The following is a 58,853-nucleotide window of genomic DNA, read 5'->3' on the forward strand; positions in this document are numbered from 1 at the left end:
TAGACACAGGGTGTTAGAACTCAGATGTTTTTGGGGGCACAATTGCCACAGTTGTAGTTTCCATATATCAGGCGAGTAAAGAGGGTTTGTTTAGGACCAGTGTTAAGGCTGGTTCAGACTAGTCTACTGTGAAGACGATGAAGATAGATAGATGAATAAGGGGGGGTCCTGGAATTCCTGCCTGAGCGCAGGGTCTGAAGTGAGTATATGCCAGTGTTTCTTCACTATGTTTTCAATCATGAAGGCTTTGGAGAGGATGGTCTGTCAGTCTGTCTGTCTCTTTGTCTGACTGTGATTTTCTTTGTTCTTCTTTGTTGTCACTCTGTCTGTATTTGCTTCTCCTTGTGCTCCTCAGCATCCCTACTTCCTGCGGCTATGACCCTAAACTAAGCCCCTGCTAATAGGGCTATAGGCTACTCATGGTGATGGCTGATGCACTCTTCATGGCAATAGCCTATCTCAAGATTAGCTACTTCAATTTGTTGAGAAAAACAAATTTCTATTGGTTCTACAGACAGATTCGTTCTTCTCTTTTCAGCAGTAGGTATTTGCTTTCCAAACTGTACGTTTTTCCCTAGATTACATTTTGAGATCTGCAAAATGCAAACTGACAGCTGCAGCCAACCATAGAAATATAATACATAGATGTAAGTTCTCATTCAAGTCAGGACTGGCATATATTGCTAGTGTACCCATTAGTTTAACAGTCAAATTGCCAGGGTAAGAGGTTAAAAACCCTTCTATGGATAATATGTGCAGTACTAGTCAAAAGTTTGGACCCAACTACTCATTCAAGAGTTTTTCTTTATTTTTACAATTTTCTACATAGTCAAATATTAGTGAAGACATCATCAGAACCACGACATAACACATATGGAATCATGTAGTAACCAAAAAAGTGTTAATCAAATCAAGATATATTTTATATTTTATATTCTTCAAAGTAGCCACCCTTTGCCTTGATGACAGCTTTGCACACTCTTGGCATTCTCTCAACCAGCTTCACCTGGAATGCTTATCCAACAGTCTTGAAGGAGTTCCCACATATGCTGAGCACTTGTTGGCTGCATTTCCTTCACTCTGCAGTCCAACTCATCCCAAACCATCTCAATTGGGTTGAGGTTGGGCAATTGTGGAGGCCAGGTCATCTGATGCAGCACTCCATCACTCTCCTTCTTAGTCAAATTACACAGCCTGGAGGTGTGTTGGGTCATTGTCCTGTTTAAAAACAAATGATAGTCCCACTAAGTGCAAACCAGATGGGAAGTGTTTGTGGAAGTGTGAAATTAATGTAGGAAAATATCACATTTTAGATCTGGTAAAAGATAATACAAACAAAAAAACATGCATTTTCAAAACCTTTTTTGTTCCATCATCTTTGAAATGCAAGAGAAAGGCAATAATATAATACTGCAGTTTAGGCGCAATATATATTTTGGCCACTAGATGGTAGCAGTGTGTGTGCAAAGTTTCAGAGTGATCCAGTGGAGCATTGCAGTACTGCACAGTATTTTGTATCAAGTCTGCCCAAATGTGCAGAATTGGTCAATTGATCAATTTTCAAGTACATAACTATAGAGAACATACAAAAATTATATAGTAATACAAAATGTAAGTTTATACACTCTCGGGAATGTCATACATGATGGATCATTAGCTTATACACTAACTTTCACACATCTAGATGGCCGGGCGGGGTGGGTGTGGAGACAGCAGGGGTTCAAACTGTAGAACCTAGTTCCTACATTTGAATATAAAATGGATTTTATCAAATAAAACTGTGCTACATTTAATCTCTGGGGTCCTCAGGATGACAAATCAGAGCAAGATTACTGAATGTAAGTACAATATTTACCTTCAGAGGTGAATGTATCAAACCAGTTGCCGTGATAAAAGTTTTTTGTTGTTGTGCACTCTCCTCAAACAATAGCATGGTATTTTTTCACTGTAATAGCTACTGTAAATTGGACAGTGCAGTTATGTCTATGTCCTGGAAAGTTTGACGTTACTTACAACGTCATGCTAATCACATTAGCGCACGTTAGCTCAACTGTCCCGGTATAGGGACACCGATCCCGTAGAGGTTTTAAAGTAATTCTGGACTGTCGTTTCTCTTTGCTTCTTTGAGCTGTTCTTGCCATAATATTGACTTGGTCTTTTACCAAATAGGGCTGTCATCTGTATACCACTCTTACCTTGTCACAACACAATTGATTGGCTAAAACGCATTAAGAAGGAAATAAATGTATTGAAATGCATTCCAGGTGACTACCTCATGAGACTGATTGAGAGAATGCCAAGTGTGCAAAGCTGTCATCAAGGCAAAGGGTGGCTACTTTGAAGAATATAAAATATATTTTGATTTGTTTAACACTTTTTTGGTTACTACATGATTCCATGGTTACTACATGTTATTTCATAGTTTTGATGTCTTCACTATTATTCTACAATGTAGAAAATAGTCAAACTAAAGAAAAACCCTGGAATGAGTAGGTGTGTCCAAACTTTTGACTGGTACTGCATATGCCCAGAACATAACAACAAGCTGTAGTCTGTACTTAGTGAACATTACCATATGCCGACTGTAGGCATATGGTAATTGCAAAAATAAAGGAAACACTTGAGTTAACAAGGGATACAAAGTATATGTTAAGGTGTGGGGTGCATTTTCCTGGCATGGTTTAGGTCCACTTGTAAAATCTATGCCATGGAGCATTGAAGCTGTTCTGGCAGCTCATGGTGGCCCAACACCCCTTTAAAACACTTTATGTCGGTGTTTCCTTAAGATACCCGCAAATGCTTGTGATAAAACTTAATCCAGTATTTTTTGGGATAAACTATTGATCCTGTTTGTATTTTTAGTTTTCCCCTCACTCAACTTTTTTTTCATTCAACTTTTTCACTCCGGACGCTTATCTGGACATGGTTCGTCAGGACCTCCAACAGCCGGTGCTGGCTAAAGCTAAAACTGGCGAGTGTAGAGAGTATAGAGATATTGTTATCCACGTCGGCACCAACGATGGTCGGATGAAACAGTCAGAGGTCACCAAGCACAACATAGCTTCAGCGTGTAAATCAGCTAGAAAGATGTGTCGGCATTGAGTAATTGTCTCTGGCCCCCTCCCAGTTAGGGGGAGTGATGAGCTCTACAGCAGAGTCTCACAACTCAATCGCTGGTTGAAAACTGTTTTCTGTCCCTCCCAAAATATAGAATTTGTAGATAATTGGCCCTCTTTCTGGGACTCACCCACAAACAGGACCAAGCCCGGCCTGTTGAGGAGTGACGGACTCCATCCTAGCTGGAGGGGTGCTCTCATCTTATCTACCAACATAGACAGGGCTCTAACTTCTCTAGCTCCACAATGAAATAGGGTGCAGGCCAGGCAGCAGGCTGTTAGCCAGCCTGCCAGCTTAGTGGAGTCTGCCACTAGCACAGTCAGTGTAGTCAGCTCAGCTATCCCCATTGAGACCGTGTCTGTGCCTCGACCTAGGTTGGGCAAAACTAAACATGGCGGTGTTTGCCTTAGCAATCTCACTAGGATAAAGACCTCCATTCCTGCATTATTGAAAGAGATCGTGATACCTCACATCTCAAAATAGGGCTACTTAATGTTAGATCCCTTACAATATAGGTCAATTATCTTGTTTAATGTGTATTGGTATTTTCTTGTTTTTCAGTTGAGATGCTGCAGTGTCTTAACTGCATTGATCCAGAGTGTATATACTCATCTTTAGTTACCTGCCTAGCCTCTTCCAATAAAACATGTGTCACTAGTGTGACTACTACCATAACCGTAACAGGTGTGCTTAGAGTTTGTTATCTACTTAAAAATGCTTAAAGCCAACCCATGATGCTGTTAGCTTCCTTATGAAGGATCTTTTGAAACCTGATGTAAGATTACAATGTACAATATTTATGGGTAATTGCCTCTTTGCTCTATACTTCTATTTCATTAGATTCTATTCAAAATTGATATCTTTTTCTCTTGTTTTGTAAAGGGCTTGTTACTGGTGAATGTTCCATCAAGGTAAACAGGGCATGTGACATTAAGAGTCACTGGCCACGTACTGTACACTGAGTGGACAAAACATTAGGAATACCGTCCCAATATTGAGTTTAACCTCCTTTTGCCCTCAGAATAGCCTCAATTCGTTAGGGCATGGACTCTACAAGGTGCTGAAAGTGTTCCACAGGGTTACTGTCCCGTATTCACTCCAATGCTTCTAAGAGTTGTGTCAAGTTGGCTGAATATCTTTTGGGTGGTGGACCATTCTTGATATATACGGGAAACTGGTGCGCCTGACACCTACTACCATACCCCTGTTCAAAGGCACTTCAATCTTTTTATCTTGCCCATTCACCCTCTGAAAACATACACAATCAATGTCTCAATTGTCTCAAGGAATCATTGCTTTTACCTGTCTCCTCCCCTTCATCAAATCCAATTTTATTTGTCACATACACATGGTTAGCAGATGTTAATGCGAGTGTAGCGAAATGCTTGTGCTTCTAGTTTCGACAGTACAGTAATATCCAACAAGTAATCTAACAATTCCCCAACAACAACCTAATACACACAAATCTAAAGGGGTGAATGAGAATAGGTACATAAGTATATGGATGAGTGATGGCTGAGCAGCATAGGCAAGGTGAAATAGATGGTATAAAATACAGTATATACATGTGATATGAGTAATGTAGCATATGTAAACATTATTAAAGTAGAATTATTTAGAGTGGCGTTGTCACGTTCTGACCTTAGTTCCTTTATTATATTTTGTGTTAGTTTGGTCAGGGCATGAGTTGGGGTGGGTAGTCTATGTTCTTTTTTCTATGTAGTATTTATGTGTTTGGCCTGGTATGGTTCTCAATCGGAGGCAGGTGTCGTTCATTGTCTCTGATTGAGAATCATACTTAGGTAGCCTGTTTTCCCCATTTTAGTTGTGGGTGATTGTTTTCTGTGTCCGTGTTTTCACCATACAGAACTGTTTCGTTTTTCGTTTTTGTTGTTTTGTTCAGTGTTCAGTTGTTTTATAAAAAATATGGACACGCCACGCTGCGCATTGGTCCTCCTCTCTTTCTCCAGACGACAACCATTACAGGCGTTGTATAAAGTGACTAGTGATTAATTTATTAAAGTGGCCAGGGATTGGGTCTCATTGTAGGCAGCAGCCTCTCTGAGTTAGTAATGGCTGTTTAGCAGTCTGATGGCCTTGAGATAGAGTCTGTTTTTCAGTCTCTTGGTCCCAACTTTGATGCACCTGTACTGACCTCGCCTTCTGGATGATAGCGGGGTGGTTGTTGTCCTTGATGATCTTTTTGGCCTTCCTGTGACATCGGGTGCTGTAGGTGTCCTGGAGGGCAGGTAGTTTGCCCCCGGTGATGCATTGTGCAGACCGCACCATCCTCTGGAGAGCCTTGCGGTTGAGGGCGGTGCAGTTGCCGTATCAGGCTGTAATACAGCCCGACAGGATTATCTTGATTGTGCGTCTGTAAAAGTTTGTCAGGGTTTTGGGTGACAAGCCAAATGTATTCAGCCTCCTGAGGTTGAAGAGGCGCTGTGTCTGTGATGTGTACGCCAAGGAACTTAAAACTTTCCACCTTCTCCACTGCTGTGCCTTCGATGTGGATAGGGGGGTGCTCCCTCTGCTGTTTCCTGAAGTCCATGATCATCTCCCTTGTTTTGTTGACGTTGAGTGAGAGGTTGTTTTCCTGATACCACACCACACTCCGAGTGCCTTCACCTCCTCCCTGTAGGCCGTCTCGTCGTTGTTGGTAATCAAGCACACTGCTGTTGTGTCATCTGCAAACTTGATGATTGAGTTGGAGGCGTGCATGGCCACATAGTCGTGGGTGAACAGGGAGTACAGGAGGGGGCTGAGCACACACTCTTGTGGGGCCCCAGTGTTGAGGGTCAGCGAAGTGGAGATGTTGTTTCCTACTTTCACCACCTGGGGGCGGCCCGTCAGAAAGTCCAGGACCCAATTGGGTTGAGACCCAGAGCCTTCAGCTTGATGATGAGCTTGGAGGGTACTATGGTGTTGAATGCTGAGTTGTAGTCAATGAACAGCATTATTACATAGGTATTCCTTTTTGTCCAGATGGGATAGGGCAGTGTGCAGTGTGATGGCGATTGCGTCGTCTGTGGACCTGTTGGGGCGGTAAGCAAACTTAAGTGGGTCTAGGGTGGCCGATAAGGTGGAGGTGATATGATCCTTTACTAGTCTCTCAAAGTATTTCATGATAACAGAAGTGAGTGCTATGGGGCAGTAGTCATTTAGCTCAGTTATCTTTGCCTTCTTGGGTACAGGAACAGCGGTAGCCATCTTGAAGAATGTGGGGACAACAGACTGGGATAAGGATTGATTGAATATGTCCGTAAACACACCAGCCAGCCGGTCTGTGCATGCTCTGAGGACGTGGCTTGGGATGCTGTCTGGGCGAACACGTTTAAATGTTTTACTCACGTCAGCCACGGAGAAGGAGAGGGGGCTCAGTCCTTGTTAGCGGGCCGCGATGGTGACACTGTGTTATCCTCAAAGCGGGCAAAGAAGGTGATTTGTTTGTATGGAAGTGTGACCTCGGTGTCTGTGACGTGACTGGTTTTCTTTTTGTAGTCCATGATTTCCTCTCAGATCACACAGAACGTCACCATGCCAGTGATTGAAGTGGATTTACCAAGTGACATCAATAAGGGATCATAGCTTTCACCTGGATTCACATGGTCAGTCTATGTCATGTTTTGTACAATCAGTATATATACAGTAGTTACAAAGGTGACCAAGGAAGTATTCACACAGGTGAGAGACATGCTTAAGCATTTGACAGGGGCAGGGCCAACCTGTATTGGATGAACAAGAAGGGGGACAGACGAAGGGGGACAGACGCTGCGCCATCACTGGCATGGTGACGATCTGTGTGATCTGAGAGGAACACTTCACGGCAGACCACCCCTTCCTCTTCTTCATCAGACAATAAGACTAACTACATCCTTCTCCTCGGCAGGTTTTCCTCTCCTCAGTGGAATAGGGATGGTATTGTAGTAACAACTGAATACGCCAAATGAAAAATGATATTTAGTTTGGACTGTATCATTGTGAATGATAATGGTTCCCCCTTACACTCTGTTAAGATTTGAATTGAATAATGCAATTGACACAACCTTCCTTATCTGTTAAAGGATCCAAACAATGGTCAAAACAACTACAATCCTATTAGAAAATGTTGTGGTGTGATAATTTATTTTACAATATTTCCATGTTGGTAGAAATATATCATAATCATCATAATATAATTTGTTTTAAAGCAAGCACATTTAGAATATAAATCATCATAAATAAGAAATTATTCAATCAAGAAACACTCAAATGTAACGGGCATCAACTGGAAAACAATACAAAAATCATGACTTTAATTGTACGTATTTTGAAATACATACAAATCACTGTACATCTCCTTATGTTGTAATCAATGCGTTATGTTGTCAGAGGCCCAGCAGCAGAGGGACTAGGCTCAGTCTGATGGACCAGGCTGTAGCTGTTACAGGCACATTGGTTAAAGTTACAGAGGTTGTAGTTACAGGGGATGTAGTTGCAGTTACAGATACGGGCCCTGTGGTTACAGATACGGGCCCTGTGGTTACAGATACGGGCCCTGTGGTTACAGATACGGGCCCTGTGGTTACAGATACGGTCCCTGTGGTTACAGATACGGGCCCTGTGGTTACAGATACGGGCCCTGTGGTTACAGATACGGGCCCTGTGGTTACAGATACGGGCCCTGTGGTTACAGATACGGGCCCTGTGGTTACAGATACGGGCCCTGTGGATACAGATACGGGCCCTGTGGTTACAGATACGGGCCCTGTGTTTACAGATACGGGCCCAGTGGTTACAGATACGGGCCCTGTGGTTACAGATACGGGCCCTGTGTTTACAGATACGGGCCCTGTGGTTACAGATACGGGCCCTGTGGTTACAGATACGGGCCCTGTGGTTACAGATACAGGGGCTTTGGTTACAGTTTCAGGGGACGTTGTTACAGGTAAAGGGGCTATAATTACAGTTAAAGGCGCTGTGATTAGTTACAGAGGCTGTAGATAAAGGCACAGAGGCTGTAGATAAAGGCACAGAGGCTGTAGATAAAGGTAAAGAGACTAGATAAAGGCACAGAGGCTGTAGATAATGGTACAGAGGCTGTAGATAATGGTACAGAGGCTGTAGATAAAGGCACAGAGGCTGTAGATAATGGTACAGAGGCTGTAGATAAAGGCACAGAGGCTGTAGATAAAGGTAAAGAGACTAGATAAAGGCACAGAGGCTGTAGATAATGGTACAGAGGCTGTAGATAATGGTACAGAGGCTGTAGATAATGGTACAGAGGCTGTAGATAAAGGTAAAGAGACTAGATAAAGGCACAGAGGCTATAGATAATGGTACAGAGGCTGTAGATAATGGTACAGAGGCTGTAGATAATGGTACAGAGGCTGTAGATAATGGTGCAGAGGCTGTAGATAATGGTGCAGAGGCTGTAGATAAAGGCGCAGAGGCTGTAGATAAAGGCGCAGAGGCTGTAGATAAAGGCGCAGAGGCTGTAGATAAAGGCGCAGAGGCTGTAGATAAAGGCGCAGAGGCTGTAGATAAAGGCGCAGAGGCTGTAGGTGTTGTAGTTACAGGTACAGGGGAGTAGTTACTGGTACAGGGGAGTTAGTTACTGGTACAGGGGATGTAGTTACTGGTACAGGGGATGTAGTTACTGGTACAGGGGATGTAGTTACTGGTACAGGGGATGTAGTTACTGGTAAAGGGGATGTAGTTACAGGTAAAGGGGATGTAGTTACATTATAGTTAATTCGCCAGCGAACTGGGGAGGAGATCTGTAGGAGGAGAACAGATCTACTGTACAGTAGCTATAAATAACTATTGTTCTGATCTTGTTGTTGGTAATGCATTGGAAACACATTCAGGAACCATGTTGTCTGGTTCTCCTTAGTTCTCGTTTGTCCTGGTTCTGATAGTGGAATGGAGGCAATGAGATATTACAGTACAGTAGCTCTGACTTTTCTAATAGCTACTTTATTGAGGAAAAATATACTTACTGTATGAATTATAATCTACATAATAATTACCATATACTGTTGCTGTAGGATGATTGTCCCACTGTAGCAAACTGTCTCAAATTAAGATCCTATAAATGTAAGACACAATCCGATCATATACTGTATTTCTTCAAACAATGACAGACAGCTGAAATGAACACATCAAATACATTGTTGGAAACACAAACATTACTTAGGTAATAGACACAGGTATCTTACCATTCAGAGTTTGATTGTTGCAGCCACTGGTGTTACAGCAGAGCTGGTTAGAGGCAGTGCAAATTAAGCCCTTGTCTTTTGACACTGGCTTCAGTGCGCAGATGAGTTCCGCAGTTGGAGGTAGTGATGGATGCTGCATTGAGAGTACCTGTAGTGGACAAAACAGGTTAAACATTATCAGACGACACATATACAGGCCAGAGAAACCTACATATTCATTTTACTCAAAGCAAGAATGTTGTCAATGACTAATTAACAGGGCAACAATAGTTAAAACATGATAAGCATATGTAATACATATTTATATTAGACAGCATTTGGTCCACTGGACTGAGCAGAAGGGTGTCTGTGTTCTCCTCAATGTCCAGCTCAGTTGAGTAGTTCTTCAGTGGGATGGTGGGGGCGGTGAACATGCCAAGCAGAGAACTAATCTTGGTCATCTACACACACGCGTGCATGCACAAACACACATGTGCACGTGCACACACACACACACACACACACACACACACACACACACACACACACACACACACACACACACACACACACACACACACACACACACACACACACACACACACACACGTTTGTTTTACTATCCTTGTTGGACTGAACAATTTATTCCCATTCAAAATCCTATTTTCCCTAACCCCTAAACCTAAGCATGACCCTAACTCCTAAACCTACCCCTAAACCTACCCCTAAACCTAACCCCTAACCCTAATTGTAACCCTAAACCTAAGCCTAAAATAGCATTTTTCCTTGTGGGGACCCGAGAAATGTCCCCACTTGTCCAACTTTTCCTCGTTTTACTATCCTTGTGATTTCTGGTCACCACAAGGATAGTAAAACCAAAAACACACCTACACAGTTATTAAATCATATACTTGATTTTTGTTTTTGTTTTACCTCCACCAATATTTGAGCTGAAATGAGGTTCCTCTTTTGAACCATATGATGGTGCTGTTGTATTACAAACATTTCTTCCTCTTGTGATAAGAAGTGGGCGAAGGACGCTGCATACCGTGATTCTAAAGTGCTGCTATATTTATGCAGTGTTCAGTGGCCTGCCTAGCACATCTTTTTGAAAAATATACAATTCGTTTTATATCACCATTTAGGACTGATTTTAGAGGTGGTTTTGGACTGTACATGATGGCCAGGTTGATGTCACCAGGTTGTTCCACTGAGCCTTTACAGCAATCAAGGCTGTCTTAGTGTGTCTGTGAAGCTTCATCATGTCTTATGAACATACTCATAAGCATACTGTACAAGGAATACAAAAAGTGCAGTTCACACAAGAAGTACAAGATGACTAAATGTGGCCTGTGTCAGGGCTCTATATATGTAATGCTCCATGGCACAGTCTTGTTCGTCACTTTTGAAAAGTAAACAGTTCTTTGTACATTGCAAACATAGTGACTCAGAGGTCAGTGGACCCTTCCTATGTTCAATCCATTTCTGCCAGTCCCTGAGTCCCTGAGGACCCAAAGGAATCCCCTCTAATGCAGAGCATGCAAACGCATTACTTCCACGGTAAGTTCCCAAATGTACATGATAACTTCATTTTGAGTAGCCTACTGCAAAATGTGTCAGTCACATGTTTTATCTGATCTGTGACATTTCAAAGAACTGTCTGGTGAACAGAATGAATCTGTTGATGTTAATCTGTGAACCTCTCCTATTTGTTTCTGTCTGCAAGATGAAAGACGTAATTATACTCTCCCTGCTGGGGATTCTGGGAATGGGAAGGTGCTCTAAAGATGAATTAGGTTGGTCAACGCTTTTACCTTGTTGGGTTCCATGGGAATCTATTTTCTATGGTTCTATATGTAAAGTTAACGAATGAAAATAGTGTCATTATTTAAAATGTGGATATTTAATTAAATACAGTATTTAAAAACGATTTTATAACATGTATGGAGATTATCAGATGGTAACATGATTTATGGTTCATCTCTGTTCTGAATAGCTATCCTCACTATTCTCCTTCTGGCCCACAGTGAATGTTGCTCTGAGGGGCAAAGCAGCCCAATCATCCACATCCTATGGAGGCACTGCAAAAAGAGCCATTGATGGAATATGGAACCCAACTTACGAATATGACTCCTGCAGCCACACTTCGGGAGAGACCAGCCCCTGGTGGAGGGTGGACCTGCTGGAGACCTACCAAGTCACCTCCGTCACCATCACCAACAGAGATACTTTATCAGAGAGGATCAACGGGGCTGAGATCCGCATTGGAAACTCCCTGGAGAACGACGGCAACAGTAACCCCAGGTGTGACACTGCCCTTCATCCTACATTTGAGCATTAGAGGAAAATAATGTTGTATGCCCAGGCTGATAGCAGACACCTGGGCTATGTCACAATTCTGTTATTCCTCACATCCTATCTCTTCACCTGCTTCTCAATAGTATTGAGGAGAAGGTTCAAGGTGCCTCCACAAGGACTTTTTTATCCAATGGGTTTTGACAGTTGCATAAAGTAGCTTTAGTACAAATGCCTTTGACTCCACTAGATTCCTATTTTATGTTTACTTTTCACTCCCATACATTTTCCCTGGCACCCAAAAGTACTCAGGCAGGACAGCAAAATGGTTCAATTCACACACTTGTAAAGATAATTTTACTGGGTAACTTTCCCTTTGACTTATTTTTTACTGCAGTATATTTACTTTTACTCAAGTATAACTGTTCTGTACTTATTCCACAGCTGGGTTTTAAAAAGGAGGCGAGGATAGAGGATATGAGGAATCCACCTCCTCCTAATACGTCTTACTTTTCCATCCAGGTGTGCGTTGATATCCTCCATCCCCGCAGGGGGCTCCACCACATTTCAATGCCACGGGATGCAGGGGCAATACGTCAATGTGTTCCTCAGAGGATACATGCAATATCTGACCCTGTGTGAGGTGGAGGTGAATGCTCATCCTGCTCCTATTGGTACGCATCCAAACCTGGAAGAAAATAACATAACAGAGTGATCAAACGCATATAGAGATACATATTTTGATGGTGATCCATTTGTGTGGTAGTTTTCCTTTTTTATTAGCTATAAATGGTTGATAAGACCTGTACGTTATAACTCTCATGTATGTTTCATTGTGTCTTATAAGAAGAAATGGGACCAACTCAAGCATCAGAACTCAACTTAATTGTTCCTGTTACAGGTAAACCCAGATCTATACCACATAAGTATGTTATATAAATTAATGGATCTTTGTACTGCATTGGTAAGTGTAAACCTTCTATTTCCCTAAAGACAATGTTGCCTTAAAGAAAACGACTCGCCAATCCTCCCAGTACTCCTACATGGGGGGCTCTAACAATGCCGTGGATGGAAGACGCCTCTCCATGTACAAAGACAAATCCTGCAGCCGCACCAAGTCCCAAGTCAACCCATGGTGGAGGGTGGACTTGCAGCGAGCTTACAACGTCACCTCCATAACAGTCACAAACATTGAAGACGTTGATCCAGAGATGATCGATGGTGCTGAAATCCACATTGGAAACTCGCTGCAGAATAATGGCAACAGCAATCCATTGTGAGGAGCCTCATGAGCAAATATAACACAGAGCGCATTTGGTGTTTAAGATTTGAGATCAAAAGCCTGTTTATACCATGTGTTTTTGTTCGATTTCCTTCTTTAGATGCGCTGTGATCTCCTCATATCCCGCGTGGGAGGTCATGACCTTTCAGTGCAGTGGGATCGAGGGTCGCTATGTGAACGTTTTCTTGCCGGGCTGCAATAAACACCTGTCACTGTGTGAGGTGGAGGTGAATGTGGGCAGCCGTCCTGGTGAGGAGCAGACATTATATGGTATTGTCATCAATTAACGGAAGGGGCAATATGTGATCACTTCATCTAAGTTTATAAGCTTGTTAGGGTGAGAAAAACATGACATTTGGTCAAACTTGACCTATTCCTCTAAATTACAACAAATCTCTTGGTCCTTTTACAGATATGGACAAACATCTTTCCTCTGGTATGTACAGGGTTTTAGTTACTATATCTCTGATGTGTTATTGTTGGACATCAAATCAAAATTTATCGGTCACATACACATGGTTAGCAGATGTTATTGTGAGTGTAGCGAAATGCTTGTGCTTCTAGTTCCGACCATGCAGTAATATCTAACAAGTAATCAAACAATTTCACAACAACTACCTTTTACACTTGCCTACATGGTAGCTATTAGATGACTTGAAGCCATGGCTAACTGTCTATTAACAGGTTCAAAGCCTGTGACTCAAACCTTTATGTACTGTCATGTTTCCTGTAGACAGGAGGGTGCAAGATATGAAGAGAGGGCAAGACATTCTATGCCCAGACCATAAGACTCGATATGGTAACACAATATACATTTTTTAAAAACTTTTGTTGTATTATAGAGAATGAAACATTGTTTGAGAAATGTTTTCATTGAGATCGCTGATTAGTACAGCTATGTACTGCATCTTGAACTGACAATGAACCTTTTGTAAACCCATGATTTTAATCTTGTTTGTTCTGTGAAGAGAATGCAGCCACTGGCGGGATAGCCAGTCAGTCGTCGCAGTGGGACATGTTTGGAGATGCCAACAATGCCATTGACCTGAGCTGGATCAACCGTTATCTGGAGGGGTCCTGCAGCCACACGAAAGCAGAGGTCGACCCCTGGTGGCGGGTGGACCTGAGCAAGACCCACAACGTCACCGACGTCACCATTACCAACAGAGGGGACTGCTGCTCAGACAGGATCAGTGGAGCAGAGATCCACGTTGGGGACTCGCTGTTCAACAACGGCAATAGCAACCCACTGTGAGTTATCTTCGTAACACAACTTCTGTCTGGCTATACAACCCACTATGTGTCTTCCCGGTAACACAACTCTCCCTTAAACAACCCAGCCATCTCCATAACTCATCAACTATGAGGATTTAATCAGACTTAAAGGGGCAGTTTACATACACTTAGGTTGGAGTCATTAAAACTATGGTTTGGGCAAGTCGTTTAGGACATCTACTTTATGAATGACACAAGTAATTTTTCCAACAATTGTTTACAGACAGATTGTTTCACTTATAATTCACTGTATCACAATCCCAGTGGGTCAGAAGTTTACATACATTAAATTGACTGTGCTTTTAAACAGCCTGGAAAATTCCAGAAAATGGTGTCATGGTGTCTGATAGGCTAATTGACATAATTTGAGTCAATTGGAGGTGTACCTGTGGATTTATTTCAAGGCCTATCTTCAAACTCAGTGCCTCTTTGCTTGACACCATGGGAAAATCAAACGAAATGCGAGCAAGGAGGCCTACAAACCTGACTCAGTTACACCAGCTCTGTCAGGAGGAATGGGCCAAAATTCACCCAACTTATTGTGGGAAGCTTGTGGAAGGCTACCTGAAACATTTGACCCAAGTTAAACAATTTAAAGGCAATGCTACCAAATACTAATTGAGTGTATGTAAACTTCTGATCCACTGGGAATGTGATGAAAGAAATAAAAGCTGAAATAAATCATTCTCTCTAGTATTATTTTGACATTTCACATTCTCAAAAAAATTGGTGATCCTAACTGACCTAAGACAGGGAATTTTTACTAGGATTAAATGTCAGGAATGATGAAAAACTGAGTTTAAATGTATTTGACTAAGGTGTATGTAAACTCCTGACTTCAACTGTAGCTATGGATACAATGACTGACCAGCTATGATATCAAAATTATAGTTGGAACCATGTTTTGAGGCTATATAGTTTGTTTAAATGTACTATGTTTAAGAACATTGGATAAAACAAGATTATATTTTTGGTTCTGATGGGCTATGACAGTTGAACTAAGCTCATGAGGCATTTCTAAGATATGTTCTTCAAGAATCATTGGGTACATATCATTAATTTATACATCCCAAAATGGATGTAGCAACTGCAGATTGCCCCTTTAAGCTTTCAGGAAACTCATCCCTGATCCCTTATTTTGAGCAAATACTGTTTATCCTGTAATCATCTTGTAACACATAACAATGCTCAAGATTCCTATGCCTGTAGGTGTGCCAGGATTCCATACATCCCTGCTGGGCAAAGCAGGACATTTCCGTGCGGTGGGATATCGGGGCGCTATGTCAACATTCTCCTCCCAGGAAAAGAGAAGTACTTGACTTTGTGTGAGGTGGAAGTGCAAGCAAGCACCTTTCAGGCAGGTATGGGCTCCATCGTTCAGAATGTACACCTTCTCCAGCAGATGCCTTTTTTATTATCGTTTACCGATGTACATTTTTTTACTCCACTCCCTTTTTCCTCCTTTTTCCAGGCCTGCCTTCAACTGCCCCCGAGACAGCAGTTACAGCTCCAAACCTAAACCTGGCCTGGTTGTGGGATCTTCTGATATCCCTCGGAAGGCCTGCTATTCGGAAAGGTCAGCTACTCCTACATCCAATCATACAGTATCCTCCAGGCTAAAATTAGGACCAGAAATCAAAAATCCTTAACCAGAGGCTTGGATTTGACACAATATTCCATATTCACCATGTCATTTTTCTGAGCATGGGCAGAGCCATTGAGGGCTGTCCCTATTATAAAGTTGTCCATTTCTTCTTCTTCTACTACTTCTATGAGTGTATTGGCAGTACCAAAATAAACTGGAAAGGTGCATACCACTAACTACTTTGCTGGAGTGTGTAACGTTTGAACAGATAGATGTACTGCCACCTGCAGTTATGGAATGTTTGCTCAGGAGTATAATTCATTGGTTGAACCCTCCTACTGAGACCCTTCCTTAACCCATAGCAAGTCCTACCCAGTTGACTACTTCAAAATGGTGAAAGTCCTCAATGGTGCTGCACATGCTAAAACAGGCTTTGGGACAAATGCTCCCTCTAACCAACTCAATGGGGCAATTAAATTTCAACACAGTTGATTCTTGGAGGGCCGAATCCTGACTTCAAATTGATGTATTTACCTCAAGTTTCATGCATTAGGATTAGGCCTGAAATGAGTTGACATGTGTTAGTTTCAACTCTGCTGTTGCATTGAATTCCCTTACTTCTCGTCTTCTATTTCTCCCCTGAAGAAGAGACCTATAATCAAAACAATACAGACGAAGAGACATTTGATCATGAGAAAATATCCTTTGAGACACAAAGTCCCGTTGAGTTACCCACATAGTCTGCAAAATGCAAGCCTTGTTGTGTGTCACGAAGGCTGTGTTTACATAGGCAGCTCAATTCTGATATTTTTTTCACTAATATGTCTTTTGACCAATCAGATTAGCTCTGAAAAAGATCTGATGTGAAAAGATCTGATGTGACTGGGACAAAAATATCAGAATAGGGCTGCCTGTGTAAATGCAGTCTATCACACTTACAGTGCCTTCAGAAAGTGTTCACACCCCTTTGACATTTTTACACATTTTGTTGTGTTATAGACTGAATTTAAGATGGATAAAAACAACAACAAAAAATGTCACGGGCACAATATCCCGTAACGTTTAAAAAACAAACAAATGAGTAACAAACAAAAGCTGAAATGTCTGGAGTCAGTAAGTATTCAACTCCTTTGTTATGGCAAGCCGAAATAAGTTTAGGAGTAAACATTTGCTTAACAAGTTGCCCATTTGAACATGGTGAAGTTATTAATTATACTTTGGATGGTGTATCAATACACCCACTCAATACAAACTCAGCTGTCGGAAAGGAAGGAAGGATTTCTTAAAGAAACCAATGGAGACTTTAAAACAGGTACAGAGTTTAACGGCTGTGAAAGGAGAGAACTGAGGATGGATCAACAACATTCTAGTTAATCCACAATACTAACCTAACTGACAGAGTGAAAAGAAGGAAGCCTGTACAGAATACAAATATAATAGAAAATGCATCGTATTTGCAACAAAAGCACTAAAGTAATACTGCAAACAATATGGCAAAGCAATTCACTTTTTGTTCTGAATAAAAAGTGTTATGTTTGGTGCAAATCCAATACAACACATTACTGAGTACCACTCTCCATATTTTCAAGCATCGTTGTGCCTTCATCATGTTATGGGTATGCTTGTAATGGTTAAGAACTGGGGAGTTTGTCACGACTTCCGCCGAAGTCGGCCCTTCTCCTTGCTCGGGTGGTGTTCGGCAGTCGACGTCACCGGCTTTTTAGTCACCACCGATCCATGTTTCAGTTTCGTTTTGTCTGTATTACACACACCTGGTGTTCCCATATCATGTTCCTTATTTAACCCTCTGGCATACATTTCTGTTCTGTCCGTGATTGTTGGTATCTTTAGTGGTTGTTGTATGTGCTAGTGTGTATGTATGTTCCTATTTGGAATTTTTGCTTGACTTTTTGAGTAAACTCCGTTCCGCAACATCTCTGCACCCAATCGAATAAAAAATACATTGAATGGACCTAATTCTAGAAAACCTGGTCCAGTCTGCTTTCCACCAGACACTGGTGGCTTTAGAATCTCAAATATATTTAGAATTGTTTAACACTTTTTTGGTTACTACACGACTCCATATGTGTTATTTCATAGTGTTGATGTCTTCACTATTATTCTACAATGTAGAAAATAGTACAAATAAAGAAAAACCCTTGAATGAGTAGGTGTGTCCAAACCTTTGACTGGTACTGTATATATTATTATTTTGTTGACATAAAACACCGTAAAAATACCAGCAAATCAGCTCCAAGTGATTTTAGTTTTGGAAATCTGTTCCAAAGTATTCCCACGCATAATAGATATTTGTGACCGTATACAAATGTTCGCTTGGTTTAAAAATATAATATTTAATAAACAAAACATATGTTTATACTTCCTGCGGTCAATTTGCAGTTTTTCAAATGATTTGTAATTATCTTCCGGCTCCCTGAATTGTTTTTATAAATCATCCCACGGGTGGATCTAATTTGATGATCCCTGTCTTAGACTTACCGAGAAAGACTGACTGCTGTAATCGCTGCCAAAGGTGCTTCTACAAAGTATTGACTCGGGGGTTTGAATACTTAGGTTAATGAAATATTTCTGTATGTAATTTTAAATACATTCGTTAAAATAAAATAAAAACATTTAGTTCACTTTGTCATTATTGGGTATTGTGTGTAGATTATCATGTTTTAAATGTTGTTTTATCCATTTTGAATTCAGGCTATAACACATCAAAATGTTGAATATATCAAGGGGTAAGACTAAATTCTGAAGGCACTGTTTCCCCCCCTAATTCTTGTTGTGTCCCCCTCAGAGAATCTAGTCTCCGGTGGAATAGAGGTCCATTCCTCCCAGTATGACAGCCACGGTGCTGCCAGCAATGCCACCGACAGGAAGCGTAACCCACTGTACCATGCTGGCTCCTGCAGCCACACGGAGGCAGAGACCAACCCCTGGTGGAGAGTGGACCTTTTGGACACATACCAAGTCACCTTTGTCACCATCACCAACAGAGGGGACTGCTGTCTCCACAAGATCAACGGGGCTGAGATCCGCATTGGAAACTCCATGGAGAACAACGGCACGACCAATCCACTGTAAGAAGATATGATTCATGAAGCCTTGGCTTAGATGATCCACAGCAGTCATGTTTTGGAGATGTGGCGAATTCACATCAATGATTGCAGGTTTCATGATAAGGAAAAACCTCTGGCTGTATGCTCTAACTTACTGGTATGTGTGCGTTTCAGGTGTGCTGTGATCTCCGAGATGAGAGAAGGGCAGGCAATGGATATTCCATGTAACATGGAGGGACACTATGTCACTATCGTTCTCCCAGGCAGAGAGAAGTACCTGGCACTGTGCGAGGTAAAGGTGTATGGGGGAAAGTGATGTCCCCAACCAATCTGAAATGACTCATTTTACAGGAAAGATCCAAATAAGGCCAACATAGTTACCATCTACCTACAGAATCACTTAATATTTTGAGAAGTGTGGAGAAAGTCACTCACTATTTCTCGTCATACCCAGTGGAATCTCAAATAGTTTTCTTTGTTGAAGGCGGACGCCGTTTTATAGCCAAATTATAAACAGTCACATGTGTGTTCAGGTGTGTATTCTATTAATAAAGGCTAGTTACTGTGAATCCAGAAAACATTTCATGAATTTAATATCCAATTCTCTCAAATGATCAACCAGCAAAAACTCACATTGGTTTCACTGTTAATCAAAAACAAGAGAAAGAAAGATGCTGATAAACATTTTATTTTCAAAATACAGATGAAATCAACAAGCATTAGACAAAGCTAGGCCTGTCACAAGAAATGTTGATGTCAAAATATTTCAAATTGTGTGGTCACCGCTCCACCACTAAAAACAGGCATTTTGCTTTCAAGATCACTTCAGTACCTTACTGTATATCTTGGACATAACCAAAAATAAACTTAGCATAAAACACTTGCTGTGCTATTCATGAACAGTCACAGAAAGAGCAGAATACATTGAAATAAACTTCTTGCATTTAATTGAAAAAGCTGCTTGAAACTATTACAATTGATGAATGTTGTATAATATGTAGAAACCTTCAAGTCTGAGTAACGAACAGCTTATTGCTAAAATGCCTCACCTGTATTGGTGAGATGATTTGTACCCAACAATACTGTAGCTTTTACACTGGAATGATTACACTGGGGTTGTTTTAAGTAACTTCAAAGCCACACTGGTAAAAAGGCAGAATGAGTCACAGGGATAATGAGAACGACACGAGCTCTCTCCTGTTTGACCCTTGACCTCAGAGTGGCAAAGGGACTTTCACAGTCACGACTCAGAGCTGCATGAACAAAAGGGGAAAGTGGTTTTAAGTGAGTAGAGCACACCAGTGCAAAGTGGAGTCCAGAGTGGCGTAGTCTTTCACAGCTATATCCCCAAAATAAAATGGGGAAGTAACCGCAAGCGCATTACAACTCAAATCATTAAACAAAATGTTTTTTTTTTGTCATAATACATTGTTGAATTCAATTATGTTGCTGTTGTGACATGTGCAAAGGCCACTGAGGTGCAAAAAAAAGGCTACAAATTAATGACTTCCTGTGGTGGAGTACAAAGCAATGATGCTAAATTGGCATGACTTTAACAACTCCAAAAATATGCCTAAAAGTGTTTTCTGTATGTCAATACAGGGTCCTAAACCACTGATATGGTGGTAGGTCATTACGCTAATGCTTAAAATAATGCACTGCTACAAGTTGCAATGGGTTGTTGGGAAAAATCTGTTTGCAGATGATCATATTCCGCTTCTCTTAAAAAGGACATTTCAGGTGTGCTACATTAAGCTCACACTTGCAGCTGTAACACTAGTAGTTATACTAACTACACTTTGCTTTGGCAAATAACAAAATTATTACACACATCAGTGAATCAAAAAAATTACACTAAATAATGACAATTCTTAATATGCAAAAAAGGGCATAAAAGTACAAAAACTAAATATGCCTGACATCCAAAATGTACTAATACACACAAAAATAAAATGCATTTCTATCTTTAAGAACAACTTTTAGTATAAGCTCGCATAAAATTAAATGAAATGCTTACACAACACAAGTGGGGACTCTTATCTAGCCCATCACGTCAGTCCACTGCTCTAACAGAGCCTCAAAAACGGAGACGTAAAACGCAGCTGTGGCAGTGGTACCTCCAAAGGAGACAGACCAACAGGAAAGGGAACTATATAAAAACACGCACCAGGTCGGTGGAAATACTAGAAGGTAGCACCAAAAACAGGCCGACCCTGCTGTTATCTGAGCTCTTTAGTTGCTTTGGGAACTTTTAGAACTTTGTAAACGTTGTTGTGAAAAACGGTGGCAAAGTGGGGCCTGGAGTCCCTGGACATGAGCGTACAGAGGGGGACTTTCCCAGCGTTCTGAGGGTCCTCCACATCCCAGATCTCAGGCATACTGCAGCCAGGCCTGGAGAGCACAGAGAAAGCCAGGAAGGGAGAAAGAGAAAGGGGCAGAGAAAGAGAAAATATTTCAGCAAAGAAACAAACTGAACCAAAACATTATGTGATTAACGGACTGCGAAACAGATGGTTCAAATGGTCACTTGGCAGCAGAATTGGGTTCAGTTCAATTCAGAGTAATTTCTGAGTGAGTTGGGAAAATGCCCTGTACTGACTGGAATGACTTGTTGACAATGTCACAAGAACATATGACAGTGTAAACAGCAGTTGGTTACTGACGGGAAGGCCACCCAGGGTTACCTGGAGCGCCGGGTGCACCACGAGTCCTCCAGGACAAAGTAGTCCACCTCCATCTGCATCAGGTTCCTCTTCACCACCTCGGCAGACTTGCGGCTATACATGGCATACACCAGCTTGGTCCTCTCCCTGAGTGGAACAGACCACAACGTTTAGACAAAGCTGAATTGGTGTTAGGCTAGCACATATCGAGTACAGTAGTATCAATGTTCTGTCCACACCTCAGTCCAGCATCCTCGTAGTGTGGGTGGTTGACGATGGGCCGGCCGGCTGACAGCTTCACACTGGCCATGGTGGGCATGGCTCCAGCAAACACAGAGTCTGCACCACACACACAAAAAACAGTACATCTAAGAGAAGAGTCCACAGAGGCATGGGTCATGATCACTGATCTGAAAGGGACTGGATACCTGAAAGTGAGGTTACCAGCCAATTGCTTTCACCAATCCAACCTAGTCAGATCAGTCAATTCCATAACGAAGGATGCCATTTAGAATGATTTGTTTATCTCGAGCCTCTGGTTTCAGAGGTAGGATGAAGACGTTACTTACTGGGCGGTGTGTTGTCTCGGATCCAGTCCAGTAGCTGCTCCTGGGGTAGGTTGCTGAATTCTCCCATGATGCCCCACTGGGACTGCAGGTTGGCCGCACCCTGCATGGCCATGATGGACAGGATGCCAAACACCATCACGTGGAGCTTGAACTTCTCCCCTATCCAGCCAAACAACTGACACACAGACAGACAACACATGAGCATCAATGAGAACATTGGTCTGTAGTGCGTCTGTGATGGAGGTCTCTAGTGGTAGTGGTGTTGTGATCCATCTTTGGTACGTTATGTACTCTGCGGTATCTGTGTGGTGTCAGTGCTAATTGTGTTGTGGTGTGTTGAGTTGCGATGAGTGGTGTCTTGTCATGTTGAGTCGTGTCATGTTGAGTGGCCTCGTGTCATGTTGAGGCGTGTCATGTTGAGTGGCGTCGTGTCATGTTGAGTGGCGTCGTGTCATGTTGAGTGGCGTCGTGTCATGTTGAGTGGCGTCGTGTCATGTTGAGTGGCGTCGTGTCATGTTGAGTGGCGTCGTGTCATGTTGAGTGGCGTCGTGTCATGTTGAGTGACGTCGTGTCATGTTGAGTGACGTCGTGTCATGTTGAGTCGTGTCGTGTTGAGTGACGTCGTGTCATGTTGAGTCGTGTCGTGTTGAGTGACGTCGTGTCATGTTGAGTCGTGTCGTGTTGAGTGGCGTCGTGTCGTGTTGAGTGGCGTCGTGTCGTGTTGAGTGGCGTCGTGTCGTGTTGAGTGGCGTCGTGTCGTGTCATGTTGAGTGGCGTCGTGTCGTGTCATGTTGAGTGGCGTCGTGTCATGTTGAGTGGCTTCGTGTCGTGTCATGTTGAGTGGCGTCGTGTCATGTCATGTTGAGTGGCGTCGTGTCGTGTCATGTTGAGTGGCGTCGTGTCGTGTCATGTTGAGTGGCGTCGTGTCGTGTCATGTTGAGTGGCGTCGTGTCGTGTCATGTTGAGTGGCGTCGTGTCGTGTCATGTTGAGTGGCGTCGTGTCATGTTGAGTGGCATCGTGTCGTGTCGAGTGGCATCATGTCGTGTCATGTTGAGTGGCGCCATGTCGTGTTGAGTGGCGTCGTGTCATGTCATGTTGAGTGGCGTCGTGTCATGTCATGTTGAGTGGCGTCGTGTCGTGTCATGTTGAGTGGCGTCGTGTCATGTTGAGTGGCATCATGTCGTGTCGAGTGGCATCATGTCGTGTCATGTTGAGTGGCGCCATGTCATGTTGAGTGGCATCGTGTCGTGTCATGTTGAGTGGCGTCGTGTCGTGTCATGTTGAGTGGCGTCGTGTCGTGTCATGTTGAGTGGCGTCGTGTCGTGTCATGTTGAGTGGCGTCGTGTCGTGTCATGTTGAGTGGCGTCGTGTCGTGTCATGTTGAGTGGCGTCGTGTCGTGTCATGTTGAGTCGTGTCGTGTCATGTTGAGTGGCGTCGTGTCGTGTTGAGTGGCGTCGTGTCGTGTCATGTTGAGTGGCGTCGTGTCGTGTCATGTTGAGTGGCGTCGTGTCGTGTTGAGTGGCATCATGTCGTGTCATGTTGAGTGGCGCCATGTCGTGTTGAGTGGTGTCATGTCATGTTGAGTGGCGTCGTGTCGTGTCATGTTGAATGGCGTCGGGGACTGACCTGTTTGGAGCAGATCAAGGAGGCCATGATGCACATGTGGGGCGTGAGGAAGAGCTTGAGACGCATGATGAGCATCGCCAGCACTACAAACGCTATCAACTGTAGGCTATGGTACACCAGCTGACACCATGACAGAGAGAGAGAGCCCAGGTAGAGAATGAGGGTTGAAGGGCACAGGGAGAGAACAAGATTGGGGGAGGGATGGTTGGAAGTAGTGAGAGAAATAAATGGTTAGAGCTAGAACTGGTGATAAAGCGAGCAATTTAACTGGCAGGAAAAAATTGCCTCTGTATGCAGGTTATGAAAATCACTTAGACGATCATTACTATTGTAGCTGAAGCAGATGAACATTACCACATTTAAGGAAAAAAAAGAAGGCTTGAATCATATGGCGTGAGGAGACTCGGGCACGGTGTATACAGCAGTAACATTCAGGGAAATCAGGATGCTTGCTTACCTCTCCTTTTGCCAACAATTCTGGGCTGTGAAAAATGTGGGAAAAAAAGTTACGAGTTGTCAAAATGTCAAGTTGTGTTGTCTTTATAAGAATGAATGGGCAAAATGCACATGGAAGTTTGCCTTTACTTGTGCTGTTAAGAGGGTGAGTTTTACAACAGAGGACAGAGGGAAATATACTCACTGTTCATCGTCGTCATCGTCTTCAGGTTTGACAGAATACTTCTCTCCTTCCCTCAGGAACCTCACAACATCCTGGATGGTCTGTACAGAGTAGGAGAAGGGACAAACAGTGTCACAAAAAAAGAAAAAAAGAAAGACAAACCTTAGAAGGGATATAACGTTGACCAGGATGATTCCGCCTTCTATTATATGTATATTATATACAGTGAGCATATTCACAGCAAATAATTAACCATTATCATTTCTACCAGTATCACTATTTAGAAGCCCTCCATTTCTTCACTAGCAAAGCAAGTCAAGCAGAATCAAAATGGCACGTTATTTTTTATTACCCCTTTATCTCCCCAATTTCTTGATATCTAAATTGGTAGTTAGTCTTGTAGTCTCGGGAGAAGTGAAGGTCGAGAGCCACGTGTCCTCCGAAACACAACCCTGCCAAGCCGCACTGCTTCGCATAACCCAGAAGCCAGCCACACCAATGTGTTGGAGGAAATTCCGTACAACTGGCGACCATGTCAGCGTGCATGCATCCGGCCCGCAACAAGGAGTCGCTAGAGCGCGATAAGACAAGGACATCCGGCTGGCCAAACCCTCCCCTAACCGGATGTCACTAGGACAATAGTGCGTCGCCTCATGGGACTCCCGGTTGCTGCCGGCTGCGACATAGCCCGGGATCAAACCCGGATCTGAAGTGACGCCTCAAGCACTGTAGTGCCTTTGACCGCTGTGCCACTCGGGAGGCCCGCACTTGGCTTATTAATTCTGCATTTGACACACAATTAGATCAAAGTGACACATTTGGACACGCTCGAGGAGATTCTTGAATATTTTTGGAACATAATTATCTTGCCATTTCTCAAGCCTGCCTCAAATATGACAAATTGAGTTCAACAGGCATGTCAAAAGCAGAACGGGAGAAATGACATTTCAAGGATGCCTGCCTTGTTCTCTAACAGTGGATTGTGTGGAGTGCCTGGTGTATGGCACACAAATGAAGTCTTTACCCGTCCTGCTATGACAGCAACCACCAGCATGTTGATGGGAAGCAGCAGTGTCTTGATGTAGCGCAGTGGGGTCTGAGAAGAGCAATGTTATACACGTCAGATCGACTGGAGAAAAACATTGATTTCTGACACATACCACACACGACCTTTACAAAATGAGCTGCCAAATGGGACGGCAGGTAGCCTAGTGGTTACAGCGTTGGACTAGTAACCGAAAGGTTTCAAGATTGAATCCCCGAGCTGACAAGGTAAAAAAATATGTTGTTCTGTCCCTGAACAAGGCAGTTAAACCACTGTTCCTAGAACGTCATTGAAAATAAGAATTTAACTAAGAACTTTCCTAGTTAAATAAATGTAAAATAAAATAAATACTATGAAAGGATGCCTTCTAACACTAGTGCCATGTTGCTATGCCAAATACGGACAAGTGTCTTTCATACCTCAATTTCCATGAAGTCAAACTCAGCAGCACAGGTATACATCATGGTGTCAAAGTCCTTGTAGCTGGTAAACTTGGACTTTATTAAGCTACTGATGTGAGCCTGGGAGAGAAATTGTTGTAAAAGTAGATGCAACTTCAAATACAGTTAGCATATTCCTATTTACTTTAATTACTATCATACTTTTGAGTGATGGCTTGTTTCAAAATGCAGTGATTCTGCCAGAAAAGGCACCAAATTGTAAGGCATTTTGTTTCAAATGCACAGGGCTATTTTCAAAGACTTACATCATCAGAGGCTCCAAAGACAGCAGACAGCATGAACTTGAGAATGACCGTGGAGACAACACATACCAGGCCCTGCATGACCTGAGAGCAGACAGACAAGTCAACCAGGAGACAGACAGACACAGTCTTCTTTTACTAACATTGTGGACACACACAATTGATTCCCATTCAAAATCATATTTTCCCTAACCTAACCTTAACACTAATTCTAACCCCTCTAGAAATATACTTTTTGTCCTCGTGGGGACCGGCAAAATGTCCCCAGTTTTTGATCGTTTACTCTACTTTTTGGGACTTCTGGTCCCCACAAGTATAGTAAACATGTCCACACACACACACCTCTTACCCATGTGATGAGGCCAGGTTTGAAGGCTTCTGCAAATTTGTCCCGCAGGGCAATTATTCCCTGCAACCAGGAAGGAACTGATTTCAACACCATACCATTTTCAACATCACACCATGCTTAACATAAAAGACATCCTCTACACATTGAAAGCATGAGGAGAGTGCTAGTCCAGCTCACCCAAATGGAGACCAGCGAGGAGGCGTAGAATGATGTCAGCAGCATGGAGTTTCCAAACATCAGAACAAAGCACACGGCAAGTGTTATCTGGAGATCGAGTGGGGTGGAAAGAATTTAGTGACATATTCCGAGTCGATATTCACATAATAATAAGGAATTCCCCTTGACCACGCCTACAAATTGTGGAAAACAAACATTCTTTCCCATTGACCTCAAGTGTAAGAGTGTAAACTTCATCATAGGTTTGTTAAACAGAAAAAGAAATGCAGAAAACCTGCTGTGTTGTTCAATGTACATGTAACCAGGTCAAAAATCCCAGCGGTTCACAATGCATCCACATAGGGAAATAGAGCATGCGAGAAGAGTCCTATGGCTTCAGGCTATTCAGTGTAGGACAGTGGGAAATATGGCGACCCAGTGTCCAAGTAAGCATGTGCCTTATATACACTGGAATATTTCAATCATTTTACATCATTAGCTACAGTATGTGTGTGGAAAACATTATCACATTCAAAGACATTTAACTTGTTTTAGTAGAGTCCGTTTGTAACGCCACTAACCCTATTGGAAAACGTGAAGCCTTCAGTCACAGTCTTAATGCTACTACTTGTAGCTGTATAATCCGTTATAGTCCGTTTTTTGTGTTGTTGGTCTTGGCAGCTTAATGTTCTGGTCAGTAGCACTCACGTGGCTGTTAGCACCCTCATGAAAACAGCCATGAGGCAACTCTACAATATGTTTCTTTAAGTAGTGAGAGCGCTCGGGAGCAGGCAATTTTGATAAGTTATCTTTAGACATGTTGTACTTTTTTAAATGTAGTTTTGTAATTGACTAAAGCAGGTTGACAACAAGGAAATTGCATTTGAAAAAGGTTACGTTTCAGCTGTGAGCCAATGGGGTAACCTAGGCAACCACCGGTTGTTTTCCCCCACAGGTGGGCAGGGCTGCAACATTCAATCTAATACCGACTGGGACTATCAAAAGAGTTGTGTGTGAAAGTTTTTTTTTTTTCCTGTTGTCATGGCACATTGACACGCACACCAAACTTGTTACAGCCGAAGTGGGCTTAAAAATGCTGTAAGTCGTCGAGGACACAAGCCTGTGTGTCCCCCAGTTTTCTTCACGCTGCCACTTCTTGCCAGGCGGATAAATTATTCACCGCCATATGTCCCTGCATACCACTGCTGACTTGCTTCTGAAGCTAAGCAGGATTGGTCCTGGTCAGTCCCTGGATGGGAGACCAGATGCTGCTGGAAGTGGTGTTGGAGGGCCAGTAGGAGGCACTCTTTCCTCTGGTCTAAAAAAATATCCCAATGCCCCAGGGCAGTGATTGCTCAGTGTAGGGTGCAGTCTTTCGGATGGGACGTTAAACGGGTGTCCTGACTCTCTGAGGTCATTAAAGATCCTATGGCACTTATCGTAAGAGGAGGGGTGTTAACCCCGGTGTCCTGGCTAAATTCCCAATCTGGCCCTTAAACCATCACGGTCACCTAATAATCCCCAGTTTACAATTGGCTCATTCATCCCCCTCCTCTCCCCTGTAACTATTCCCCAGGTCGTTGCTGCAAATGAGAACGTGTTCTCAGTCAACTTACCTGGTAAAATAACGGATAAATAAATACAAAATAGACACAAATTTCCAGCATCATCTTAATACAAAGGGCCTCTTCTCTTATCTCCCCAGCTCCTTACGCTACCCACACTAACAGCCTGTGTTGCTTAGAGGATTAGGAGAACTGGAATTGTGATGGAGAGGAGTAATATAGCTACGGACCAAAACGCACACACGAACACACTCCTTGGCAGAACGCACAGCCCTGTTTTACGATGCACGCCCACAAGTACAGGTTAGTTAGGAACCAGAAAATACATTTACCATGTGTGTCACTAGGAGGGACTGCATTTTGGTGGGGCTGATGTATCCCAGGATGTACGAGGCAAAGAGCGAGGCCACCTGAAACAAGTAGTCACGTGTAAACAAGCAATAAGTAGTGTATACAACAACCTTGAAATGATTGCAATAAAGGGTGCATGCTTATTTTCGAGCACAACACATTGATGTTATAAGTACTTAGATTACAGTTTGTGGTAAAATCCCCATATATAATGCTCTAATTAGCTAGCAGAGGGACACTTGCTATAATAATCTAGCCAGACTGATAGCAAAGCTGTTGCTAAGCAAAGATGCCAGCAGATCTTGTTTGTGTGAGACTAACCTTCAACACTTTTGTCTGCCTCCCCACCTCCTCCAGTCTTTTTCTCCATCTGTCTCACACCCTCCCTCCATTTTCACTGTCTGTTGCTCTTTTTTTGTTATCCTCTTCTCCATCTCTTACAATGTCCCTTTACCAGTTTACTCTTCTCCCTTTCTCTCAATCTCTCACAGCCTCCCTTCTTCACTCTATCACCATCTCTTCCTCACTCTATCACCATCTCTTCCTCACTCGGTCTTCCTCTTCTCCACTCCTCTCACAGCCTCCACCCTTCTCTATATTTATCTCTCCCTCTTTTTCTCTTACCTGGGTAAGCAGCACAAACTGGGCAAACTGCCAGGGCAGCATGAAGCACAAATTGGAGATGGCCAACGCCCACATGGCCTTTCTGCTGGGGTTGCGTGTCCTTTGGAGAGATAGATGTGGAAAAGGGCAGGAGGCAAGGACATCCATCGACACAGGCATACACTAACACTCCCATTCAGGCTGCCTCTAAATAGAATGTATCAGCCACCAAGCCCTCCACTCACACTGACAGCTTTAGAGAACAAGTTAAAGGGGTCGAATAGCAGAGACTGACTCCAAGTGAATTAGACTGAATACAAAATGTGATCAATGCGGGAACGGAACCAACATCAGGCTTTACAAACCAGATATCTGGACCACAATGAATTGAGATCATAACAATTGCAGAGCTCTCATTATAATCTACATCAGTGGTTCTCCAATGGTTTTGCCTCGGGATCCAAATTGAACTAGGTTGTCTCAGTCGCGAATCAATATTCGCATCGCGATAAAGAATCGCCAAAATCCAATATTGAAAAAAAAAAGGAATGGTATATTGATAGTTAATGTAGCAATTATATGACAAGGAAACAACATTCACAGCCACCTCTTTCATTGTCAATAATTACACTTTGCACATATTCTTGATGAAGAATGTTAATAAAGTCCCCTCACTGGCTTGAGATCACAAAAATCAACCAAGATAGTGCTGCTAATAGCTCTATATTGAAATATTGTGATTTAAGAAAAGGTGTTCAGGGATTAAATTATAAAAACATGTAAGTACATTATCATTTCTACCCACTATCTACCTGGTTTAAGTTCAGACTGGAGTATTTTTTAATACAAAAATAAATACAATTTACTCAGACAGCCGCAAACTATCAAAAACCTTCTACAACCAAAATTTGTTGGAGACGGCCAGCACTAGATGTCGACCGATTAATCAGCACGGCCGATTAATTTGGGCCGATTTCAAGTTTTCATAACAATCGGTAATCTGCATTTTTGGACGCCGATTAATGGCTGATTACATTGTATTCCATGAGGAAACTGCGTGGCAGGCTGACCACCTGTTACGCGAGTGTAGCAAGGAGCCAAGGTAAGTTGCTAGCTAGCATTAAACTTATCTTTTTTTATTTTTTTTAATCAATATTCACATAATCACTAGTTAACTACACATGGTCGATGATATTACTAGGTTAACTAGCTTGTCCTGCTTTGCATATAATCAATGCTGTCCCCGTTAATTTATCATCGAATCACAGCCTACTTCGCCAAACGGGGGATGATTTAACAAATGTGCATTCACGAAAAAAGCACAATCGTTGCAAGAATCTACCTAACCATAAACAATGCCTTTCTTAAAATCAATCTTGCGTTCATTGCACGCTGAGTCAGGGTATATGCAACAGTTTGGGCCGACTGGCTCGTTGCAAACTAATTTGCCAGAATTTTACATAATTATGACATAACATTGAAAGTTGTGCAATGTAACAGCAATATTTAGACTTAGGTTTTCCACCCGTTTGATAAAATACGGAACGGTTCTGTATTTCACTGAAAGAATAAACTTTTTGATTTCGAAATGATAGTTTCCGGATTTGACCATATTAATGACCAAAGGCTCGTATTTCTGTGTTCATTATATTGTAGTCTATGATTTGATATTTGATAGAGCAGTCTGACTGAGTGGTGGTAGATGGCAGCAGGCTCGTAAGCATTCATTCAAACTTTACTGCATTTGCCAGCAGCTCTTAGCAATGCTTAATACATAGCGCTGTTTATGACTTCAAGCCTATCAACTCCTGAGATTAGGCTGGCAAAACTTCAGTGCCTATTAGAACATCCAATATTCAAAAGGTATATGAAATACAAATTGTATAGAGAAATAGTTGACGCGCCATAATTCCTATAATAACTACAACCTAAAACTTCTTAACTGGGAATATTGAACCACCAGCTTATATATGTTCTCATGTTCTGAGCAAGGAACTTAAATGTTAGCTTATTTACATGGCACATATTGCACTTTTACTTTATCAAACACTGTGTTTTTGCATTATTTAAAAGTGTTCATTTAGTGTTGTTGTAATTGTCATTATTCCAAAAATATACACAAATCGGCCGATTAATCGGCATAGACTTTTTTTGGTCCTCCAATAATCGGTATCGGTGTTGAAAATCCGTCGTTAGACCTCTAGCCAGCACCAGTTGAGAATGGCTGCTTTACATTACATATCACTAGCACATGAAGAGGCAGCCAGAGCGTATTGAAAAGAGAAGGAGAGAAAGGAAGGCGAAAGGAAATAGGGATGGTGAGTTACCGGAGGATGTGAGTGAGGAGTAACATCTGCAGGACCAGGAAGGGATAGGAGAAGCTCTCCCTCAGGGGCGGAGTCCACATGACCCGGGTGCTCTGACACAGAAACACACACATACAAACAAACACAATCCTACTTTATTTTGCGACAACACATTGCTGCGTAGAAGGGGATTTTTTCTGTACCGCTACGCAAGCAATGACAACTGCGAAAAACTATTTGTACATAGAAATGCATCCAGTAATCTCATCCAGTACATTTAGTCTTCATCCTACACCCACACTGCACCAATGCTCCTATAATAATGATTTGGATACATTCACACTTCTGCGTTGAAACCAGCACAGACTGAGAAGGTAAAGGAGACAAGTGGGTGGCGACTGGGGAGAGGAGAGTATGATTGAAATGTCAGTATCGATTGGTGTGAATATTACAATAGAGCAACTACTCAGCATGTCTGATACTGACTGAGACGGAGATCCTTTTGATGGCTGCCTGCATTGTATCCATCCCCCATCTCCACCCTCATCAGTCTACCTCCACAGTTCTGTACGGTACACACTCACCTCTCCATGGTTGAAGAAGAAACACAGCACCGTGACCATACCCCCAAGCCGACTGCCACTAGAGAGGGGAAGGGAGGGGGATAATTCAGCCTTTCTTATTTTAGCAGTCTTTGTTAGAACATTAAAGTGACTAAATGACTTTAAAGTCTTAATCTGAGCCCAACTGTTGCAGAATCAAAGGCGGGTAAAGGTTAAGTTACCTGAGGTAGGTCCCGTAGATGAAGAACAGACTCATCATCAGACCATTGAGGAGGAACACAAAGGTCACGTAGAAGTATGCAGGGTCACCCATACCTGACACACACAGACAGAGAGACTATTAGGATTGAGATTGGCAATGGCAAGGACCTCGAATAGCCAAAGACCATAACTTCAAAACACTGATTCTCATGACCAGAGATTCTATTCAAATACTATATGCTATTCTATGGCCATGGCCTGAAGTCCTGGACAGAAATGAAAGTGAGAATATTGTTTGCTTGTTGTATTACTGTACCAAACAAATTAACTTACTTTCAGAAAATGTTAAGTCGACTGATGGAATGGCTCAAAATAAGATGCTTGAAAGCATGATGTAATATTGATTGATACCTGACATGGCTCGCTCATAGTGAAAGACATAGGCTAATGGAAACATTAAAGCCTTCAGTGAGTCGCCTTCTTAATGCTTTCCTGAAGTGGGAGGCTTTCTTTCATTTCACTACCATAGAACTGCTGAGGATAAAGGGCTATTCTGAGTCTGCTCTAATTTGCTGCGCACTCAGCTTGTGGAAACAGGAACAAAAGGCAGGCGGCACTTACATGTACAGCAGCACCTTCAAACTACATATTATGTGAAAGCACACTCTTCACACCTTTAATTAGAAATAAGTGTAACTTGCTCCAGTCTTGACTATATAACACTGAGAAGTACTACGCATATAACATGCTATGAAGTGCTAATGACAAGTTAAGAGAACAGTTCAACAAGTAGAAAAGGGGAACAACCTCCCCCTTACAAAACACCTTCCCCTTATTCATAGATTTCATTGAAGTTGGCCCAGATACATGTGAAATGTGTTGTGTGAAATTTTAAAAAACCAAAGCTTTCCCTTTGTGCAGCAGCTCAATTAAAATGCAACGAAAGCAAGAAATAGCCTCACAGATTGCAATTATTCATAAGCTAAGCAACTGCATGGCATTCCTTTGGGAGACACAGATCTCTATTTTCCTGAAATGAACTGGTATTCAGTCTAACTTACACATTTGGAAATCCACAATTCAGAAAAATAACATTGATCCAGTGCAGTGGAATATAGATATGTTGAAATTAAAATCAAACAGATTGGCTTTGTGTCTTCAAGCAGTTCTCTCTCTATAGAGTGGAACACTGGTGTTATGCCAACTTTCAATTTCATATGCAGCAATAATGAGGTTTTTACAACTAATATTTCAGATGAACCACTGCAGCTGGGTGGCACAGGAATAACGCTCATTTTCTTTATGATTTCCCATATAGCTGGTTTGATTGCATCCGGCCTAGAGAGTTGTGTGTGTGTGTGTGTGTGTGTTCAGGTCAAACAAGACAGCATTGGTACCTTCACAGCCGTCCACTGCAGCCATACCCTCTCCTCTATTGATGGACCAACACATCTTGGTGGGGAGTCCAAAGAATTCCATTATATCTGTGTAGATTCTGTACCAGCTGGCCAGGACCACCTAGAGAGCAGTGGAGGAAGGATTTCAGCATGAAGACCCTCAACAAAGTCTGTTGTCCAATCAAATGCCAAGGATGTCCATTTCCACAAATGTTACCTCTGGATAGAGATTGAACCTCTTCAGTGTGTTTATAACCAGTGGGTACTCTGTAAGCCGATCGTTCATGACCAGATAAAGGCCGTTGAGAAAGGTTGGGGCCTCAATGATGGTCTTGAAGTAGGAGTAGTATAAGCCCTAGAACAGGATCATATAACAATTTGATTAAATTCTCACACAAAAGCCCTTATCAGGTATTGGCTCATGGCCTGCTACAGAAACAAGGCTCTAAGATGTTGCAAGGCACAGTATCACACACACATAGAATAGGTCATCATTATTTCATTCGTTTCTTCTTCTGTCATCTTTCAACAACACAAGACTTACCATTTCTGTCCGAAATGCCATTTCCTTTTCCAGCCCTGACAGATGTGAGAAGTGCCTGTCATTTTCAAAGAGGCGTGAGAGATGGTACCTACAGAAACAACAAATAGGCTTTAGGATATCTAGCTAACGTTACTTATCTACAATCAATGTACACAGGAAACATTCAAGACTTGGAAGTGCATGTCAATGACCTGAAACGTTGTTAGACTGAGGTTAACGTTAGTTACTTAACTTACCAATGTAAATACCCAGCCAGAGCAGCTATGAAGGAAAAAAAAGAGAACCGTTAAGAAAGTTGTGGGGTTAAATCATTGTTCTAATATTAGTTAGCCAGCTAGTTAATAATATAATTACCGTTAGCTAACTACAGTAACGTTAAATTGGCTATCATCATTTGCTAGCCACCAATGACCGTGGCACAGCCTAACAACCTCAGTAACGTTAGCTGTCGTCGTATGCTGTTTGAGCTAGCGCTAGCTAACGTAAGTTAACTAGCTACGTTAGCAACATCGTTACAGTACTGGTAGCTAGCTAAGTACTGTATATGTGTTGTGTGACACTTACCAAGAACCAGAGTAATTCCGAGTTTCACAAAAGCTGACGGAGTAAGGCCAAGCTTACTTCTGATTAATGAAAACCCAGGAAATAGTCCATTCTTATTGTGAAGCAAGCTGTTGAAAGGGGTGCCCTTTCCTGCTCGTCTACTTTTCCCGGTGGTTGGCGATACAAACGGACTCCTGTCTCTGTCGTCGACGTTGGGCTGCGGCGGTTGATCCTTCACGTTTTGTTTTCTAGTTTTTACGACCATGTTTTCATAATCGTAAATCTCCGCCTGTGAAATACGTTTTGTAGAAGCAACTGGATGGGTATCTTCTATCCACCGCTCTATCCGCACATTTTGCTAGCTACCTGAGTGATGATGTGTTCACTGCACAAATCTTTGAAATGTTCGCCCCCAACTGGAGTTAATACAGACTGCATGCGTTAGTAGCCATGGTAACACACATACATGTGTGTCAGTTGGTAGCTAGAACGCTTCAGTTCAAAATGTTGTTTTTCTAACGTAAATATAATCCTAATGCGACAGTGGCACAGCAGAATCTCCCCTGTCTGTCTCTGTCTCTCTCGCTGTCTGTCTCTCTCTGTCAATTTCAATTCAATTTAAGGGCTTTACTGGCATGGGAAACATATGTTAACATTTCCAAAGTCTTTGAGGATCTGTGTAATTTCCCTCAGATCTGTGTAATCTCTATTATGGTCATACATTTGGGAGGAGGTTAGGAAGTGCTGCTTAGTTTCCACCTCATTTTGTGGGCAGTGTGCACATATCCTGTCTTCTCTTGAGAGCCAGGTCTGCCTGCAGTGGCCTTTCTCAGTAGCAAGGCTATGCTCACAGAGTCTGTACCTAGTCAAAGCTTTCCTTACATTTGGGTCAGTCACAGTGGTCAGGTATTCTGCCGCTGTGTACTCTCTGTTTAGGGCCAAATAGCATTCTAGTTTGCGCCGTTTTTTTGTGTTAATTCTTTCCAATGTGTCAAGAAACTATCTTTTTGTTTTCTCATGATTTTGTTGAGTCTAATTGTGTTGCTGTTCTGGGGCTCTGTGGGGGTCTGTTTGTGTTTGTGAACAGAGCCCCAGGATATTTCCCTGTAAATTATGAATGTAAAGCATAGGTTTATATTTGCATTACTCATGCTGCTACATTTTCCAGAAATTGACAAACTACAGCAATGGCATCCCTTCACCAGCAGACAATGCTTGCTGGTTTACACTTGTCTTGGTTTTAACCACTAGGTGTCCCTACAGTTTCAGGTATGAATTGAGAACGGTCAGGTTTGCCACTGAACCAGCCAAAATGTCATTCCATTTACTACACATGTACTGTCTGACCTGATAATGTATTCCTAATGGCCTCTGTATCTCACAAAAGTAGCTGACTACAAAACTATATACACTACTACTTTATGAGAGTTTATTGGACACATGTAGTATTAAGTCATTTGTGCTACTTTTGTGTTACCTTTTTGTTATCGCTCTTTGTAGTTTTTTTATTTGAATACATTTCATGTAGTGATCACAATGGTTCAATTATATTTCATTATAAGTCTTCAGATTAATCTTGGACTGATCAAGATGTCTTCCTATAGATACAAAATATTCTTGGTTGAAGGTTATCAGATAAAATAACTGACCAATAATGTGAATAACTATATTTGCTGTCATACCAGAGATGCCACCTTTATGCCAGGTGACCAGATTAACTGTGTATCTTTAGAGCCTCTCTGTGGCCGCGGCAACCCTCGAGGACAGAGGCATGGTTACCAAAGCTGCAGTGGAGTGGAGTAAGGGTGGCTGGTCACACAGACAGGAACATCAGGAAAGATGATCTGATCTCATCTGTTTGGCTTGGAAAGGGACAGAGAGCACTAGAGGGAAAAGCTGCCTTCTGGTGATGACATCATGACAGCTTCTCACCATCTCCACAAACAAACACGTCGGCTTGGTGCGCTCTTTCTCGGCGGGGGCGGTGGGTGGCGGGTGAGTGGGACGAGAGGATGGTACAGGTGCAGAATGAGGGAATGTTGTTCTGATGCTGACAGGCTATCAGGGTGCTGAGCCTCAGAGTATTCTAATGTCCTTCAATGGAAGCAACCCTCAGAATGTTGTCCTACATTCTTAGAAAAAAGGGTTCTTAGAACTCTCTAGAGAGCAAGCAATGTATCAAAAAGTTGAAACAAAAGTACATGGACTATGTGGACCTCAATGGCATAAAATGTACCTTTTAGGGTTTAGCCTTATTGGCCCATGGAATAACTGAATAAACTCTGGATAACAATATCAGCACAATAACATTGAATACACATAGGCTAATAGATATATTTAGATAAGAGATAACGTCCCGAACCCATTCCACCACCCTATCACTGACCTCCACATACAAGTGACAGGATGCTTATTGTTACTCCACCTTGGAACAGTTTTCCTTGGAGCACCTCAGTTTCTTACACCACCAGTCTGCCCCAGTCCTCTCCCTTGCCTGGCCAAAGCCACGCCTTCACAGACGCATGTATATATTATATGATACCCTAACTAAGGCCCCTACATGCCAAGCTTTCAACATTGCACCCCAATCCCTCCTCCCTCCTCCGCCTCCCCTATCCCAATGCCAAGCTCAGGGTGGCATTTCTTGGGCCCCTGACTGATTCATGGGTGCCAGACTGAGCCTAAATACAATAACAGGGGCAGAGTGCCCATCAGGACTGTCAGAAACAGGGGCGTGGGTTGGGGGTGGGGGGACTGGGGTGAGGTGACGAGTCATTGAAAACTGCTCTGCTGTTAGCTCAGCTTGCGGCCACACTGAGGGAATTTGTTTTTTTACCAAACAAAGCGCTGCAGCAGCGCCTGCTGGCCTGGGCTGGCTGGAATGAGGGTGAGCGGGGGTAGAGGCGGACAGGGAGCAGGCGTTTTGCTGGAGCGGGCAGGACAACTCGGTGCAGTGTAGTGTGGCGGATGACACCTCCTATTGACTGCCCCGGGGTAATTGAAGCCAGCCGCCACGGCCCGGCCGCCCCATGCCGAGGCTAAATGGCATGCTGGGAAGAGGAAGGGCGTTTGGGCCTCCGTTTCTCGGAATTGTTGGCCATCTTGGTTTTACAAATAATTGTCCCATTGGAGTCTTTCATGAGATTCTCAGATGAATTTAGAAGTTTCATGCTACCATGTCATCTTTTTTGCTATTTCCCTTCTCCACAACAGTCCGGCTCCCTAGATTAAATGATAGCAGGGCTGGTTTTGGTTGGTCCAGTAGGTAAGCACACAGTCGGCAGTCTGAAGTGTGAATCAGGGACCAGTGTTTATGTATTGAGCTTTCAGAGCACTGAAGCTCTCCCAAGTCTCCACTACACAAACATCTACCATATGGAGCAGCCAGAGAACTGAGGGAAGCATCTGGGCCAGGGCAGCCCATGGGTGCCAAAGTAACCACAGGACAGTGGGAAGAGATCTGAGATCACAAGCAGTGTGTGCGTGTGTCAGTCTGTGGCATCTCAACATTTTTTAGCTTTTAGAGGTTTCTATAGTGACATCTTGACAGTCCAATTATTAAATATAATACACAACATATTATAGGATTACACATGTCATTTCAGCAGTGAAAGTTTGCAACCTGTTTACTTAGTCACTAGTTGCAGTACTAAACCATAAAATGTATTGCATGCTGTGCGTGTGGTGAGACAGAATTTCAGAGGAAATTCAACTGGCTCCCTGTTTCCGTGACATGTTTATTACTGACAAGAAACACATGCTGTCAATGATCACTTATTCTTTGGGTATCAGTTATCTCAACATTACGCCTCATTAGTATTCTCTGGAAACCAATTCAATTAGGCCTCTCCAGGGGCCTGGGGCCGCAACACAGCATCAATCTGAATGAGAGGGAGAGCGGCTGTCAAATCAGTGCAAGGGTGTGTGATGTGTGTGTGTGTGTGTGTGTGTAGAGGTAGGGGTGTCGTGGGGGTTTGTCGTCACAGAACTCTGTCACTCACCCAAAGGGGAGAGAGGGGGGGGGGGGGTGAATGGGTGGTCTGAAGGGCAGAGAGACGGTGCGTAGGTCCAGAGTTTGTCAATGATCCCCTGAAGAAAAGTGATTCCTTATTGCTCGGCTTTTGTGATATTGACCACTTTGTTGGCCACTTTTGAAAGCTTCAACTACTGCTGTCTATTCCAGCCTTTACAACGTTCCAGTCCTGATCTCTGTCTCTTACGGCATGTGAAGAAAACCTGACTTTAGAGTGCAGAAAGCAAACAATCCAGGTTTGATACCAATCGGTTACAGGAGCTCAGCAGGTCCTGTGGTTGTCATGGAAGCTTGTGGCATGGAAACAGGCACACCTGTTCAGGCTGACTACGGGGCCCTTGCCCTCGTCTTAATCCTGGTAATACCACTGGCAGATTACCGGCAAGCCTCAACCTCCATGTTTCATTTTCCTCTTTTCCTGGGACAAAGCACTAGCCTACCTTACCTGCATGGTTGCTGATGGAGAGATAACAGAGTGATAATAAAGGACATACTGTATATCAGCCTAAAAGAAGAGGTATCAGCCTTTAGCCCTGAAGAACATTTAGGTCACTGTGATGAAGCAAGTGAGGCCACATGGGAGGTCTATGAGACAGTCATTGTGAAGACCTATGTTACTCCATCTACAACTATAACATTTTACGACAAGATAGAACTGCCGAAAGGGGCGGAGGTGGAATCTACTGCAGAGATAGCCTGCAGAGTTCTGTCATACTATCCAGGTCTGTGCCCAACAAATTAGAGCATCTACTTTTAAAAATGCACCTTTCCAGAAACAAGTCTCTCACCGTTGCCGCTTGTTGTAGACCCCCTTCAGCCCCTGCTGTGCCTTGGTCTCCATATGTGAATTGATCGCCCCCCCATCTATCTTCAAAGTTCGTACTGTTAGGTGACCTAAACTGGGACATCCTACAATCTAAAATAGATGCCCTCAATCTCACACAAATTATCAAGGAACCTACCAGGTACAACCCTAAATCCAAAACCATGGACACCCTCTTAGATATCATCCTGACCAACTTGCCCTCTAAACACAGCTCTGCTGTCTTCAATCAGGATCTCAGCGATCACTGCCTCATTGCCTGCGTGCGTAAACGACCACTCCTCATCACTGTCAAATGCTCTCTAAAACACTTCAGCGAGCAGGCCTTTCTAATCGACCTGGCCCGGGTATCCTGGAAGGATATTGACCTCATCCCATCAGTAGAGGATGCCTGGTTGCTCTTAAAAAGTGCTTTCATCGCCATCTTAAATAAGCATGCCCCATTCAAAAAATGTAGAACTAAGAACAGATATTGCCCTTGGTTCACCCCAGACTTGACAGCCCTTGACCAGCACAAAATCATCCTGTGGCGTTCTGCATTAGCATCGAATAGCCCCCGCGATGTGCAACATTTCAGGGAAGTCAGGAACCAATATACTCTGTCAGTTAAGAAAGCTAAGGCTATCATTTTCAAAAAGAAATTTGCATCCTGTAGCACTAATTCCAAAAGTTTTGGGACACTGTAAAGTCCATGGAGAATAAGAGCACCTCCTCCCAGCTTCCCATTACAACTGAGGCTAGGATACAGTCACCACCGATAAATCTATGATAATCGATAATTTCAATAAGCATTGTTCTGTGGCTGGCCATGCTTTCCACCTGGCTTCCCCTACCCCGGCCAACAGCTCAGCATCCCCTGCAGCAACTTTCCCAAGCCCCCCGCTTCTCCTTCACCCAAATCCAGACATCTGATGTTCTGAAAGAGCGGCAAAATATGGATCCCTACAAATAAGCTGGGCTAGACAATCTGGACCCTCTCTTTCTGAAATGATCTGCCGAAATTGATGCAACCCCTATTACTAGCCTGTTCAACCTCTCTTTCGTATCGTCTGAGATCCCCAAAGATTGAAAAGCTGCCGCAGTCATCTCCCTATTCAAATGGGGAGACTCTCTTGACCCAAACTGTTACAGACCTACATCCATCCTGCCCTGCCTTTCTAAAATCTTCGAAAGCAAACTTAACAAACAGATCACCGACCATTTCGAATCCCACCATACCGTCTCCACTATGCAATCTGGTTTCCGAGCTGGTCATGGGTGTACCTCAGCCACGCTCAAGGTCCTAATTGAGATCATAACCGCCATCGATAAAAGACAGTACTGTGCAGCCGTCTTCATCGACATGGCCAAAACTTTTGACTCTGTCAATCACAGCATTCTTATCGGCAGACTCAATAGCCATGGCTTCTCAAATGACTGCCTCACCTGGTCATCTATAAGTCTTTGCTAGGTAAAGCCCCGCCTTATCTCAGGTCACTGGTCACCATAGCAACACCCACCCGTAGTACACGCTCCAGCAGGTATATTTCACTGGTCTTCCCCAAAGCCAACACTTCCTTTGGCCGCCTTTCCTTCTAGTTCTCTGCTGCCAATGACTGGAACAAATTGCAAAAATCACTGAAGCTAGAGTCTTATCTCCCTCTCTAACTTTAAGCATCAGCTGTCAGAGCAGCTTATTGATCACTGCACCTGTACACAGCCAATCTGTAAATAGCACACCCAACTACCTCATCCCCATATTGTTATTTATCCTCTTGCTCTTTTGCACCCCAGTATCTCTATTTGCACATCATCATCTGCACATCTATCACTCCAGTGTTAATGCTAAATTGTAATTATTTCACCTCTATGGCCTATTTATTTCCTTACCTCCCTACTCTTCTACATTTGCACACACTGTACATGTATTTTTCTATTGTGTTGTTGACTGTACGCTTGTTTATGTGTAACTCTGTGTTGTTGTTTTTGTCGCACTGCTTTGCTTTATCTTAGCCAGGTCGCAGTGTTAAATGAAAACTTGTTCTCAACTGGTCTACCTGGTTAAATAAAGGTGTTCTCAACTGGTCTACCTGGTTAAATAAAGGTGTTCTCAACTGGTCTACCTGGTTAAATAAAGGTGTTCTCAACTGGTCTACCTGGTTAAATAAAGGTGTTCTCAACTGGTCTACCTGGTTAAATAAAGGTGTTCTCAACTGGTCTACCTGGTTAAATAAAGGTGTTCTCAACTGGTCTACCTGGTTAAATAAAGGTGAAATGCAATAAAAAGTCAATAAAAATGTGTCTACAAAACAAGGTTGTTAAACTGGGAGGATTACATGTGAGATGTCTTTCCTGTTTGCCTCTTTCCTGGTATCACGGAAAGGACATTTTTTTGCCAACACATTTTTGCAAACAGTTGCTCTTAGTGAAAATGTTTTTGGAGTTACCTTTCAAAAGCTAATAGGCTGTGTCAGCGTTTATATTTCTTCTTCCAATTATAATGTGGGGAGTTAATGACAAACAATATACCAAATCATTTTAAAATGCTGATTTCTTCACCTTGCCATTATCATTCACCTGATGATAAGACAAGACATGAATGACAAGACATGATAAGACAAGACATGAATTTTTTTAATTTTTTTGCCAACGCATGATGGGTCGCCGGTTTGCCCTGGGGGGGTCCCTGGGGGGGTCCCTGGGGGGGGGGTCCCTGGGGGGGTCCCTGGGAAAGAAAAAGGTTGAAGCCGCAGGTCTGATCAACAAACAGACAGAGAGATAATTCAAATGGGGAAGAACAAAATGTATAGGGAAGACCAAGAACCACATAGATTGAATCCTGGAGAGAGAAGGAGAGAAAGAAAGATGGAAAGAAAGAGAAAGGACATGATTGGCTTAAGCCTGTGCAGAAAGATTGTTTCCTTTGGCCCTGCGTTGCAATTTCCTGCCCTGTGATCATCTCTTCCATATGATTAGGCCGATGTGCAGAGCATGCAGTCATATGATGGGCTTACGCCACTGGGCCGGGCCTGGGCAGGGTCGTGGAGTGAAATGAAGCGGAGCAGAGCAGGGCAGCCTACAGGATTAGCTTTTGAGCGCCCAGGAGAAAAAGCACATAACTTATGTTCTACATATTAACACTGGCCCTGAGCCCCCCAGTGCTAGCATAGCTCTGTTATAAACAGATGATGACGCTTCTGTTTGATGCAATTGTAGACCTATAGAATCCATCCAGCTCATTGAGATAGGAGATAGTAGTTACACATATATAATTTATACTATGTGGGTACACACACACACACACACACACACACACACACACACACACACACACACACACACACACACACACACACACACACACACACAGACTTAACTGGCATTGAGTAGGGACTGTAATGTAATTAGCCCAATACACTAGGCTCTCTTTTAGACTCTACACAGTACCAAGGGGCCCCTGCCTACCCTCTGCATCCCCCTCTCTCCCCACTGACCCAGCTGGGCCCTGCTAGCTAATGGAGACACAATCAGCCAGTACTCTGTCTATCTGTCCGTCAAATAGAGACATTGTCAAAAATGAGTATGGCTTTGTTGGTAGCTATATTATGTGAGAGGGTTGAACATATGCACATTCAATAGCTTCTAGCAGGTGCTGGATATGGAAGCATACATCCATATGTTCATCAATTTTATTTTGCAACATTGTGGTGTCGAAAGAGTATGGATTCCAGGATAAGTCAAAGATTTAACCTGCGCACATACACTTGCACACACTACACTGTCTCTGTCTCCCTCTGTCTCCCTCTGTCTCTCTCAAACACCTAATCCAACCCTACCCTCTTCTCCCCGGGCTGTGTCCTCTCTCTCTCTCTCATTCCCAGAAATATTTCCACTAAGCCTCTTACTCATAAAGACGTACCTGATCGACTATTGGGAAAGCAATCTGGAAAGCCAATTAGTTTAATTAAGGTGAAGAGTCCTGGCTGATCGCTGAGACCCCATGGAGTGTGACTTCTTCAGAGCAGCTTACACACTCGAGGAGGTTTCTCTGTCACTTGTCAACACCCTAATGTTTTAATCTTTCCTGCCTGTGTGCATATAAAAAGATGATGAGCTTTCTGCATGGCTTCATGCCGCCGCATAAGGGCCTGTTCTCCAGGGGCGATGTAGATCTTAGATGTAAGATCTAGGGCGCAGGCTAGGGGACGAGGAGGGGGATTTTTACTGTTCTTCCACAGGTGATGCATCTACATTTTCACGCAGACTTGGATATGAAAGAGTTTTTCAGTCAAAGTTGTGTTCATTTATGCTATATTTTTTTACGCAAAATATACTTTCCGTGCATTACATTCAAGTTTGTTTACAAGATAGGTCTACTATGGAGTTTGTGTTTTGTCAAGCAAGTGTCTATCCTACAGGTTATTCTATGCATGTTTGCTGTGACTCACAGTAGGCCTGTTTACCAGTGTATTCTCTGAGAACCAGTGTGCGTGCATGAGTGTGAGTGTGAAAGAGAGAGCGTTTCTATTAACACTCCCAGGTACAGAGGCGAGGTCTAATAGCCTCTTTCAGCACGTTGGCGGGCCGGCTGTGTGCTGCATCTTTCAGCGGCAGCCAGGCTCCCTGCTAACAGGCCGCTCAGAGCAGCCGTTCAATTAGCAGTTTATTATTACAGAGGCCCAGCACAAGGCGCTGATAGCCACATGCCAATACCGCTACTGACACTTTGGAGTGTGTGTGATGGTGTATGTGTGTGTGTGTGCATATAAGTGCGTGTGTGTGTGTTCCTGTGTGGGTGTGCGTGCATATGTGTGTGTCTGCTGGGCGAAAGTGAAGAGTGACACCTTTCACTCATATCAGAGGTGGAGGTATTTAGGTAAACATGTTTCTATGCAGTACAGTTCCTACACTGTTAGTACGTCAGTCTGTGTTCCTGATAGAGGTACCAGTGTGTCACACAGTGGAGTGGGGCACGTAGCATGTAGTATCATATTGAGTGTCTAAAGTGTAAAACTATCTATCCTATCTTTAAAGTTGAAAGGATGGTGAACTAGTAATGGTATTCATTTCGGTGCTCTTGCTTACATCAACACTTGTATTGGCGTTACAATCTGTTAGTTCTATAACTAGCACATGGAGATACTGTCAGGCTGCAGGTGTTTGGGATGTTCTCTGATTAGAGGGCTACATACAGTAGAGTAGAAATAACCAGAGATATCACTGTCTCTGACGGTTTGTGTCAGAGTGGGAGAGAGGGAAGACAGTATTGGCTAAATCTCGCTTTCTCTCGCACACACATTCACGAGCACACACACACACACACACACACACACACACACACACACACACACACACACACACACACACACACACACACACACACACACACACACACACACACACATATATATACACATTCACACACACACACACACTCACACTCCTACTCCCCTCCCTGTGTGGCTCTCCAGACCCCGGCTCGCCTATCTGCCAATGCGCATGTAGAGATATTGTTTGCATTCTGTTTGCCATTTACATTTTCTCTGCTTGACATAATTGAGGAATGGATGCTCTTATGAAAATTAAACTTGCGGTCCTCCTGGGTTACTGTAACCCTGTTAAAATGTCATGAGATTCTTTATGCCTCTTCTTGTGATTTTTTATTAAATAGAATATCAGTATGACTAATTCCCCAGGCCTAAATGCAGACTGGGACATAGCATTATTGATAGGCTAGTGCATAAGTGGTCTCCCTTCCCCTGCCTCTAATGGTCTAATAATGCATTATACCAGTATCAGTGGGTCTGTGGCTTGCAGTGCTTATTGTCGTTATTGAAAACACCTGGGCCAACCATTCATCAAGGTTAAATCAAGAGGGCCCATCCGTTCATTAGGCTGTCAGTACACATCTTTATTTAGTTTCGCCGTCCGAAGCCGGTTAGCAGTCCGTAAGGCACGAGCCCCAAGCAGCCGGGGCGCACGAGCAGCAGTCAGCCCTCCAAATGAGACTTTCCCCAGTTCGACCCTCGCCTGACGGTTAGCGTTGTCATTTTGGATGGATGATGAAGCGGAATGGATTATGTTTGCTTGCCATTCCCGGAACCAATGCAATTTTACGATAGCTATTCACTGCGCATATTTATCATACTGATGATTGTTTTGAGTGTAAGCAGAGAGAGAGAGAGAGCGAGACTGACAAACTTATTTTAGACAGGCTTTCAGAATTGTGTCGGTAGTTTTTCTGTACTTGAAATGGAAGCTAGATTAATCATTAGTGTCATAAATTATCAGTTTGTTTTTCTAAAATAAAGGGAAAAAAAGTATAATTATTTATTTAAATGTCATAGATTTTAAAAAAAATCTTAATTAATGTATAAATCATTTGGTTTGTTATTGGCACAATTAATTGTTAGCCTTCCAAAAATACAAGGCCTAAGCCTACAAGTGCCTGACACAGTACAATAAATAAAAATGCCTTACACCATAAAGAGAATAAATATATTTCTGCTTCCATCTAACACAAATGTAAATTCTGTAGTTAGCGGTGACACTGACAATTAATTCAGAGTTAATTAGTACAAATCATGAGGACTTAAACTGAGGAGAAAAACAGTCAATACAAACATTCCTAAAGGAGCGAGGCCTTTCCTACATTTATCAAAAGGAAAACCAATCAACTCTTTCCCTATAGTTCCGAGTTTAATCTGGAAAGTGTGTTTCAAATCGAAATTTTGCAGAGTCGACTGTTTACAAAAGATATTGGGTAGCTGGAAAATGGACATCTAAAGTGCAAAATATAATTACATGAAACAAACTTTGTAGGGGTCCTTTACAGGAAGCTTGATGATTTAAACTGTGTAGGGGTCCTTTACAGGAAGCTTGATGATTTAAACTTTGTAGGGGTCCTTTACAGGAAGCTTGATGATTTAAACTTTGTAGGGGTCCTTTACAGGAAGCTTGATGATTTAAACTTTGTAGGGGTCCTTTACAGGAAGCTTGATGATTTAAACTTTGTAGGGGTCCTTTACAGGAAGCTTGATGATTAAAAAAACAAACATTTTCAGTGCAGCTGTTCCTCACTTCATCACCTGTCCCCATAGAATTAAGAATTGGAATACTATATTATGTATTATTTGTTTATTATTATTATTATTATAATAGTCATTTAATAGGATTTGTATATCTGTCCCCTGCACTACTAAAATCACAAAGGGCTACCTCTAACAGCAGCTATTTTGTCACCTCACCTCTTAATTCATTTTAGTCATATCCATCACATAAGGGTCTGTACAACAGCATAAACATAAAATGGAGTCGGGAGTACAAAACACTACACAGTTTGTGTCATACCTGCCATAATGAACACACCTTCCTTCTCTCCCAGCCTCAAATAAATAAACCACAAGGTGTCGTGTCACATCAATTGACACTTTAACTCCATCACTGACAGTGGGATTGCAATAAAATGCAATGAGAAAACCGTCATTACATTTATTTTGACACTATGAGTGTCTAGCAATGTAGCACACAAGTCCATCCACCAATTCCACGAACAGTAAAAAAATAACACACTGAAACTGTCACTGTCTCTGCAACCCTGTAAAAGCACTGTAGAAAAAGAGAAATAAACAGACAACACCTAAACACTCGGCCGTCACTTTCACCACTGTAATAATGACACTGAGAGACAGGGAGTCAAGAGGAGATATGCAAGCGAACACAGACAAAGGGGCTGTGTTTTCAGCTTTCACACACACACATACATGCACACACACACCACTGGTACACTGGAAGGAGATAGCCACATGTGATTGGGAGGGCGGTGGCGTTGATGAATTGATGCGCTGGGCTGGGGTGTGCTTCCCTTGCCAGCCTGGGACACACAGCTTGGATTCATGGGAACTGGTAGTTACACCGAACCATATTTCTCTCAGAGCCCAAGGCGGGAGAGAGCTAGGACTGCACACGTCTGTCACTGGGCTGGGCCGGTCCCTGCGCCCTCAGACCAAAGACAAACAAACACATGCAGCTGGACCAGAGACTTCATCTACTCACTCTCTCATGTACACACACACACGCACACACTCATACTCAAAACATGGACAGTACACACTGTATAGCACACATACTGTCCACACACACACTTCTATCTAGCACTTGTACAAAGTCCTACTCTCTCTCACACACACGCCTCTGTCTCTCCGTTCGCTACGTCTACATTCCCCTCTGGTTATCCAAACCTCTGTGCATTGTTGCACAGACCTTTATACAGTTTCACAACGTATGTACAACACAGCAGAACATCTTATTGTCTACCTCTGAACAGCAGTTGCAACATTGGACTTTGAACTCTAGGGGGCGACCATAGGATACGCAGAGTAGGATGGCAGGGAAAACTCAAAGGTTGTAGGAGCAAGAAAAACCTCTTGTCATGTAGACCTCAAAAGGCCTGAACATATTTCTAAAGAGGTCTTACCTCAAGATGAGTGGATGTCCCACACTATCGACGGCGAAGGACATGGATTTGCCTTGACAGTAGAACACATTAGAGGTCTGAAAATGTCTAAGAGTCATTGCTATTGGAATGAACTGTTACTTTAGCACACAGTCACCTCCGTATGGCTTATGGCTATACATGTACGTGACAATTACCAGATATATAAGAAACACTCACATGTTGTTGTTAGTGCTTCTTTAATGGCGACTAATGTATCTGTATCTTTACACTGTTTCAATGATTTGAGTGACATGTATTGAAATTGATTTTAGAGACATTAAACATTGGGATTTTCCAAGTATCTGCCAACATATTAGTGAGTGTTTAACAACAGATAACTTCAATTAAGAGCTATTTAAGTGAACTTATTTGGCAACTAGGCCCACATTATTCTTAAATACAATAGCCAGCTCTCCTGGCACGGAGAGAGCCAAAGTCAAGCATTCTCCACAGCGTTCGTCGTCATCATCACAGCAGCCTGAGAAATTCTGAAGAAGTAAAATGATTTGATTATGTTGAGGCTAATGACAAGAGGCTTACTTAAATCCATCTCCACGTTTTTCTTGATTCTGCCTCTGATTCAGCGGCCTGTCAGCAGCTTGTTAAAGTTTTACTGCGGTATTTCAGAGCTCTGCTATGAGCTCCCGTCAGCCCAGTACACAGTGAGAGAGAGGCCCTGTGGAGAACTGACAACCAACTGTTTTACAGTAAAACAGTTATACTGTGCACGAACCCTTTGTCTTAAGGCCTGTTATACACTATCAATGTAATGGCATAATATATATTAATAATAATTATACATTTAATTTGTAAAGTATTTTTCTCACACCCAAGGCACTGAAGGTGACAGATAGTGTCAGCTTAGGACACTTTAAATTGTCATGGCACAAATCACTATTTAGAATAGATAGGTTTATAACCATAGCCAATCAGCTCTCTACTGTAAATGATGCCATGTTAAACGATAGTTGTATAGTGGATTGACATCAGCTGTCATGACCACCACAACAACCTCTCTTTCCCTCTCTCTCTCCCCCTCTTTCTCCCTCTCTGGGCTGGATGGCTGCTTGGCTGTTTCCGAAGGCCAGTCTATGTTTCTTTTCATTCGGCCTGTTGTCGGGGACAATGCTCACTGGTTGATTGTATTCCTTTGCATCTCTAGTTTGTCCATGTCAGGGCAGTACCTGAGGGCGAACCCCATAGCACTGGTTTGATTGCATCCGGCCGAGAGAGAGAGAGAGAGAGAGAGAGAGAGAGAGAGAGAGAGAGAGAGAGAGAGAGAGAGAGAGAGAGAGAGAGACAGAAACAGAGACAGAGAGAGAGAGGACTAACTTTACTAACATTTTCGGGTTCCAAAAATCCCCAAAAGGCAATTTTACGCTTAGGGGTTAAGTTTAGGGTTAGAATTAGGGATGGTGTTAGTTTTATAGTTAGGGATAACTAGGGTAAATTTTTGCTCTGAAATGCGCTGTCAACTGTGGGACCTTATATAGACAGGTGTATGCCTTTCCAAATCATGTCCAATCAATAGAATTTACCACAGGTAGATTCCAATCAAGTTGTAAAAACATCTCAAGGATGATCAATGGAAACAGGATGCACCGGAGCTCAATTTCGAGTCTCATAGCAAAGGGTCTGAAAACGTATGTAAATAAGGTATTTCTTTTTTAAATTGTTTATAAATTTGCAACAATTTCTAAAAACCTGTTTTCATTTTGTCATGATGGGGTACGGTGTGTAGATTTATGAGGGGGGGGGGAATGATTTAATTCATTGTAGAATAAAGTAACAAAATGTGGAAAAAGTCAAGGGTTCTGAATAATTTCCAAATGCACTGTAAGCTTTTTATGCTTATGGAACATTTCCGGGAGGGGGGGGGGGGTTCAGCTCATGAAACATGAGACCAACACTTTACATGTTACATTCATATTTTTGTTCATTGTAACTATAGATAGATGTACCGATGTGCAGTTGTAAATTCTCAGAGCAATACATTTTAGTCCCATATGTTCATATGGCAAAGTATGGTGCCTCATGGGCTGACAGCCTGTTTTGTGATGAGACTGAAAAATAACAATAACATGTTCACAAAGCTGATCAAATTCACCCTTATAATTGACATACTGAAAGGGCTCTACAAAAAAGTAGCACTGCTGAAATAAGTGACCCGCCTTGTCTGACTGTCAGTACAACAAAGAGCCGAGCATAGAGGGGAGTCCAGTTAGCCAGCTGGTGCTACAGATGAGATCGCTAACACCCCAAAACATCACCCGGCCTCAGTGCATGACAATAACACACCGATCCAGTCAACCAAATTACAGTAAAGCAAAGCACAAAGACAATCTCATTACCTTTGCTGGACACACTGAAGCACAAAGTGAGATGAAATGTTAACTGGAAATCTGAATATAAAGAACCATCTGAAACAGAGACCACTGGGAGAACTGACATTATCTGACCTCTGCGCTGCATCGGAACAGTTTATACAACAGGATACTGTTGTACATTGCATGATGTACTAAGATGTAACAAATATGCAAAACAAAACAGAAACAGGTCATTTATTGACGAGGGTTTCATACATAAACCATTGGTGTCTGTGATGAGCTTCTATGATGCCAGAGCAACGACAGAGTTGACATGTGATAAAATACAGCGTGTGGTTTGAGAAGGGGAGTATATAGGAGTATGTGTGTGTGCGGGTGTGTGTGGCTGTTACTCTCTCTCTCGCCGTTATCGTCACTTCCTTGTCCATTGCCGATCACTGGCAAGGGGAGATGGCAAAAGAGATGCTGTAAAAGAGAAAGAGAGGGAGAAGGGACGTTTCACCGCTTGCAGCGAAACTCCATCGGTGAGGAGCCTCTAATCACATTACCCAAGAAAACTTTTACTTATGGCTAATGGAATTCGTTTAAAATTGAACCGCTTGAGCATAAGTAGATTTGCATTGATCCAGATATGTATAGAGCCAAAGTCAGTCTATCTATTCTGTGAGGGAATTAAAAGCGGGTAAGCCTATAGAGCCAGACTGTATGATCCTATGTTCAAAGATCAATACTGGCTGGACGACTCATGAGCTTTTTCCAGTGGCTCTGTGTGTGTGTGTGTGTGTGTGTGTGTGTGTGTGTGTGTGTGTGTGTGTGTGTGTGTGTGTGTGTGTGTGTGTGTGTGTGTGTGTGTGTGTGTGTGTGTGTGTGTGTGTGCGCAAGCGTGCACACATGCAAGCTCGAGGTTGTGTATATATGTGTGTTTGTCCAGAGTGTATATTTTGCCAGCAAATTCTTCAGTGTGGGAATTGGCCATCCCTGGGTTTTACCTGCATGTTGGGTGGCGGGTCTGGCCCTTGCGAGGGATCTTTGGAGTTTCGCTGGCCTGTTAACGCCACACAAATAAGCCTGGCTGCCCCACGTTTATTTAGTCTGACACTATTGACATCCATCGTCTGAGCAGCCTTCTGACAGCTTGACCTTGGGAAGAGCAGAGCAGACGCTCCTGGAACTACTGCCACCAAACCAACCCAACACTTCCCTGTTTACAGCAGGAAGCAGAAACTAAAGACTCACCGAGATATATATTGGAACTCAATGGAACTCAGGCATTCCCATCAAGTAAGCATGTTTGATGAACATTGGGTAATGTTCTCTTGAGGTTCTCCTTAGATTATGTTGTAGTAAATGTTGCAGAATTATTTTGTATTAAGAATGGTTTAAAGCAGGCAAGAATGTTGCGCAAAATGTTGGTAGAGTTGCACAACAAAATATTACTCAATATCAGGGTATGAGCAATTATGTGCAGAGAACATTTGAAGCCATTTGGAGAAAATGTTTTTCCAGCATTTGTAGGATGCAGCAAATTATTTCCTGGGTAGTTTATTTCACCCTATTTGACTATTTGCCTAAATAGTTTATTGGATAATTAATGACTGACGTGAAATAAAGGACTAACAGGAGATATTATTAATGTGGTTACTAAACCAGGTTGACTGAACAGACCCAACAGATCATTCATATTCCCTTCTCCCTCTGCTGCATACAGTACATTGCTCCAAACACGGTGACAAAGTGCTAAATGACCTCACACACCAGCAGCACTGCCACAAACTCAAAAGTGACCTCATTGATGAGCTACACTTTCTGTCTCACACACGCACACAAACGCCAGTGTGGGAGAGGTCAGTTCGACCCCCATCATCATCATCACACTGGGTAAAACCAGCAATGGCAGAGTAGTACAATGACATTGGCCATGAGCAGCATGAGGGCCAATCTGATGACTAAAAACTACAAATATGAGATTAGTCTCCCGACTCCCCTCTCCTAAGTGCCACTCGGCACAAATGGGGCCCTAAGAAGATAATAACCTTACAATTGCTTTTATAGGGATTGATTTATTCGATTACAAGCCCCATGAGTGAAATATAGCTCTACCTTTACCGCGGCTGGACATGAAGAGCTAAGCCATTTTCGCAACCTTTCGGAATTGAGCGAGAACACCAGGAATGTCAGGGGATGAGTGTGTGTGCGGGAAGAGGAGGCATCTGGCAGAAAACATGGCAGATGAAGACGGTGATATCAGAGACGTACGGTCCAATGGAGCGCACACACACTGCGTATGCAAGCTAGCTCTGATGAAGACCGCGAGGCAGAGACATACGCAAAAAACAACAACAAAAAGTGATATCTCACATGTTCAGTGTGCAAAAGCTTGCTTTCTTTGAATTGTAAATTGTTAGCAAGTAGTAGCTGGTTCAGCACACATGGATATTACAATCTGGATTAAATGGCAGCGAAACAATGCGTTTCTGACAATAAGCAATGTCTTCATTTGTACGTTCATTGATGAAATAGGTCTATAATCAGTGATGTGTTTTCCACTATTGATAGTACCCAGTACCCTAATTAGCCCTATATAGCCTACTCTACCCTCCAGCACAGGGGTGCCCAAACCTTTGGGTTTGGTGGGCCAAAATATAATCTGAGTGGTGTGCCGCGGGGCGAACAAATAGACATTATCTATGTAGAAATAGAAAAGGTAAACAATAGATTTTTAGAGTCTTTAAACAATAGCTTTTTAGTAAGCAATCATAAAATCAACACTTTAAACAATAGTCAAATTGTAGCCATATATTTACACCTAACAACACATTCTGATTACCAGAATAATTTTTTTTTAAAAACGTTATGGCACAGGAACTTCCTTTTGGGGGCCCTAAGCGAGATTTGGTTGTAAATGAGTGACTGTCAGTGACTGAAATAACAAGTGGAAAACTGCTTATGCACTTCCAGATTTCGAAATTGCACCTTGTGTATTCTACTATTCTAACTCTCAACAGTAAATTGACCCTGACTAAGTAAACATTTTTTAATTAAGAGTGGGCCAAGTTTGGCCCGCGAGCCCGAGTTTGGGCAGCCCTGCTCTAGCCTCTAGTCTCGCTGCAGTGCCCCCTGAATACATGCAACTATTTACTCTCTTGACCCACCAACAGTGTTCATCTTGCTATCCCCATCCACCAATGGGGACCATATTACCTACTAGGAAAACAGTTACTCTCGTCTAACCACTCCTTCTCTGTTCTTTGGCAACATCAAGTCCCATGATGAGAGAGCTGTTGAAAGTCCCAACTCACCCACCAACCCTCCCCACCTCACCACTCTTGCCCCCTCCCCAGCCCACTAACTCTCTGAGATAATCCTGTTTGTCCTCGTTTACCAGGATTGAAGTGGAGAGGCTTCTCTCGATTCCTCCTCCCTCCCCATTTAAAAACATTACTGGACAATATATATGTGCCCTTATCCAGGACAACTTCTATTGCTTACAAATTACAGGCTCTGTAACCCACTTATGCAGTGAGGCTTTATGGTTCTTCTGTAAATCTACAGGGTTTCAGGGGACAGCATTTCAGCCAAGGGCAAACCACAGTCCAGCCACCATCGGGCCTCTAAGAGAGACTTAACCGAGTAGGGCCAGTAGATACGCCTTTTACTGTATCTATGGATATAAATGTCACATGACCAAGGTCTGACATTTTTCCTGACCATGTGACCTGACCAGGAACATTTCTAGGCCCCCAAAAAATTCTGCTCAGGTCACATGGTTCGGAAAAACTCATACAGTAGCTTAATATGTTGCTATATTCTTAAGCACAGGTGGATCTCTAACGTGCGTTGATATGATATCGATGAAATATGATAATAGTGTAACGCGCCATTTAGATTGTTCGGAAAGTGAATGGAACGTCAAGCATAGGAATGTTAAGACCAGACAGAGGCAGCATGCAGGAACGATGGAAAACGTGTCTTTATTCTCTAGACCACCCACCATCTCAATCAGTTCACGCGTCAGTGGCATTTACAGACACAGGTCAGGCATTACCAATCAATGATGAACATCAAATTCTCATCCTTACCTTACACTGTGAGAGATCAGCCTTTTACACTCTTGCATCAATATTGTCTGATCATGGATAATTTTGTGTCAGCTCCCTGAGAGAGCTCCCGATGAAGTCAGAACGCTCATCACAATTATCGATCAATCAGCCACAAGCCAAAACCTTGTCCCACAACAGGGGGACGTGCCTGGAGATAATGTCCCATAGGTTCTGTCACTATGCCTTGCGGCAGTGCTAGGGGACCACGGATTGGCCTAATGGAGCGCCTAATTGAACCACATTGGGAGTTAACACCTCCCCATTCTACAGGCCAGTGGGGAGGGGATGAGCATGGGGGGGTACATGTTCCAATCTTAATATGACTAACCCCATGCGCCCATAATCCCTTTAGCCTCTCATCAATGGCTGTCATGATAGAAATGTGGGGTTTTGCTCAGGACCAGAGCGTAGATGTACAGGTAATGTATGGAAATATGTCAGGACTGGTGTGAGCGCAGATGTAGATACCTTAGTAACACTATAACATAGTCATATACATGTTAAATAATAGACTGCTCTTTCTCATTCGAATCACCAATAGGACAACAGCCACTAAACAAATAAACAGCTGACTGGATCATTCCTGTTACTACCAGAGAGCATGACCACACATGGTGATTGACTGTCTCTGCAGCCCTCTCCAGGAACACAGCATCCACCAATAGCTACTAACTCACCCTGCTGCTGTCTCACTGCACAATACCTGGATGCCCCACTGTTTGGACAGAAAACAGTCCAGCAGTAAAGACTAGTAGTAGGAGGCTTGGCCTCAGTAGTGGAGGACCATACTGGGTGTCCTAAACAGTCTATATTTAGCTGACTTGGGCCCGTCTGGCTGGAGGAGGACGTAGTGGGAATGTTTCAGAAGAATGCCCCAAACCACACCCCCACCATGGCCGTCCTGTACCACACAGGAAGGACCCTCGGAAATTAGCCTGTCAGGAAGCCACTAGGGTGTGTGTGTGTGTGTGTTTGCGCGTGTGTGCAGTTGGGTGTGTGTGTGTGTGTGTGTGTATCTGCGTGCCTGTGTGGTTATATCCCACCTCTACCGCATCCTTTCAGGCCATGGTTCACATGGTTATTAATATGAGGGGTTAAAGGGGCATTGGGGTCACAGTGAATTATGACGCTACAGTAAGTACCTAGCACAGGAGGTTGGTGGCACCTTAATTGGGGAGGACGGGCTTGTGGTAATGGCTGGAGCGGAATAGGTGGAATGGTATCGGAAACATGGTTTCCATGTGTTTATGCCATTCCATTAGCATTATTATGAGCCGTCCCCCCTCAGCAGTTTTTTTATGTATTGGTTCTTACATTTTTACCCCAGGAAATTGTAAGTCTTATTACATACAGCCGGGAAGAACTATTGGATTTAAGAGCAACGTCAACTTACAGTACCAACATTACGACCAGGAATACAACTTTCCCGAAGCGGATCCTCTGTTCGGACCACTACCCAGGACAATGGATCTAATTCCGGTAGGCATTCCAAAACAACGGACCACCTGGTCAGGCTCCGTAGACGTGCACATCGTACACCGCTCCAGAGTATACTAGTAGTCAATGTCCAGTCTCTTGACAACAAGGTAGACAAAATTCAAGCAAGGGTTGCCTTCCAGAGAGACATCAGAAATTATAGCATTCTCTGTTTCACGGAAACATGGCTCTCTCGGGATATGTTGTCGGATTTGGTTCTGCCACCGGGCTTCTCCGTGCATCGCGTCGACAGTGATAAACACCTCTCTGGGAAAAGGAAGGGCGGGGGTGTATGCTTTATGATTAACAACATACAGGAACTCAAGTCCTTCTGCTCACCCAATCTAGAATTCCTTAATACCAAGATAATTCTTGTCAGTTATAGTCACAGTTGTGTATATTCCCCCTCAAGCAGACACCAAGATTGCCATCAAGGAACTTCACTGGACAATATGCAAACTGGAAGCCATACATCCTGAGGCTACATTTATTGTAGCAGGCGATTTTAACAAAGTAAATTTGAGAACAAGTCTACCTAAATTCTTCCAGCATATTGATTGCGCTATGCGCAATACCCTCGACCACTCCTACTCTAACTTCCACGATGCATACAAAGCCCTCCCCCACCCTCCCTTTGGCAAATCCGACCACGACGCCATCTTGCTCCTTCCGTCTTACAGGCTGAAACTCAAACAGGATGTACCAGTGACGAGAACCATTCAATGCTGGTCCGACCAATCGGAAGCCACGCTACAAGATGGTTTTGATCACGCGGACTGGAATATGTTCTGGTCAGCCTCAGAGAACAACATCAACCTATATGCTGACTCAGTGAGTGCGTTTATAAAGAAGTGTATAGGAGATGTTATACCCACTGTGACTATTAAAACCTACCCTAACCAGAAACCGTGGATGGATGGCGGCCTTTGCTCAAAACTGAAAGCGCAATCCATGGCATATAACCATGGAAAGAGGTCTGGGAATATGTTTGAATATAAACAGTGTAGCTATTCCCTCTGCAAGGCAATCAAACAAGATAAATGTCAGTACAAGGACAAGGTGGAGTCGCAATTCAACGACGTATGTGGCAGGGTCTAAAGGAAATCATGAACTACAAAAATAAATCCAGCCATGACACGGACACCAACATTACGCTTCCAGACAAACTAAACACCTTCTTTGCCCGCTTTGAGGATAATACAGTGCCACCGTTTTGGCCAGCTAACAAGGACTGCACCCCCCCCTCTCCTTCTCCGTGGCTGACGTGAGTAAAACATTTAAACGTGTTAACCCTCACAAGGCTGCTGGCCCAGACTGCATCCCTGGCCGCGTCCTCAAAGCATGCGCAGACCTGCTGACTGGTGTGTTTACAGACATATTCAGTTGCTCCCTGCCCAGTCTGTTGTCCCCACATGCTTCAAGATGGCTACCATTGTTCCTGTACCCAAGAAGTAAATGATTACCCCCCCCCCCCCCCCATTGACTACAGCTCAGCATTCAACACCATAGTACCCTCCAAGCTCATCATCAAGCTGGAGACCCTGGGTCTCAACCCCGCCCTGGGAATTTGGGTCCTGAACTTTCTGACAGACCGCTACAGGTGGTGAAGGTAGGAAATAACATCTCCACTTCACTGATCCTCAACACTGGGGTCCCACAAGGCTGCGTGCTCAGCCCCCTTCTGTACTCCCTGTTCACCCATGACTGTGTGGCCATGCATGCCTCCAACTCAATCAAGTTTGCACACGACACAACAGCAGTGGGCTAGATTACCAACAACAATGAGACAGCTTAAAGAGGAGGAGGTGAGGGCACTCGGAGTGTGGTGTCAGGAAAACTACCTCTCACTCAACATCCACAAAACAAAGGAGATGATTGTGGACTTCAGGAAACAGCAGAGGGAGCGCCCCCCTATCCACATCGAAGGGACAGCAGTGGAGAAGATGGAAAGTTTTAAGTTCCTTGGCATACACATCATAGACAGACTGAAATGGTCCATTCACACAGACAGTGTGATGAAGAAGGCGCAACAGCGCCCCTTCAACCTCAGGAGGCTGAATAAATAAATAAAGGAGGCTTGTCACCCAAAACTCTGACAAACTTTTATAGATGCACAATCGAGAGTATCCTGTCGGGCTGTATCACAGCCTGGTACGGCAACTGCACCGCCCTCAACCGCAAGGCTCTCCAGAGGGTGGTGCGGTCTGCACAACGTATCTCCGGGGGCAAACTTCCTGCCCTCCATGACACCTACAGCACCCGATATCACAGAAAGGCCAAAAAGATCATCAAGGACATCAACCACCCGAGCCACTGCCTGTTCACACCGCTACCATCCCGAAGGCGAGTCCAGTACAGGTGCATCAAAGCTGGGACCAAGAGACTGAAAAACAGCTTCTATCTCAAGGCCATCAGACTGTTAAAGAGCAATCACTAACTCAGAGAGGCTGCTGCCTACATTGAGACAGACCCAAGCACTGGCCACTTTAATGGATCACTAGTCACTTTATACAATACATGTCACGCCCTGGTCTTAGTATTTGTGTTTTCTTTATTATTTTGGTCAGACCAGGGTGTGACATGGGTTTATTTAATGTGGTGTGTTTTGTCTTGGGGTTTTAGTAGGTATTGGGATTGTGGCTTAGTAGGGTTATCTAGAAAGGTCTATGGTTGCCTGAAGTGGTTCTCAATCAGAGGCAGGTGATTATCGTTGTCTCTGATTGGGTACCATATTTAGGCAGCCATATTCTTTGAGTGTTTCATGGGTGATTGTTCCTGTCTCTGTGTTAGTTTGCAACAGCATAGGCTGTTTCGGTTTTCATGTTACGTTTTTGTATTGTTCGTGTTTATTCGGTTATTAAACATGTATCAAAATTACCACGCTGCATTTTGGTCCGATCCTTGCTACACCTCTTCGTCAGAGGAGGAGATAGAAGAAAACTGTAACAATACACTCTAAATAATGCCACTTTAATCATGTTTACATATCTACATTACTGATGTCACATGTAT

At 43.1% G+C, this 58,853-nt stretch overlaps 2 protein-coding genes and 1 long non-coding RNA gene across 6 annotated transcripts; 1 reads left to right on the plus strand and 2 right to left on the minus strand.

Annotated features, from left to right (window-relative positions):
* Nucleotides 1-7,395: 7,395 nt before the first annotated feature.
* Nucleotides 7,396-9,188, minus strand: LOC109902004 (uncharacterized). Its single transcript, XR_004202487.1, has 2 exons — nt 9,129-9,188; nt 7,396-9,010 (listed from the first exon to the last, which is right to left on the minus strand). It is a non-coding gene; the product is annotated as an uncharacterized LOC109902004 (long non-coding RNA).
* A 1,507-nt stretch (nt 9,189-10,695) lies between these two features.
* Nucleotides 10,696-19,379, plus strand: LOC109902000 (uncharacterized). 4 transcript variants are annotated; one of them, XM_020498045.2, is made up of 14 exons: nt 10,696-10,856; nt 11,023-11,092; nt 11,324-11,600; nt 12,114-12,265; nt 12,442-12,492; nt 12,585-12,867; nt 12,974-13,143; nt 13,286-13,309; nt 13,607-13,672; nt 13,842-14,124; nt 15,358-15,509; nt 15,620-15,724; nt 18,540-18,822; nt 18,976-19,379. In XM_020498045.2, exons 2-14 carry the CDS (start codon nt 11,023-11,025, stop codon nt 19,115-19,117), a joined length of 2,058 nt encoding a protein of 685 aa, XP_020353634.1. In that variant the 5' UTR covers nt 10,696-10,856; the 3' UTR covers nt 19,118-19,379. The 4 variants fall into 4 exon arrangements, with proteins under 4 accessions (XP_020353634.1, XP_020353633.1, XP_020353635.1 ...); XM_020498044.2 differs by having other exon boundaries at nt 10,724-10,856; nt 12,439-12,492; XM_020498046.2 differs by having other exon boundaries at nt 10,724-10,856; nt 12,439-12,492; nt 12,974-13,122.
* A 92-nt stretch (nt 19,380-19,471) lies between these two features.
* Nucleotides 19,472-35,047, minus strand: LOC109901999 (probable C-mannosyltransferase DPY19L1). The gene is made up of 22 exons (XM_031786813.1): nt 34,628-35,047; nt 34,300-34,324; nt 34,064-34,151; nt 33,737-33,874; nt 33,520-33,640; nt 32,143-32,236; nt 31,943-32,000; nt 31,380-31,471; nt 29,074-29,173; nt 28,431-28,508; nt 26,555-26,641; nt 26,378-26,437; nt 26,032-26,112; nt 25,745-25,846; nt 25,305-25,376; nt 24,302-24,381; nt 24,119-24,143; nt 23,662-23,781; nt 22,034-22,208; nt 21,704-21,803; nt 21,486-21,611; nt 19,472-21,192 (listed from the first exon to the last, which is right to left on the minus strand). Exons 1-22 carry the CDS (start codon nt 34,869-34,871, stop codon nt 21,021-21,023), a joined length of 2,238 nt encoding a protein of 745 aa, XP_031642673.1. The 5' UTR covers nt 34,872-35,047; the 3' UTR covers nt 19,472-21,020.
* Nucleotides 35,048-58,853: the final 23,806 nt, after the last annotated feature.

This window comes from Oncorhynchus kisutch, linkage group LG13 (genome assembly GCF_002021735.2).
Source record: "Oncorhynchus kisutch isolate 150728-3 linkage group LG13, Okis_V2, whole genome shotgun sequence".
In the NCBI taxonomy this organism is placed as follows: domain Eukaryota; kingdom Metazoa; phylum Chordata; class Actinopteri; order Salmoniformes; family Salmonidae; genus Oncorhynchus; species Oncorhynchus kisutch.

Excerpts from the sequence above, each read along its gene's own strand:
- LOC109902000 (XM_020498044.2), top strand. The coding sequence starts at position 11,023 with ATGAAAGACGTAATTATACTCTCCCTGCTGGGGATTCTGGGAATGGGA. Across the intron at positions 13,673-13,841 it reads AGACCATAAGACTCGATATG|AGAATGCAGCCACTGGCGGG; the intron begins GTAACACAATAT and ends TGTTCTGTGAAG. Across the intron at positions 14,125-15,357 it reads AACGGCAATAGCAACCCACT|GTGTGCCAGGATTCCATACA; the intron begins GTGAGTTATCTT and ends CTATGCCTGTAG.
- LOC109901999 (XM_031786813.1), bottom strand. The coding sequence starts at position 34,871 with ATGGTCGTAAAAACTAGAAAACAAAACGTGAAGGATCAACCGCCGCAG. Across the intron at positions 31,472-31,942 it reads TCTTCTTCAACCATGGAGAG|AGCACCCGGGTCATGTGGAC; the intron begins GTGAGTGTGTAC and ends TTTCTGTGTCAG. Across the intron at positions 25,847-26,031 it reads TCTTTGGAGCCTCTGATGAT|GCTCACATCAGTAGCTTAAT; the intron begins GTAAGTCTTTGA and ends TTTCTCTCCCAG.